The 55,387-nt window shown below is 44.8% G+C and overlaps 1 protein-coding gene across 3 annotated transcripts; it reads right to left on the bottom strand.

The window, feature by feature from the left end:
* Window positions 1-4,976: 4,976 nt before the first annotated feature.
* CALM2 (calmodulin 2) lies at window positions 4,977-17,666 on the bottom strand. Of its 3 annotated transcripts, none has more exons than XM_035562670.2 (6): window positions 17,469-17,666; window positions 13,297-13,327; window positions 8,241-8,384; window positions 8,057-8,163; window positions 7,084-7,219; window positions 4,977-5,859 (listed from the first exon to the last, which is right to left on the bottom strand). In XM_035562670.2, exons 1-6 carry the CDS (start codon window positions 17,469-17,471, stop codon window positions 5,831-5,833), a joined length of 450 nt encoding a protein of 149 aa, XP_035418563.1. In that variant the 5' UTR covers window positions 17,472-17,666; the 3' UTR covers window positions 4,977-5,830. The 3 variants fall into 3 exon arrangements, with proteins under 3 accessions (XP_035418563.1, XP_050565532.1, XP_050565533.1); XM_050709575.1 differs by lacking the exon at window positions 17,469-17,666 and adding an exon at window positions 14,031-14,168; XM_050709576.1 differs by lacking the exons at window positions 13,297-13,327; window positions 17,469-17,666 and adding an exon at window positions 12,574-12,636.
* Window positions 17,667-55,387: the final 37,721 nt, after the last annotated feature.

Here is a 55,387-nt window from a genome sequence, read left to right as displayed (position 1 = left end):
GGTCATTGTGAAGAGAACAAATACTTACTGCAGTTGGAAGCTTAGACTACTCAGAAATACATGAGAACGGAAAAACCCCACACGACCTTCCTCGGTCTATCATCCAATGCTTCAAAGTTAATAGATATTGCAGAGGTCATTGAACAATTTTTTTGCCTTATTTCTATAGCAGTGAGCTGTAACTGAGTGCGAAGAAAGCTTTAGTAAAAAGCAAAACCCCAACATACCACTCATTTCAGAAACAAATGACTTCTCTTCTAGAATCCTGCCGATACAGAAAGCTAACAAATTCATTCCAAGTGCTGCTAGCTGCATATTTCTGACTGCCAAAAAAAGCAAGTGCCTTCCAAGAAGGTACCACGGGACTGGGCACATGTTGCTGTAAGGGTACAATAGATGACTAATGCAAACTCAGGGCTTGTCAGGCAAGGAAGGAGAACACCTGTTTGAATGATCACTGTAAGGTTGCCTCTCGTGAAAGGAATCAGACAGCACAAGATGATAGCTCAGTTCATGACTGAAGGAGCAGTGCTGGATGGAGGGCTGATACTGTTTGCTGGTCAAGGTGTCCATCGTCACTGATAGTACTAGTTTATTAACAGGAAAGTTTATTTAACTTCTGAGCAAGTGCACACCTACCTAGATCTGACCTGCAAGATAAGGGTTGTGCAATTGGAACAATCTAAACACTCAGTTCCAACTGCATGGGCCACCAGGAAAGTGTTAACGAGCCTAACCACCACCCTTCCACCTTGAGAATAACTTGCAGGAGCAGGCAAGGGACTCCAGCTCCAGGGTTTTGGTATCACTCAGACAACAGTGCCAACACTTGTACTATTAGATGTTTGCAAGCTTATTTCCCCCACGTTCTCCTAATATTTTCTTTTATCCTCTGTTCCCCATCCCCTTTTACTCTCATTTTCAGCCCAGTTCCTCCTGAAAAAAAGGCCCACAAGCAATACACTGTTGCTACATGACACTGCATGACCCATTCTTGCTTAGCCTACTGAAACTATGATTATTAATAGTTATTGCATCAGATAATCTCCAAACGGTTTTGCATTGAATGAGTCTCATTTAGGTTATTACTGCTAGAGTTGGGTTTACCAAGTCTTCTAGGTCTTCAGAGTCTTAATCAGAATCTTAAGATACTCTATTTGAGCTAAATCTTTGTGCAGCTTCCTGAACTGTATCTCAGGACTCTCAAGTTTAAGTCATCAAAATATTCTCTTCTCTATAGTTCATAATAGGAAAGCAACAATCTCCATTCTTCAAAAACAGAGGAAACAAGCAACCTGACACACTGCAGCTATCCTTGTAGAACCTTTTTTCAAAATCAGATCTGGAGTAGATGCAGTATTGTTCTCACTCCAGTCAAATCTACACAAAAGATGAAATACTAGGTATAAGTAAAAGATGGGGAAATGCAGTGACATACAAACATACTTACACAAACTCTCCACAAGCTCTCTCCTGGTTCCCCCTCTTGATCCCAGAGATGATTCTCCATGATTTTCAAAGTCTATTAAGCACACATTTATTATGCAGTACCTGCATTATTTTGCCATCATCCCTTCTGGCTAAATTTAACAGTTTGACCTAGCACATCTCAATGTATTCATACACACTGACATCCTAAATACCTACTTTTCTCACCTGAAAAAGGATGTACTATTCCTCAAACTCACTTCACAGAAGTTCTTGGGTAATCTGAACATTTTTTAATTGAAAAAATCTATCATTTGAGACTGGATTAGAATAAAATTAAGTATCTATTAAGATGGACTTTGATGGAAAAAAACATCTTTAAATGCAGATTCTAAGGAATTTTTAAAGTCTAATTGTGAGTGTTTTTTCAAACCATATTAGCAATGCCCTGCCATGGTAATTAATCCCAACCTATGGAAGCTCCCCTTATTTAACAAGCTGTGGGTAATTCAGTTTAACAGATTCTCTCAATAGGACTGAGCTACTGTCCAAGACACAAATCATAGATGCACTGCAGAAGTGATATACATAATAAGCACGTTGCTACTTGTTTTGTGCAGGTTGTTACCAAGCAGCCTCTGGAAGGAACCAGAGCAGCACAGCACAGATTCAACTGTCTTACTCCTGCAGTGCCAAGCCTCTGGAGACCAGTGACTGCATTTGTAAGACTAAATACCCAGTTTGCATTACCTCAATGGATCCATCAGCTGTGCTTCTGCATCATAATCAACTTACTAAACTATACTCCCTCAAATAGTTGCATTTACCTTATTAGCAGGCTTCACTTACTTTCTCCCTTACCTATTAGCTGTCCTTGATTTATCAGCTCTATCTTAACAGACTGCAAGCTCACTAGCTACTATTCCTCATCCACTGAGGCATTCCCCCCCCCCCCAAAAAACCCAGAGCCAGGTTATCAGGGAAGTATTTCCAGGACAGCTCCCAGCCTCTCAGAGGCTGGAAGTACACAGCATCCTCAAGTCTTCTCAGTGCTTCCACTCTCCTTCACTAGCTGTAGGCCTGCTTGGTGACTCCAATTGCCACCAAAATAGGTTAGAGATACAATCTAACATTTACCAGGCTGTAGCAGCAATTGCGCTTCTTCCTTCATGTTTCTTCCTTCATGTGGTGTCCTCTCCCAGCAAAGATAGCACACAGTGACCCTCCTACAACACCAGGAGAAGCACTGTGACTCCAGAGCCATTTAGACTGCAGCAGATCTCTTTGGATCACTTAGTCCAACACCCCACTCCAGCGAGGTCAGCTGCAGCCATTTCTCCAGCACCTTCAGTTGCATTCTGGTCCTGCAGAGACTTTACCACCTCTCTGGACAACCCATACAAGTGTTTGACCACCCTCACAGTAAAAAAAAAAAAAAAAGAAACTCCATCCCATTTAGATGGAATTTCCTTTCTATATTTGTGCTGATCACCTCTTACCCTGCTAGTAGGAACTAGCGAAAGCAGTGTTGTCCCCAACTTCGTTCCCTCCAACAAGCACTTAACATGCATTAAGATGGCCCACCAATCCTTCCCTCCTCACCCAGGTTGCAGAGCACCAGCTCTCACTCTCCTCACATTGAGGTCTCCAGCCCCATTGCCTTTGTGTCCCCGTACTGCTCTCACTCCATTACCTCCCTGTCTTTCCTGTACTGGGGAGCCACGAAACAGTGCTCCAGATGTCCAGATGTTGGGTTCGCATATATCACACCATACATTAAGGGAGCTGTCTTCAGGCACAGATCTCCCCCTCCCAGTTTCAAATAAAAACAGCTCCACCAGGTGCTTTACTGCAGTGCTGTACCACAGAAGTTAGTTTCCACCACTTATTTTCTGTCTGTACCTCTGAAGACATGCTCCCCCATTCTGCAGAGAGTACTGAGAAGCACTACAATCCCCATTCTGCAGCTTAACTATGATATAAACAGAACTGTAAGACTTACAATATTGACCTACAAACCAGGCATTTCATTTAGATATCAGAAAGACAATGACAAAACACTAAATACCAAGCAGCTCAGCATTTAAAGGCTGCCTTTGAGCATTCCTCACCTATTCATCATAGGAAAGGCAGTCACCTTGGCCAAGGCAATCTCCCAAAGAGAAGACTCCCTCTCTCTTTTTACTCTAAGATTTCTAATGCATGCTGAGTTGCAATAGAAGACTGGTTCAAAACAGTTCCCAGACTGCTGAAGTCAAGACACTGGACCAGCAAATATGACTTGTTGGATCCTTCTTGGCATTCCTTACCTCTGGAAGAGGGGCTTCCAATAGTCCTGCAATACAGAATCTCAGCTGGTAGTTCTAGTACCCTGTCAAACTAACTCTGTGCCAGTTAAAAGGCAGTGTCCAGGCTGCTAGGCCACAGGACAGACACTGGTGTTTTTTCAATCACTCATTTTGCAGAAGGCAAACCCAAACTGCTGTGATATTCAAACTCCATGAACTTTGTGAATCCAGTTGTCAATGCACAAGCAACAATTCTAAGGAATTGTGATACTGGCAGAACACTTGACAAGCCTCCTTTGGAAAACCAGAGGTGCTTATAGTCCTTTGGAAGCAGGGCTTCTTGCAACCAGCAACCACGAACATTTGATCGAGTATTGCTATAACCAGGTTCATCAGCTATCCTACATCTATATTTTCACTGTACGTATAAATACCTCAAACATGATTAAAAGTTTTAAACATTAGGTAACTGCTTTGCAGGGACCAGTGAGAGTAACCAGATGCAAGGGCCAGGGCTTTGTTTAAAGACAGCCAGAATCCCCAGCTAAGATAATCACACAGCACATATAGAATAATTTTTCATCCAGAGTACAGAGGCAAAACAGCATACAGCCTCTGGCATGCTTTTGAGGTCTTGGATTTGCCCTTAGTTAAAAAACACATTTGTTTTCCATGTTAAAACTTCCTTTATTTTTAAGCTGTCAAAAAAACTAGGGCTACAAGCACAATCATGCTCATTAGCAGGTCAGTAAGAGAAGGTTTTCCTTACAAGTTTTGAGCTGACTGCATCCTGAAAGGCAACAGACTTGGACACAGCAGTTTCAGAAAGTCCAGGTGTGAGACTAAGTTACCCCAAAGTAGCAGCTGATAGGGAATAAACTCCAAAATAATTAAAAGAAAGCAAACAGGTTTAGTTGTCTGAACAAGGAATTTTAATTTTAGGTCAACTATTGAACTAGGTCAACATCCAGTTCACAATGTCTACAGATAGTGGGCATAGCCAGTCACTACGGTAAGTATATTGAAGCACCAAGCTCCACACAAGACTGTAAAATACATTTTAAACTACTAGTAAGAAAGCTTCTTCAAGTCAACAATACTAATAAAGGGCCAGAGTTTACGGTCTAAGTTTTCACCTTCCAAGCTATTTTAAGACAGCCAATCCATTGCATAAGCAAATCGAACTGCTACATACTGAAACAGAGCAGCAACTGTATTGAACAAATCCTGTAAATAATTCAAGGATACATTGAAACAGTATGGGTAAATTGTAATTTTTTATTGGAAAACAAATATACAACTTGGAATGGATTTGAGGCAAATCGTGCCAGAAGCAGATTTTTTTGAAAATAAGTGGCTAAACAAAGTTTAAAAAGCATAGTAACAAGAGGAGAAAATGTTTTCTGGTACAGGACCAGCAGTACAAAAAAATTGTGTACGAGTACCTGGATAATACACCCGTTTTGCATTAGTGCAACTTTAAAGTTTCATATTGTTGACTGTCAATCGTCCACAACAGTTAAGACTCCACATTTCAACAACATGTTACTGGTATGGCCACAAACAAGTTACTATGAAGCAAGTTAGGAGAATGATTTTTACAGTGCATTAGCCACATACATGCTATTCACATGGTTTTGGCCTGCACGAGTCTTCACCCTCAGTCATCAAAAGCAGAATCAACTCCTTTACTTACTGGAGAACTAGAGCCAGCATCTTGCTTTAACTCAGGAATTGCTAATGCATGGTAAACCCTAACTTACTTTATGTAACTTGTTACATCAGTCATACCTAAGTCTTCTAAAGAGAGCTACTTCTTTAAACAATCCAGATGTTCCCTCATTTAACCAACTCCATCTAACCTTAGATGTGCAGAAGGGCTTAAATATCCAGAGTAAGCCACATGCAACATTTGTTACTTAGATCAATTTTCCAAAAATCAGAACAATGACAGTAAGATAAAGGAGAAAAACATGGAGGAATGGCCTTCTAATTACTATACATGCATATTCTTTTGACAGTAAGGGAAAAACCTTTTACAGATAAGTTACAAACAGAGAAAAGGCAAATAAACAATTTTGTACAAGAAATTTAACACATTCTGTACAACGTCTTCACTTCGCTGTCATCATTTGTACAAACTCTGTAAAAGGAAAGAGTTCATAAGAGTTATTCAGAGAAATCTGAACTGCAAGATCTGAAAAGTAACCTGCCTCACTAGTGCACTGAACGCTCTCTGAAAACTGTTTCCAGTCATATTCAAAAAGCATCTCGAAGACATTTCACTTTTCTACCAGTCATGCCTAAGAACCTCCTTTTAATTAAAAAATTAACAGTTAAAGGCATCTGCTTTTATCAAAAGAAGTCAGTCCATCATTGAACTGGCAAACAGACTTCAAAATGAGACTTCAGGGTCATCTCCCAACAGCCCACAGTCACTTAGATGCCTTGTCCCTAGGAGTTCAGTACATTCTGCTTAAGTCACAGTCAGCTAATTCAGGCAAGGCATGACATTGGCTTGGATTTCAAGGCAGAATAGCTTAAGTCTTGCTAATTTACCTGACCAGCTTAAAGCAGCTGAACTATTACTTACAGACAGCACATGGGGAGTTAGTTACTACAAAGTATAACTTCACTTTTCTTGCTGAACCATGGATTTAGTTTTTCAGGTACCACAAAGTCTTCAGGAGAAGCTACACCTACACTTTGGGAACAGTAAAGGGATTACCTGAAAATACCTCAGCTAATGTTTCTGAAGTTGTTTGGAAAGCTAAAATGAAAGCAAGCTTAGTTCTTCTGAGCACCAAGCAAACCGTCTAACAGAACTCATTCTGCCTGCATGACTTCATTTGTTTCAACACCATGAAGTAACAGTGCTGCAGCCGATTTGTGTAAAATTCTTCATTTTAAGGTTTTCTGAAGGTCTTGAACTTCATGGGTATTTTAGAGGCATTTCTCATTATTCATTTTTAAAAAGCATTAATGAAAGAGTGACTTGCTACAGGTCAGTTCATACACCTCCCTGATTTGGTTTCAGATCAACATTCATTAATAAACAGAACATTATGTGAACAACTCACTAGCTTCCTTATTTTAATGGTTAATAACATCATTAGGTTTAGGAAGTTGTTTCTTACACTGCACAGTTCAGTTACCTTAGGCACAAAAGCTAGCAATAACTCAAACTTCAGTAGAGGTACACGATGTACATACTGAAAGATGTTAGCTTAAAGAGAGCTAACTTAACTGCTGAGAGGATCTCCCTTGTGAGCACTGCCCTGTTTAAGCTTAGCATTAACTATCAGCAACACTACAGTCACCAGCATGTAAGGTGCTACACAGTAACAATCTGTTAACAGCTCCTTACCTTCATAGTTTACTTGACCATCACCATCAATGTCTGCTTCCCTAATCATTTCATCAACTTCTTCATCTGTTAGCTTCTCTCCAAGATTTGTCATCACATGGCGAAGTTCTGCAGCACTAATGTAACCATTACCATCCTGCAAAGGAAAAAGATGCAAGTCTACTCCAGTCTCCCTAAGGCCCAGTAACTTGAATAAAATATTTCTAAGCAAGTTTATCATTAAAAGTTAGCACAGTTTTAACCACGTTTGCACAAGGCAAGCAAGAGCTGCAAGCAGATCTTCAGTATTGTCCAGGATCTTGAGACATTTTAGAAACAACTTATCCAACAGTCTACCTCAGCTGCCCTACCCTGAGACAGACCCTTCCCTGACAGAGCAACCACCTTCAGGTGACATACCAACCAACTCAATCACGGGACAATTTGGCTCAGTCATCTATTTCTTAGAACAGAAGCTGTTCTTCACCTTCTCCATGGAAGCTCAGCATAAAACCACAAGGCCTTCACAGGCCACATTAACATATCCCATCCTACTTGGGACACTGGCTATCAAAGTAGTGGATATGGACTCATGACTGCTTTGCTCTTCCCCACACTGCAAGACACTTTCTGATTAAAAATGCATCTTGCTTAAGGAGCTTATTGACTGTAGACACAGTAATTTACTAAGTAAAGACTATGTGAAAGATTTAAAGGATTACCACTTTTAAAAAATTAAGCAGTTCCCCTGCCAGCCTTGTGCAAGTATTTTAGTACTAGAGGAAGTAAGATAATGTAGCAACTCACTACAATCACCCACCATGACACATTTGGCTTTCAGGCACAGTGCCACAGTACAGTGAAATTGAGCATGACTAGTTCACCTCTAAGTCATAAATAGCAGGACTACAAATGTCCCTGGTTCAGAGGAAGCTCATTAGAAGTCAGTCTGAGCTTTTCTAACAAAAGACTTGTTACAGAAAACATTTAGTACCTTGTCAAACACACGGAACGCTTCTCTAATTTCTTCTTCACTATCTGTATCTTTCATTTTTCTTGCCATCATTGTCAGAAACTCTGGAAAGTCAATTGTGCCATTACCTGCAAGATAATTAGTTTGTTAGAAAAACAGGTTTTTCAGTACTTTACTGAATAATTGCTTATTAGTAAAATCTTACCATCAGCATCTACTTCATTGATCATATCCTGTAACTCTGCTTCTGTGGGGTTTTGACCAAGTGATCTCATCACAGTCCCCAACTCCTTTGTAGTTATAGTACCATCACCATCCTTGTCAAATAGTGAAAAAGCTTCTTTGAATTCTGTACAACAACAAAAAGTAGTCAGTCCTTCCACCTTTCAAACAAAGTTCACTTAATCATGCAAAAGCCAGTGTTTATTGTTCTAATTTAAACTTATTCCATACATATCAAAAAACTTCAGCATTGAGCTCAATCTGCTAGAACTAACATCAACATGGAATCATCAGCACCTGGACAACCCACCAGTCCACTAATCCCCACATTTTGACCTATAAAGAGATGGAATACAATCCATTTCAGGAGTACTCAGATATTTGCTCCATCTGTCTTGAACCAGAATCCCTAACAGAGCTGAAAGGAATACCTATCAACCCAGAATGACCCCACATCCCTAGCAGGATGGGTTTCTAAAGAAAAAGTTGTAGAGATTACATTTAAAGCTTGAAAGTGGTACTCAAAATGCAAATACTACAGCTTAATAGCACTTACTGCTATTAACAGACTAGTCAACAGAAGACTAGTCAGACCAAATGAAAACCCGTTTCATTATAACTCACTTCTGCTGGACATGCAACTCTGAACTGTGTACTCTACTCGATGAGACAGTACCTAGAACCAGTTTCAATATCTGGCCATACTTGGCTAAAAAGGAGCTTCTGCATCTCCCCATTTGACTTCTGCAGCTCCTCAGTCTGTGACTATACACACAACAGCTCTCGGAACCACTTGCTTGAGGGGAAGAGTCACTGCTCAAGCTAATTTCAAGAAAATTGCTCAGAAAATTGCTTCAAGCCCTACCATATCTTGGAACAGCCTTCATTAGAACTAGTCAAGAACAGTTGCAACACTGCTCAACTGTTTTACCTCTCAGTCCCCTACAATAGTTGTATTGTTGCCAATAATATTAATACAAGCATAACATGTTTAATTGTCCAGTCCAAAAATGGAGCTGGTTTTAATCCATGCCATCTGTTTGTCTTTAGCTATGACCTTAAACTAGTTCACTAGACTGAAGTTCATACAAAAATTACAGTTAAGCATGAAAAGCCTCATCTATTCCCTTGTGCAGTTCAGAGCCTTTTACAGCATTCAGGACACCAGATCATGTTTTTGAATTTGTTAGCTAAAGAGCATTAGAAATACACCCAAGAATTAGTTCTTCAACACTGCCAAGCAGCCAGCTTTCCAGATGGTAGGTTTCTCAGACCAGAGGTAGTCACCATGAAGTGCAGTATGAAGTCATATCTCATCCATTTCATGCTCTGAACCACTGGAGGTGAGGTATAAACTGGAAGTGTTGGAAATGCAGCTACAGAAGTATGCTTTTTACAGCTCAAATGCAGCTCTAACACCAGAGCCACAGTTGAGTCCCACCCAGGTAAGAAAAATTCTTCTACATTTAACAGTTTTAAGTGTTCCTAAAGCCTACCCCTGCTGTTTAACACACAAATCAGAGCCAAGGTACCTCAGGACCAGATGAAGCAGTTCTAAGCCAGTATTTTATAATCACAAGGCAGAAAGAGACTTTTCCAAACAAGCAGCTACAACCTGTATGCACAGGAACCTGTAAATAGTCTTCAAGGCTAGTTCCAGTTTGCTTAGAAGCGACAAGTGACTCTGTTGGGACTTAAGTTTTATACTAGAGCAGAAAAGGCTTTGGGGTCAAGCCCAGTGGAAATAACCAGAGGCTGTCAACATTCAAAGACCTTCAAGAGATGAACCGTCTTCAATGAGAGTCAGGTACTTGAAATAATTAGTCATAACTTCATCCTTAGCATGGGTTAACTAACACTGTAACCCAAACATGAAGCAGGCTGCAAAGTACTACAGTGACTGCTTAAAAATGCAGTATTTAAGTTCATACAAAACCTGATTTCTAAAACAAAGGCCATAGAGCAGTATATTCTGAATGGAAGACCCACTCAAAGGACAATTTTACCTTTCTTTTACTCAAAGATGAAAAAGGCTGAGAAAATCAGTTATAAATCACACACAAAGAAAGCTAATCAAAGATCAGCAGCATATTCCTGTTTGAGATGCTGCATCAAGTTAGGGATATAATTAAGTCTAACGATTTCTAGGAACCACCTCCAATAATTAGAACTGGCTAGAATTAGAACTGGTATCACAAACACAGCAGACAGTTTGCAGTGGAACAAGAACACCTTAGCAGAGGGTTTGTGGCTGTAACTAGTGAAAGCATCTACAAAATATTTAAGTTTCGTGACCGACTCAACTCTTCGCTCCTGCAACATGTAACACTTCAGAAACCCCACCTTGATTCCATGCAGTAAGGCAAATCCTCCTGTTCAACACTCCTTCAGATCAAACTGAACAAGAATTCTCCTGTACCATAGGTATGGCTAATCTATCCAAAGCCTGAGGACGATGAGTGGTTCTACTGGCACCTTCAGGCCACCTGCACGTTCTGAACCTTCCCTTTCCGAAAAGGGGAAGACTACTTCCATACCCTACTAAAGAAAGGCTGATCCCACAGCACTAGCTCAAGCTGTTCTCTCCAACAACAGCTTCAGTGAACTACAATCACTACTCCCACACTCCAACAGCTTAGACAGCTATGCCTGAGCTTTTATAGGAGAACATCAATTGTTCCCTTCACATCCACCAGCAGCTCATGACTTAAACATGACTTTTTACTGTGAAATAAGTTCTAAATAGCTGTTGTGGTCAGATCCCCAGCAGAGAACCAGAACACACTAAGGAACAAGGCATACACCCCACATAGGCCTGCTTGTTCAGAATCTATTTCAAGACCTCTGAGGTCTGGTGGAAACAAGTACAGCACACTACACCAGTTGCTCTGGGACAAAGACATCTCTAGGCTTTCCTGACCACCAACACCAAGTAGTTCTGATCTATTTACCTTGTTTCATGCAAATCTTAGCTAAAGGGATACCCATTCACATGGCTATTGAAGTTCTTCGTGAATTAAATTACAACTACCACTCACATTCTGCACCTACTCAACTTGCAGTCAGTCTTTCACACGAAAATGAGTCCAGCAAGTTTTTTTTTTTTTACCCCTTTTCAGCCCTGTATGATCAAGGACTTCCAAAGTTTTCACAGCAGGAATTAAAAAAACATCTGGCATCTTTAATTGCATTCTGACATGTCAAGAGTAGGTAAGTCTCAAAACCTAGGACAAGCATCTGCTTTAATTACTTTGTCTCTACCTTCAGTAGAAATTTCCTAAGCCCATCTTCAAATCAAAAACAAGATGCTTCAGATAAACTGGAATGGATTAGCAGGGGCTCAAGACTATCACTCAGCTACAATTCTCGTCAAACATCCAACCTGTACCTTTTCAGTCTTCCCATGCAAGGCACTGGCCTTTTAAACAGTCTGCTTAATTTTGCTGTTGGACAGCCGCAACTCTTCCTAACCACTACTAGGGATAGTTCCTTCACATAGCAGCAGTGGGCTCACATCAGAAGGTTATGGTTTGCTTGCAGATGTTTGCTTCATGAAATACCACAGCTGAACTGGAAGTGCCAGGCCAGTATTCTTTCCAGAAAGGAAAAAATACTCTACTCAACTATGACAAGCTTATTAATACTCCCTTTTGGCTCTGAGCACTACTCTATCATCACTGAATAGCTAACATTTGCACTAATCCTGAGGTAGCATTAGGAGTAAGCCTCCTGTTTATATTCCATAATCAGCTAGATCAACTAATACAGCCTCAACAGTTGGACTGAAACAATGACCCCATTATTGAAAAGGCAGCAGTGACAATTGATAAAGCCAGCCCCAACTGATCACAAAACCCTTAAGATATGCAGGCTACTAAAAAAAAATCTCCAGCTGAACTAGATTTGGCTTCTGCTTACAAGACAGTACCATGGCAACACATAAATAGACTAAGGACTTTCCACAGAGCCACCATTAGTCCCTTAGGAGTTAAAGCAAGCTTCTGACATTTAAGAGCTACAGAAGAATGGTCTTACACTTCAAATTTGGCAATTACGGTAAAAACAAACTGCTCATTACAACACTTGTGTTTAGCATCTTCAAGAGCTACACCCTAGTTAAATAGCAACACCTCTTACAGGCTGTTATTTGTATGCTTGATTTGCTGCCATTAGATCAGCTGAATCCTAACACCCTCTAAAATCACTTCACATGACAGCTAGGCACGCAGACTTCCTAACATTAACACTATATGCTCATTAGATCAGAAAACCCTGAAGCCGTAAAGTGTTCATGGCAAGGCCAAATCCTGCATTACCAATATATTGCAGCTTTAAGCCATATCAATTATTCAGGTGGAAATCAATCTTCAGAAGGCAGTGACAGATGCTAGTTTTTGCAGCCTGCATGAGAAGGAGACATGATAACCAGACATTTTAGCCACTAGTAGATAGTTCTGTGCACAGAAAGCACTGTGAAGGGCCAGGACCAAAACTGACGAGTTGCATATTTGCTTGGGCATTTCAGAGCAAGCACCAGGCCTTCAGAACAGTGAAAAGAACATTTATGTCCAGGCACACAAGGCAGTTCCAAATAGGGAATATCAACAGTTGTCATCAGGAAGCCAGTGTCTGCTGTCATCTCAACAGCCAGTCTGAGACACCTCACTGACAGGAGACTGCAAACTAAATTAGTTTTGCCTTCTGCTAAAGCAAATACTTCAGATTGCCAGTCTTCACCACAATTTTTTCCCCCCACTTTGTTTGTGCTTCAACAGTTCTGTAGTCAAAGGAAAAAAATAGAGTCCTGAGTCTGCAATTGAAGTTGTAAGGATTATTTATTTTAGAGGGCAAAATTTCAAGTTCATTGTATCCATGGTTGTTTTTACAGAATAGAAGACTAAGATCTAGGCAACAAATCATTCCACAATACTTCCTCAGTATCTAAGAAAGCTAAATATCTTGCATAACATGGACTGTCACTGGATTAAAGGATGTGTCAGGTCAAGTAGGAGTACCAACACAGCATGCAAAAACCTCACCTGCAATCTGCTCTTCTGTCAGTTGATCAGCCTGCAAGAGAAGAGAACATCATTACAGTTGTTGCAAAATTTCAGTGCAAAGATACAACTTGTAGAGGCCTCTGAATCTGGTAGCTTTGCTTCAGGATTTACCTTTGACATTCCAAAATAGTTCTAATGAACAGCTCAAAAATCATCAGGATTGCTTGCCAAGAACTGGCAGCCTGTCCTCATTTCCTAACCCTGTAAATATCTGATGCACCCAAATAATGGATTTCCATCTATATTAAACAGTTACCCAAGCAACACCAGCAAACTCAAGGCCTGCAGATCCCTTCAAACCAGATTAAACTCACTAACAACCAGACTACCAGTAGTAATACTTTCACTGAACACTTCACATCTGTATCCTGCAGCAGTAGCCTCCCAAATCCCAAGTTTAAGGCAGGTTCTAGTCTCTTCTCAGTAGAGACAATCCTATAACTAGAGAAGCTGTTCTCTAGAAGAAAGTAACCCCTCAATTAACAGCAAGCTTCAGGTAGGTCCAAGACAATGCAGCAAGACCCGAGTCTACATAATTGGTACCAACAGCTTCTGCCCAATCTGGCAGTTTCAATGCAATTGCAGTTTGATGTCCCAACTTTTTTCCAAGCTTACCTACAGATTACAGTAATGTAAGATAGTTTACGGAATCACTAGAAAAAGGTTCAGTGCTACAAGGCTTAAAATTTTTACATCAGTAGTTGGTTAAGTACCTGTTCATGCTTTTTGTTCCATCTGGGAACAGCTTTACATGCATTGAATTTGACAGTTAAAAATCTGTCTGCAAGAACAACTCCAGAAGAATTTCACTCCTGATAGAACACAGATGTTTGAGAGCAGTACAACCACCTTCCTTAGGTTTTCAAGTCAGCTGATTTCTCAAACAAGGTCAGCATTGCTTCATTTGAGTTGCAGTAACAAGGCAATGTGTTTCTTCAAGGAAGCTCTCTCGAGCTCTTCACCACACAGAACTCCACTGAAAAGTCAACACTTCAAAACATGAGAAAAATAAATTCAACACCAGGTTTGTTCCTATTGTGACCACTTTATCAACAACATCTTATAATTACTACAATATCAACAGCATTGTTTTCAATCACTACCTTTGCCTACAAAGGCTGCTCTATACATTACCCTTCTGCTAATGAAATACCAAGACATACGCACTGTCAATTTTTACGACCTTTGATGTACATTTCTACATTAACAGAAAACTGGAAGGTACTAGCTTCTGTTATCCTTCCTATGAAGTGCAATTAGCTGCTTGAGCAACCACACGAGCTAAAATGCTTACAAAAAAATACGCATACAATGCAGCAACAGCCCAAGATAAAGGCAGCGATAAGTAGTTTCTCAGACTGCCTGTGACTCATCTACTCCAAGAATCAAGATCATGCTTATGAGCGACTTCTGAAAGAGCAGTCAAGATGCATTTTGGCTATAGACTCCACTTGTTCCTATTTCAGCAGCCGTAGGAAGTACTCAATTTTTACATTTTATTTTAAAATGAGATAGTCAAGAACAGCAGCGAAGCTGGTGAGAAAGCCATCAGTTCATCATTAGGCTCCAAGACGCATGCCTTCTGCTGGTCACTTAACAGAAGCCTAACAGATTGGTGCCTGGCTGGAGTGTATCATTAACACAGACAGACTCATTCCTTTGTGTGGTATTTACATTTTTATTGCTCAAGTGCAGAGAATTATGCACTACATTTCTGTAGGATATTTTTATCCACAGAAAGCTGTAGATCAGATTTAAGTAGCAAGAACCTAGTTTATTTAGCTCAATACTTATGGGTTACCAAGTTGAGTCACATACTGTTTCATATAAACACTTTTATATAAAGACATGACATTAAGCAGTGTTTAAGCTGTTAAGTGTTCCAAACTCTTCCCAAGCCTTCCAGAGACTTAGAACTTCCTACAGCCACTAACCATGAATTTGGATAAGCTTTGTCACTACCTGCAGCAGGTACAGCAGTCGCTAAGAGCACCAGGCTTACTGGAAGCCACAGGTAGCCGGCAGTTGCAAGATAAGCTGGGAGGTGGGGCAAGGCTGAACAAACACCATCTGTGCTCCGCAGCGCCAGGCTCTGCAGGGAGCACTGCGCAACAGCAGCGAGAGGCGGGGCCGGCAGCGCGGCCCCGGCCCTCCCCGCACACCGCCCGGCTGCGGGCTGCGGGCTGCGGCCCCGGCCCCGCACAGGGCACCGCGCCCCCGCTGGAGGGTGCCAGGCTCCCGGCCCGGCTCTCGCCCCGTACGCGGGGCACCAGCGGTGGCACGGCCCGGCCTCGGCGCTGTGACGGGGTGGCTGCCACGGGGCTCAGGTTCTTAACACGCTCCTTCCCAGGGCCGAGATCCACCTGCAAGCCGCCTCCTCCTCTGAGGAAATGGGGGAAGCCATCACAGCTTTCGCATCGCCTCCTCCGATCTGCACTGCAGCAGCTCCATTTTGCCTGCAGTACCTCCCACCTCCTATTCCACCCAAGGCCTGACAAAGAGCCTGAGCTGCCTAGGGAAGATGGGGAGCTGCCACGGGTGCAGCAGCTCCAGCATGTGCAGCCTCCAGAGGTAGTGCTTCATCACAGTCCTAACTGCCATGCAGCAACCACTTCGGGTGACCCTCAGCAGCTTCAAGTCTCACCAACACCACCCGACAGAGCTTGTAGCTAATCACACAACAGATCTCTGCCAAAAACTGGGCGTTTTTGGTATACTTAGCAGGTGTTAAGTCTGAATGGACAGCTTTGTTCCAGCATTAACTGAAGAACACGAACTAGGAAGGCTAGCAGATAAGAGCTGAAATTATAACACTTGAGCTTACTCTGGGAGCAAAGTATTTTGCTTTATCTAGCATGTGCAGCATTGGACAACGTGTCCACAGGTTTAGCCAGTCTGGTCTGTCAAGACCAATGCAACCACATCCAGAGTGCCACTGCGCCTCCTAGACACACCCATTTCTAGATAGACCTTACTTGAAGATACTCCATTTTTGGTTCTCTACTGATGACTAAAGCCAGTACAGCCCTTTGCTGCTAGATTCACCACTCCTTCCTTTATAGGTTTGCTGCTTGCATTCACAACTGAAGTGAAGAAACAAATTCAGGCTTCTGTTCACCTAATTTATTTAATTTAAGCAGTTCAAAAATGCATTAAGGGCCCATCTCTCATGTTACGCAGCAAGTCCATAACGATCCGATTCCTTAAAAGCATGTAATGAATGAAAATATGTCGATTCCACTACACTGCATCTCCTCTTAATGCAGAAATAGTACCAAGTGGTCATTGGCATTGCTTTTGTGACAGAACCGTTCTTTTCCTTACATGTTTCAATATCCACTTCTTTTAATAAGAAAAAGTGAGCCTGTATCCTTTACACACAATTAGAAGCAATTCTCGAATTCCACCGTGTTCTAACTCGACAGAGAATATTAGAATCCTAAACACACGCTCTGCTAGGAAAATTAAACCGTGCTTGACCATGAAAACGCAATACCCAAAACGGGAAACCAAAACCGTTTTTAAAAAAATTAAAAAAAACAAGCATCCCTCGTTCAAGAGCAGCACGAGACCGGCTGGGGAGGTCGACAGCAGCTCTAGCGGGGGGAGCTGGCACAGCGAGCAGCCTCCCCTCAGCAGCACGCCGCCGGGCAGCCGCAGGGCTCCGCGCCGCATTATGACCGGGCGCGGCAGCCCTCCCTCGGCAGCCACCCGACATGTTAGGTGCCAGGGTGAAGGAAGCGGTGAGGGCGCGGGGCCGGTGCCGCCGTGGCAGGCTCCATCCCCCCGGGTCTCCTCCCCGGAGGGACCGTTAGCTGCCGCTGTCCCCCACCCCCCCACCCGCAGCCATGGCGCCCGAGCCGAGCGGCCGTTGAGCCGTTTGAATTTTGAATCCGCACCAACGCCCCGGGGCGGGAAGGGGACCCGGGGCGGGATGCGGCGGCCACCACCGCTCCCTCTCCCTCTCCCTCTCCCTCCTCCTCCTCCCCCCCCCTCACGGCACCCTGCACCCCAACCCGCCCGCCCCGGGGCCGCCGGCCCCCCTCACCCCGACCCCCCCCCCACCCGCTACCCGCCCCCCCGGCCCCATATGCGGCCGGAGCAGCACCCCACAGCACCCCGGCGCCTCCCGTCAGCCCCCACGGACTCACCATGGTGTCTCGGCCCGGCTGCGGGGTGCGGAGGACGCGGAGGGCTGCACGGGGCGCACGACCAAGCTTCCCGCTCGACGGCTCGCCTCACACTGAGCCCTGCCCGCCCGCCGGCCGTGCCTCATAAACCGCCTCACAGCCCGCCCGGATCGCTCCGCGCCGCTCCCTCTCCGCCGGGGAAACGGCGCCGCGAAACGAGTCCCGGCCCCCCGCGCTGCCCATGCGGCCCTCCCGCACCCCCACCGCCGCCCCCCGCCGCCCCCCGCACCCCCGGGGTGCGCCTCGGGGAGGCGAGAGGGAAGGCGAGGAGGGGCCGGGGGGCGCCCCGCTGGCCGCACGCCGGGCGGTGAGGGGGGGGGCTGCGGGACTACTTTTCCCGGCGGAGGAGGATTCTAGAAAAAACACCGCGGCGCGCAGGGACTCCGCTCGGCGGGCGCTGATTGGCGGGTTCGTACCTGCAATGCGTCACTGGGACACGCGCAGCCTGGGCCAGCCGCCGCCTCCCCTCCCCCCGCCCGCAGTGCGCGGGGCACGGCCCGGCCCGGCCCGGCCCGGCCTGAGGGGCGCCGCCGCTGCCCGCCCGCTGCCCGCGCCTGCAGGGGGCGGCCGGGACGGGCCGGGCCGGGCCGGTCCTGGCATCGACAGCACAACCCAACCCAACCCGGCCCGGCCCGGCCCGGCCAAACGAGCCCAAGGCGGCCTGGAGGAGGTCCCCCCGTCCTGCCCGTGTGCCTGAGGAGGGCAGGGGGCGGCCGCCCTCGAGGCAAAATGGCCGGTCTCAGCCCGGAGGCGCGTCGGGGCGAATTCAGCCCGGTTCTCAACCTCACAAATCCGTTCTCAAACACATACAGTAACAGATAACTCAGCAAACAGACGGAGCTTCTGCTGAACCCGGTGAAAGCAAGGCCACCCGGCATCTCTGAAAATGACAACGCTTGTTTGGGGACCGCAATACGCCATTAAACCTCGGCGTCCCAAGCCTGACTTCTGACCCGAGTTTGAAAACAAATTCCCCATCTCCGTGCAATGAAAGTGGTCCGCTTCCATTCAATGCCTGTTGCAAACATCGTCGAGTTGACATTTACACAGTGCTTACAAACGAGCACTGTTTTACACCTACCCGGCCGTTACCTTTATTCCACAGACAGGGCGGCAGCTCTCATGTGCACATAACAGATATTTCACTCATCTCTGCCATTTGCAGCCTTTTGGGCTGGCAAGCCATATAAACAGGCTGCACGTGAGGGGGAGCTGGCCTGAACGAACTCTTGGGTAAAATTCTTTGATTTTTTTCCCTCCGAATGTGAACTGCAATTCTCGGGCCGGCTCTCTGCAGAGCTAACCTGGTGCCCACTGAATTTGGGAACAAAGGGGAAAAACAGGACAAGTCCTTGTTTCTGAAAGCGTGCGGAGACTCCTCCTTCAAGCCCAGTACCTCTCATCCTCTCCTCCTTACCTTATGGTCATTGAGAACATAGAAAACAACGTTATACTTCAATTTGGCCTCAAGTCTTGAAACCTGAAGTTGCTGTTTTGTGATCCCTTAGGTTTTCAGGCCTCCGTTCCACTTAAATGTGTTCATAGTCCAAAAATCAAGCACATCTAGACCATTGTCTTTTCCAACTCTGGTAACGGTTTTTCAAATGTGCAATGCATGCCTAGGTGAAGAAAATACTTTTCAGAGAAAGCAACGAATGCCAAAGTCATTGCTATGCGCACCTCCTCGTGCCTCTGCAACACAAAACAGCAGTCAGTCCTCACCTGTGGCCAGCCCGTGCTCCGTGCAGGCAGATGAGGCATAAAGATGGCTTACAGCAGTTTTCCTCCTCCCCATGCCCCTCTGGTTCAGCTTGAAGGATTGCTCTGACGTTCCCAACTTCTTTGCAGTCCCAGAGGCGTGAATCACTGCAGGCAAGTTCTTGACCAAAAAATCATCACCCACTCCAGCTTTGGGATAAAAGCGGCATAGCAGCACTCCGGGTGCATGCATGTCGCACGATCAAATCTGGAGCAGCGTGTTCGCTAGCGCTGGTACGCCACATGGGCTGGTACACCGATGTGGAGCAAAACAGTCTTCTATGGAGATACTAGCGTGGGTCCTGGGAAGGAAAAGGCCATGTCTGCGCCATGCCATACCAGATGGATTAAGCCCTGCCTTGGCACCTGTCCTTGGCCCCGTGGCAGTGGCTCAGGTGCCAGAGCAGTCCAACCCACGGTGATGCTCGCATGCTTTGTGTGAACCACATCACGTTTTTTTATGCCGTGATCTCCACCATGTTTTGGAGAGACGAACTGTTGTACACCCAGCTTCACAGGCAGGTTACTTCAGTAACTCAAGGGATTGACTGAAATTAGGTATTTCTGTGCAACGGACCCCAAGAGATTGCCCAAATGGCTGTGGAAGGGCTGTTTGAGACATTGTCTTGTCCGAGTCCCGCTCCTGCAGTCTGCTGCTGGCCATCTCAAGAGCACTGAGGCTATAGGAAACCTTAGGCCCAGGGCTTAAACAAAATGTAGGCTCTCTAATTGCAGCCTGAGGTCTGCAGTGGAGCCAGGACTTGAATGCAAGTGTTTCATGTCCCGGAGAACCTGGCCACCATAGCATTTTTTTTCTGTATGTGTCCTTTAAACTATTGGGTATCTGTAATGTATTAAATTATTCATAGTATTCAGATATATTCAGTTTCCTTTAAAGGTTGAGGAAGTCATGAAGATAATCCTCTTTCTGCCGTATGTTTCCCGTGCCCTCTGGTTCCCCGATCTATTTCTCTCCCCTTTCCCTGTTCTTCTGTGTCTCCTGTTTTCCATCTGCATTTTCCCTCAGCAGCACCCATTTCCTGTGGGTTTCATTGCCACCCCCACCCCGACTCCATCTGTTGCAGAGATCAGCGATGAAGTTAACTTGCAATTACACTCGCAGGGAATTTCGCCAACAGCCACCGTGCATTAAAGCGAACGCCCCGCTGCCAGGAGTGGCAGAGAGGAGAGGTCACCCCTCTGCCGAGCAGCAGCCACGGGCAGGTAAAGCTGCAGCTTCCCAGCTCCCGGAGCCGGTGCCCTTCCTCGCAGCCGGGCGAGGCAGAGCTGCTGCACAGCAGCCGGGCTGGCACCCCGTGGGTCCGCGTGTGCCACGGGAGGCTTGGAAATGCAGCAGCAGGCTGGGTACAGCTGCAGGCTGCCGGATGGACACCTCCGGCACAGCAGCCACGGAGCCGGCTGTCACAATGGCCCGGTGTAGTGGGACTTGTTAGTATGATAATTTCTCTCTCTGGTATGTAATCTAATAGATTTGTCAATGTTTGTGTGTGCTCTGCATTATTTTTTTTTTCCACGCAGAAATACAGCCTTATGTAAGTCCAGTTCCAGGACTGGAGCAACAAATTACAAAAGCAATTTGAGGTAGGAGACTAGGTGAGCTGTATGTGCCAGCAACGTTCACGGGTACTTTATATAGCATATTTAATATTGCGTAAACTCAATTTATTCTCTAGTTTTAATAATGCTTTAATGGACTCTGGATTGATGTATACAGAGCACTGTGCAATGGTATAAAACGCTAGAGCTGCCTCCTCAAATTTTGCTATGTCATTTCTATGTAGATCATACTAATAAGTTGAACAACCTAATTAGAAATTAATTGCAATTTTTTTAAGTGAATTTCTCAGGTAAGAAGAAAAAGGTTCTCCACTGGTAGCGGGTACTTAAGCTTAGCAGTTATCTACCTGCTACATATAGAAGGAAAATAGCTTATGGCTGATTTTGTGTAGCGGGTCTAATTTTATTTCAGTTTTGTTTGTAGCAGAGAGCCTGCCACCCTGAGAAAGGGCCTCATCTCGAGTCCCAACTTTAAATCACACAGCCAATGCCGCAGGGATGAAACTAAGGAGCAAATCAATATTTAGCCACTCAGATGTACTTGGAAGGCCCGTCCAGCCCTCAGCAAGGAAGAACTTCCGTGCTGTGTTCAAAATTTCAAGGTGTTGAATGAGAAGTCCTTCTTCACGGTACCCTGACAGCAAATATTGATCAAACAACCCAGAGTGCAGAGAATTAGCAGGAACTGGGGCACCTGCTTATCCAGCTAACCACGCCTCACCTGGATGGTAGTAGCTGTTAGGAAAAAATACAGGTCCGTTGACAGCATTAAATGGAAGCCACCGCCTCTGATACAAACATATTATAGGGGAACAGTGTGGGGGATGCCTCCCAACACCTCGGTTTCAGTAGGAAGTGCATAGATTAGAGCACTACATTTAATCTCCAGATGCTCTGAATTCCAAATAAAAGGGAATGTCTCAAATGCATTCAGAATATTATGTCGTATAGCAGTGTCAATGCTGAAGGCAATGCAGACACATCCGAAGTAGCATTTAAGTGACTCGGATATAGATGGCAAGGCAGCTCTAGTAGTGTGGTGCTTAACATGAACCGTCAGAGCCCCTCGAGAAGCCATTCAGTTTTGCAGTTAGCGGATACAGAGCTGTACTGTTGGAATTACATAGCTCCCAACTCGAGGCTGGATGTCATTGTAAAGCTGATTTAGGTGACCTACAGCCGAGTCTTTAACTGGACTGTAACCAAGCACTGAAAGGAAACAAGACAGGAGAGTCCAAAAATGTACGTAGGTGCACTCACACAAAACTGAAGGATGTTGGGGGACGACGTGAGATCTAGTCATAGGCTTTAGGCTAGGAGTAAGGGTAGAAAGCTGGTGGGACTCACAGTCTCTCTCTTTCTCTCTCTTTGAAACAGATAAACAGCTGCTTCCATTTTATGAGGATTTCTGGTGGAACACCGCCCATAAGCCTACAGTATCTTCTGGACTCCTATGAGGAAAACTTCTGGAACGCAGTCTCTCCTTGGAGATGCAGAATGTGGGAAGGTAGTCTGGGCAGAGGCAGTAGACAATCCCCTTTCTAGACCATGTTCTTGAAATACAGGAACTGATGGCCCTCAGCACTCATTATGAGATAGATCTTGCTTTTTCTGTTTCATTTTCTAAAATACCATAATACGAGGAGAAGCACAGAAAATGTATTTGCTCCAAGGTAACAGAAATGTGCTAATTAGAAATCCCAGTCATTACCTACAGGACAGTTCTGTTTTTCAGGGACTGAAAATAATAACACAAGACGTAGCATAAAATCCAGGATATTCCAATTTCTCCAGTTTCTGCAAAGGCTTATTTTTCTTTCCTTTGAAGAGATCTGAGTGAGAGAGAAAGTCTTCAAGAGTCACCTGCACTCCCACTGGTGGGCCAGAGGACTTCATCCGTGGGAAGCCCTGCACAGCCACCAAGTGTACTGCTGCACTCTGCCAGTTGGAAGCCACTTACGTTGCATGCAGGGTGTCTATGGACACCAAGCTGGACTTTCATCTCCCCCGTGGAGATTCTTTGGTTTGATGAACATAACTGACAAAGTACTTGCAAATACGCAGTGGTTGGAATTTTGTCATTTTCAGTGGGAAAACACACAAAAAATGCTTTTTCAGCAATCAGACTACACCACTGTTATGGGTCTGTTCCAGTTTGCCTGCAGCTGACCCCACACAACATGGAGTGAAGAAGGGATATAATGAAAATAACAAGCTTGACAGAATGCATCCCAGCAAGTGGTGCTCAAGCCATTGCTTAAACTTCCCTGGGTGTGGGGCAGTCAAGAAAGAACTTGGAAATTGTCCATTCTGATGGGAAGAGATGGCCAGAGAAAAAAAAATGCTTTTCCAGGTCTGAAGACAGCCAGCTTGGGTTGCTTTCTACATGGGAGTTTTTCATTCCAACATACTTTTTTATTTTATTTTTTACTAGCAAACAAAAACAGAATAATAGCTAACTCCTATTAAAAAATTACCGGGGGAGTCAAAGCAGTGCTTATAATAAAATTATTGCTACAACCTTAATTAGGGCGTGCTGCCAAATACGTTTGTGATGAAAAACAAATCAATATAATGATGCTTTCCCATTACCTTTTGTTTAGGGAATGAAATGTCACAAAATGTTTTGCACACGTTGTATTGGAGACCAGGCTGTACAGGACTGATTTACAACAGAACATTAAGGGATTTTGTTTAAAATTGGTGCAGGCGGGCAGGCAACTGCTGGAACCAAAGGTTGGAAATGATTTTGTTTTCTAATGACAGCAAAGGATGTGGCACTAATACTTACTGACTGTAAAAGTTTCAGATATAGTATAGAACTTGACTAGACTAAACACAGTATATCTACTTCCCTTTTTCACCCACGTAGGTGGTGTTTCACCTAACCTGAACCTGCTCTGGCAATTCAAACCATGTCTCCTAGCCTCGTGTTGTAAGGTCCTGCAGTTTCAAGGCGGTTCTGCCCAGACACTGGTGTTGGCAGAAACCCACCACTGCCGGAGACCCCAGGCCTGCTGCAGGCTGCCTTTCACTGGGTTGCATCCCCAGCATCTTATTCAGTTTTTCCCCTATCTGCCATCAGGCGTGCTTTCACAGGAGTTTATCCGTGCAAGAGCTGACTAAACACTGAGCAAACAGTTCAGAATTTGGCTGTCTTTTATAAATAATGATTCAAAGGTTTGATTTAGCTACAGACGAACCCGAGCCACAAAAACTGCAGCTGGTTCCTAGCGGCATCAACTCACACGGAGACTTCTTTCCCCGACACGTTTTATTTCAGCCAGAGCTTGGCCTGAAAGTTTGTGCGTAAAGACAAACTGTGAACCAGAAGCAGACATCAGCACCCAGGGCGCAGCGCGTACCAAGATAGCCCATAGCCACATGCCAGCTTGCCACTGACCTTTTATCTGCATAAATAGTTGTGACCTTTGGGCCGCTCAAATTAGTGCTAGCTGCTCGAGCAGTCAAGTATCACAACCCCATCCCGCGCAGGCTGTGCCCCCGTTCCTCTGACCGCTCACCCTGATGCCTTTGCTGGCCTTCGTGGGCATCCTTGGAGCCAAAGGGCCACAAAAATGCCCTGCTGGAGACAAAAAGTGCCACCGAAAAACCCTGCTGGAGCCTCCGTCTGCCAGCTGAACAGCACAAAGACCAAGGGAAGGGTCTGGCCATCTGCATCTGGGCTGCCGCTTTGCTGTAGGGTGCCGTGAGCACTCACCTGCACTCTTCTTTGAGTATTAGTTCACTGTGTCCTTTAGGAGAAGTCCTAAATGAGTTTTAAAATCAAAAGAAAGAAATTACTACCAAAATAGCTACTTTTTCAGTAAGCCTCAAAACAAGTTATTTTGCGTAAAACCAGTAGTAATTCACTACACCACTGATCTCTTTTTCAAATGAAATCCACTTTTTATTCAGTGGACTGTAAGCTGTGTAGGCTTTAATGCACATTATTTATCAGTAGACCAGAACTACCATGCTCTCTCATGTAAATAAGCATTTAGTTCTAGCTCAAAATGCAGCATTCATAACCACAGCAGTTTTATTTATCTTTTTTTTTTTTTTTTTTAAATAGGTATTTGCACAGTTTTACAAGCGCATTTTCTTCACATTGCTTAGAAAAGACCCTCTGGCTGCCTAGATGGCAACATTGACTAGGCCTGGAAAAAAAAAAGAGTGGGATACTTTTAAAGATATAAAGCATGAAAAACATACAATTTTCAAGGTTCTTTAAGAAGATGACTGCACAGACACTTTTCAGAGAGAGTTTACTATGCCTAAAATTTGCTCCAAAGCTCTTTTCTTTTGGTTTCCTTTAACAGGAGCTTTCTTCTCCTCAGCTGTTTCAGCCATGGGATAGCAGATTCCAAGAGCATTTTTCCACCTGATGTACATTGTGTGCATGATGCTTAAAAAAAATTCAGTTGACTCCCCCTATACATTCTAGAGACTTTTTCAGTGGTATCAAGGCAAAGTGTTAGGCGAGTAATGAGAAGGCGCTGATTGCTTTTACCCATGCCAGCTTTGGACAGGAATAGGAAACTCAGAGGGTTGGGAGGTCAACGTGTTTCGCTTGTCTGATGCCCCAGACTAGCACAAAGCTGCTGAAGCTCAGATGTACGATTGCTTGCAAACATTGACATCCAACTGTGGATTTTATATCCTTCTTTTGTGTTATCTTTTAGAGCAATTCCAACATTTGAAACTTTTAAGAGCATTTTTTTTGCTGTCATTCATTTCTCACTTGCGCTATCCTGGCCTTGCCTGTCTGTGGCAGTACTGGCAGCAAGGCTAGCCCGAGCCACTCGCAGGTAAATAAGGAGTCAACGCGTGTGTTTGCAAAGCGTGTTTAACTTGCGTCTTTCATCTGTGATTAATATTAAATCTATTGAGCTACATAAATAAGTAGTTCACTTACGGACCTGTCAAACCAATAGTAATTTCTTCCCCTTGGAGTATACAGCTCTGAGTTATCCGTTCTAATTGTTTAATTTCCTTTTGTGTACCTGGAGATAAAAACAGCCTGCGAGGCCGCTTCCACTTGGAGAGGAGGGAGGGCAGCTCAGTCACTCTCCTCTGCCTCCACCCCGCTGCATACAAGGCCCACAAATGTCCTTAAAAGCCTCGGGTGGGCAGAAAAGAGCCACTCCACACACACCACTTCTGGCGTGGAGGTTTGTGCATGGGAAGTGGACTCCTGCTCGGCCTTCTGGCTTGGATCACAGCTCTGAAAAATCATCTCCACCAAGAGACTATGGATCTGTTTCTGTTCTCATGCAAATGAAATTAGTGGAATTATGTAAGCATAAAGTCAGGGGTAAATGAGAGGAAACTCTTGTTTGCTCTTTTGCGCTGACATGGAGTTGTGCTCCTTAAACACTAATAAGGCAATGCTCTCATAAGAGATGGAGAGCGTGTCATCAGGCTCCTGGCCTCCCAGGGAACACACACAGCACTCAGCTCCTGTAAGCATATGGATAGCTTACAGACTGCTTATAGGTAAGTGGCCAAAGAATGGTTGGAAAGAAAATAACCCCCACAGGCTGGCAAGTCCCTTAGAGCTAAGGAAAAGGAAGCACTAAAGATGGGAGTCGAAGAGGAAATCCCCTCCTCCCCACCTTGTCCAGGTGGCTATATCAAAGCCATAGGGAAGGGTCTCCCTGTGGCCAGGCATCCTTTCCTAAATACAGTTGCGTAGGACCTCTCTTTGGAAGCAAGGATTGGAGTGCTTTCCCACAAACCCCACCCCAGCACCACTGCAGGCTGTGTGCTGTAGGTGGAGGTGGTGGTACTGGGCTACAGCTCTTCATCTGTGGGAATTTTCCTCCCCCGCCATTTGCTGCATATGTAAAGCCCTGCATAAGCCATTGTAGTCTCTGGGATCTGGGGGTGGCGAGAGGAATGGAAGAAATCTTGTAGCAGAATATATTTAGCTTCCTTCTCTTCCAGGATGCTCCTTCACACCTCGCAGTTCAGCGCATCAGGGGAAATGCAGAAAAACCAGCAGAGCTTTCCACAGCGATGAAGGGGCTTTCAGTAAAGCAGCCTCAACACTGCAAACATAAAAGGGACACCCCGCTTATTTAACAAAGGACATTTTAACACAATCCATTTGAGGGATGCTAAGTTAGTTCCTAATACTATTTAGCTATACTGAAAGGCAAGGAAAATGTTACAGCTGTGCAGAAATCAAAAATGGGATCAAGATTACTGGCAACGGGTAGAAATGACATTTACTAAGCTGCCTTTTGTCTGTGATGTTTGTTCTTTACTGTTTTTCACTTAACAAGACTGCAGAAGACGTTACATGTCCTTAAAGAGCACTACTGCATGCAGAGAGGAACCAGACTGTGGTTATCTGCTGAAACCAAAAAGCTGACATTTTGAAGTGGACGTTATTCGTTGCAACTGCTCGGACTGAGGCCATTTCACATGGAAACAATTAAGAGGCAGAATGCATATCATAACAAAGGAATGAGAAGAAAGATCAGGAAATATGACCAGATTGGATAATTCTCTAAAAATGGATACAGTATTTACTGCTAGTGATTATAACAAATCTAAGCCTTGTCTTACCACAGGAGAGCAGACATGACTGAACTGTAGATTTTCCTGTGCAACCTTAGAGGAAAAAGTTCAGGTTAATGATTAATTTAAAATTTAGGTCCAGGATGGAAGAAAGTACATCTCATCTCATATGTGTGCAGGATGGAAGGAGTCTGAAAATAATATATTAAAAAATTGGTCGCAACTGGATATTACAGAGAAATGAATAGCAAATAGGAAATCAAAACAATGTAGTCCGTGTGCTTTTTTGTAAAAGCAAGGGGGAAATGTAAATGTGCATCAAAGGGCATTCACAGAGATTTGCACATTCTTCTTGAGATCAGTCTAAATGCAACTGGAAGGAAAAAAAAAAAGGATAAAGAACAAAATCCAGTTCTAAAGAGGTGTGTAGTCGTACATGCAGGAGATAAGGAGGGGAGGGCTTTTCTTACACTATCAGAGAATGCGTGAGGTAATTACTGGAAGGCATGTATTGCAATAAGGAATTATGAAACACCATTTAATACTTCTTTCTGGTTGAGTAATTAAACAAACTAAACTGTATGAGATAGATGAGGCACCACCAGCCATATACAGCCGGAAGCCAGGATGTCCACATCCCTCAGTCCTGAAACAGCCATCTGTATTTATGAGAAAGTTTGGAAATCGCTTTTAGTAGCTATCAACACCGGGTCTCTTAGTGGCATAACTGCCATGCCTCTGTGCTGTGCACACACTCGCACACAGAAGTTCAGTGTACCACCCCAAATGAGTGACTTTAACTTAAACTCATCCCATTAGGTGACAGCAAACTGCCCTCCAACTCCTCCTTCCTGACCACTGTCTGGGAGACTAATTTCTAGTGCCACTGAAATCAATTTGAGTTTTATGACTGACCTCACTGGAGCCAGGATTTGGCTTAATGTCTTGATGCAAGCAGCTAATGGTTGTGCTGACAATAGCTGGGAACAGGCGCAAGTCAGAGCAGAAATATTTAATGCCTTACGACAGGGTGAATATCGCATTTGTACTATCAGCTTACCTGGCAAAGGGGGTATCAGGTGTTGAGGCATTCACTCCTGTTCCAACGTCCTGCTTTCCCCCTTTAATACAGAATCACAGGATGGCTGAGGTGGGAAGGGACCTCTGGAGGTTAACGGGTCCAACCCGTGCTCAAGCAGGGCCACCCAGAGCAGGTTGCCCAGGAGGCTTCTCCAAGTGGAGTCTCCCCAGCCTCTCTGGGCAGCCCATGCCAATGAAATACAATTATTCCTTAGTGGAAGGCATTGAACGTCTTCAGGAGGCCGAGAGCCATGCATACACCAACCAAAACTGGCCAATACACACCCATGAGAGGAAATGTCAAGGGCACATCTGAGCCTCTGAGGGGGCACAGCAGACCCAGCGTATTGCCTGTGCTGTAGGCTCGCACCATCCCCATCCCTGCGCCTCAGCTGCCCACAGAGACCTCTCAAGGCATCAGGCTGCAATCATCCAAGACAACTGCTGAAGTTTCCAGCTGGAAATTTGCGCAGTTTCCAGTCCTTTCCTGTTTTTCGGAGCTGCTTTTGCCTAAAGAGTAGTCCATCTGCAGAAATCAGCATCTGCAGAAAGAGTCATCTTGGGTGCCATTCTAGAAAGAGCTACGTTTGACATAGTTTCTACAGAAAATCCCTTTAAATAGTAAAGCTTTCGCACATTTGTATTCAGAGCTGTTACGATTTTATTTTTAAAGGGAATGTAGGTGTTCGTAAGCCGTGGGCATGAGACTGACAGCACTAGACCAGAGCTCGCCATTTGCAGAATAACTGCTGCATAGACTACTACACCGCAAACCTCTGGGATCAAAATACCAAGGATTCAGAGGTGGCCTGCCCGTCCCTGTGCCTGTTTTTCCTCCTTGTCCTCCCCAAGGGGATCAGCTGCTAAGATGGCCCGTGTGTGTGTGTGTGCGTGTGCGTCTGAACACTGGCGGGAGCAGACACAAGATTACCAAGCCTTCCAGGCAGTAATTACTTTCCAAACGCAGTGCGTTTGGATTTTGCACTCCAGTGCCACAGAAGTAGCTTTCTGTGTGACATCACACACACTTAACCACATGTCCGGGTCTATTTTTTCTTTATTTGCCAAATGTTTGCTCTTAAAAATAAACAGCTCGGACTCCAAGGCCTGTCCCCAACACTGGGGATATCAAAGGCTCTTACCAGCTACCCAAGAACAGGGAGCCGCCCAAAAGCACGCATGCTGGTCTCTTAGAGAAATCACCCCCAAGTAGGCTGTTTTCCATAGCCGAGGTAGCTCCTGTCTCTCAGCATCATTTAACAGGGACTCCGCAAGCCATCACGCTAGGCTGCTGACCCTTTCTCCCACTCCACCCCACTCAGAAACACCTTGTGAAAAAACCTCCATGACAGAACCCCTCTGAACACCTAAAAAACTCTTTTTATTTCTTACCTCTTCCTTGAGCCACCTGTTCCACACACGATAAAGTCAGTGGTGGTGCCAATACAGTGTAGAGACTTCCCCTTTCGTTAAGTATGCCAGGTATATTACTAAATTAAGTGATTTCACACATTTTCCTCCCAGACTATAGCAATTTCCTTCAAGCTATTTCTCTGAATCTTCCAGTCCTCATATGCTAATATGCTTTGGCTTTTGGCTCAAATTATTAGGAAGTATTCTTTTTTCGTCTATATTTTATTTCTTTGCTTTCTTTGAATAATTTAGGGGCAGTTCATCATTTTCTCTCACTGGCTGTAATCTTGCGGAGAGAACTCTGAGCGAACTGTGAGCCCAAACACCAGATTCAGGATGCTCTAAAGGCTGCCCTGCAGAGAAGCTGTGTGCAAAATAACAACAGAGCCTCTTGCTGTGAGATCAACTAAGGCTTCTTGTTCATTCTCTAGGTTTTATGGTAGGATCTTTTGTGATGCATTGCAGCCCTGCCTTCCCTCTGTTCATTTTTTGAAGCACTTTTGCCATAATCAGTCCTCTGAAGCACCATTCTTTCCTCTGAATTGACTGAGAATCTGGGTTAGAGTGACTGAACAATGTGACAACAAAGGAGTGATTGTCATCAGGTCCCAAGGATTGGATACGCTGTTGGTTACAAAATGCACTTGGACAGCCCAAGTTGTGTGCCAGATTAATATTTGATGTCATTGGACTTGACTGGCTGTAACTGAAAGAGCTGGGGCCGTTGGTGGGAAAGTGGCCAGCTCCCTTTCACCGAGGAGCGGGGGGCTCACAGAAGCTGACAGCCCAATCTCCCATCCACCCATATGCGCTGACCGGTGTGAGCCATGACAATCCAAGTTTCACCATAGTTCACCACTGACAGGTCAGATTATCTTTGCACCCCCTAGGTATTGTGCGTACTTTATATTATCAGCAACTACTTTGCATCCAAGAGTTTGGAGGATATCAGTGCCTGGCTTGTATCAACAGTAGCTGCTCTCTCCCTCTTCCTCCTCCCTCCCCACTGCTCCTAGTCCCCGTGGTGGCAGCAATAACCCAGTTCCTGTAGGTGAGATAACAACACCCATACCTGTCCTCATTCAGTAGTATCGAGCGCGTCTGCTCAGTGGCAGGTGCTGAGCTTTGCTGTCAGGGACAGAGACGCACTTGTTGGGTGAAGGGAGGCAGGCAGGGGGAATCTGAAGGCTGCTTGTGCAAGTGGTGGGATGGCCCCAAACCAGGCTTCCAGGAGAGGCCCCCATGCCAGGATCCACGCCATGCATGCCAAAACCAGGAGGAGTCCAGCTTGATGCTGCACAATGCTCCTCTGGTCACTGTGCAGCGCTAGGGAAATGCAGGCAGTCACGCTGGAGGGTAGAGTTTGTCCCAAATGACATTCATGTATTTGCTATCATTATTTGTTAAGTCATTAAATAACACGTAGGGTACAGTTGTTTAATCTGGACCTATCTGCATACACGAGGCACCTTTACATAGTCCATGCAGGTATGTAGTCACCCGATATGCTCAGAAATCCTACATTCCTTCTCATATGTCTTAGAGTTAAATAAAGTGAATTTTAGACTGCATTATCAAAACTGTCTTAAATGATCCCATTTTGTTTGTCAATTGATCCTTTACCTTAACCAAAATACTGCTAGGCTAATGAGGATCACATGCCAGTGGCACTTCATTTAAAGAGGGAAAAATAAAAAGAGGAAGTTGGTTTTGTTGCACACAGATATTCAAAAAATAAATCAAATAAAACTTGGCATTGTAAATGGAAATCAATGGTCTGCAAAATTGTATTTGTTCTAGCTGGATAGAGTACTTGCCGAGTTCCAAGCTGTTTGTCCCTAACTGAGGGGAGGCCGGGTCTGCTCTGCTTGTCTGCAATTGCAAGGCTATTGTGAAATAAGACTCAGATCTCTCCATCTTCACTGCAATTTATGCATCCAAAAACTATTAATCTCACAACATCCCATGAGACACAAATATTAGCCCTCTTTTACAGAGACAGTGAAAGAAGAGTGGTTATTTTGTCCAAAGCCATGAAGCAAGTCTCTGTAGGAGCTGAAATTTTGGGCTCCCAGTCTCTTATTCTCTGAAAATTTGACTATGCCTGCCTTAAAATTCTTTCAGTATCTATGAACTGCAGACAGCATAGTACCTGAATAATAATGCTTAATAATAAAGCGTTGCAGTGGATGAAGATAGCAGGTATACAGGTGCCCTGTAATTCCAAGTGACTTCTGGCTGGCTGTGAATTTTAGCTCATGATGCCTGAAAACGTCACTGAGGACCATGTTGTTTCTCATCTGCACTACACTCAGCTTGGCTGCTTTTCTGCAAGTCTGGTTCTTGATCTTTTTATAAATCTTAAGAAAACCATATATGACATGGAACTCTGCTAAACTTAAATAGTAGCATATCACCACAAAGAATTAAATAAAAATATTCCTGTTATGAACAGCCCATTATCACCACGTCTACAATATCTGCTTTTTATCTTCTTCCCTATTCTGCAATGTTGATAATGATGACTATTCATATTATGCATATAAATAATGTTTCTTGTACATTCTCATTGACCTACAGTGCATATAATTACCATAGAAAGCTAACTTGTTAAAAGGATTTTTATCACACAGAGTTGCATTAGTCCACAACCTTCTAATACTATTTTCCCAGGAATTTCACGGCACAGTCCTGAGAAACGAAGCTTTTCACTTTCCAAAGACTGCGTTTTTTAAATGCATCACCCTGAGGATGGAAAGCTAGTCAAACATACCTTGAAAGGCTGAAGAAGATTGTTTTCAGGCTGGAGAAGGGACAACTGGACAGGAAGACTGGCAACTAGAGCAAGACCTTCCAGCTCTGACAAGAGGATGAAAACAAAAAAGAGAGACAGGTAAAATAAGCACATCTCAGTCTTTGAAAATTGAAGAGGTGATGCTTGATATTAGAACAATGCAGGAAAGGATTATTAGAGCAAAATACTTTGCTGGCAAAGAACTCGGATGTTGAGACTTTCCGCCCTGTGGCCTTCCAGCAGGCTGTGGCTCCGTCTGCAGGAGGTGCCTGTTCAGCCACCACCAGGACTGTACTACCAGAGTCCTGTCCTCTAAGACAGTTCTCCAGAAATTTTAACTGTATGGAGTATGCTATGCAAAGCAGTTATCAAAAAATAGATACCAGCTCTGTCCTTGATATTAAATAGGATCATTTGGATTACTGCAATCAAATATGAAAAAATAGCATTCATTACAAATGTGCATTTACATCCCCTCAGTTGTAGAATTTATCAGAAGAATATCTCATTTAAAATTAGCATTCTTTAAGACTCAAAAATTAAATTGATTGGAGAATAATAACCTATCCAATTCTTTGCTGCTTTGAACTCCTGCATATATTTATTACAGAAGTCTATAAAATAAGAACTTTTTCCTCGTAGAATATTATTCTTTTCCACCCATATCAGTTACACTGCCCAGATCAGTTTGGGGCTGGTCCCATTCATGTGAGAATGGTGATGGAGCCAGGTAATTCTTTAAATCAGTGTTCTTGATTAACAAAGAATGCACAGAGCCCTTTTTCCTTGAACGTTTAAAACAAAGGTCAAAAAAGAATTGGGAGTTTTGCTTGCCTTTTGAAGTCTTTTGCTTGAAAACACTGCGCCCAAAAATCCCTCTCTCAGCTTTTGTTTGGGGTCACACTGCTGGGGGCTCCTCCAGCTAGATCTGAGCCTTCCTGGCTACCTGTCCTGTTTCTGTCCCTCTTCTATCCCACCACAAGAAAATTGCCACATTCAGGTTCATCTCTACCTTAATTGGTACCCTAGCTGCTAGCCAAACAATCCTGGTGCTTGATTCAGATTCCTGAAGGGCCTTGGGGGACCCTGTGTAGTGCTAATTGTTTCAGTTATCTGTAAACAAAAGAAAGGTTAATTATTCTCTTCTCATCAAAGGTCGGCATCCATCAGGAACACCAGCCCCAGCCCACAGGATATGCTGAATACTTTCTGAACCCCCTCGAACTCAATCATCACCATTTCAATTGCTGCTCCACCACTACTGCTGCTTCCCGAGGTGGTTGCCTGAAAGCTGGGGCTGGGGTAGGGTTCACCCAGCACCAGGGGCTCCCCCACAGCTTGTACACCCTGCTGTCGTGTCCAGATGCTGCTTTTCAGACTGTTAGGCCATGAGGACCTATCTAGGGATTGACTTCGCTGCTTATGCTGTTACCTCTGCTATGAACTAATGTCATCTGTGATGGCTTTTTCTCCGTCTACGGCTTCCTGGTGTGCATAGCTAGACATAAGATTGGAAAAGCTGTTGAACAGGAACCTACCTAAGGCTCCTCAACCCTGGGCCACATTGTGCCCAGATGCCACCTGTCATGAACTTGTCCATGCCTGAACACTGCCATCCTTGCACTGTGCTGTCCAGGTTGGGAGGCACAAAGCTTTTCATTGCCCCATGGACTAACATGGAATTTATTTTCTTCTTTAGAGGCTGTGTAGAGGGAAATAATCATTTTTATGGTTAAAAAAATGAAAAGTTATCTACAAAATATGGACAAGCACTGTCAGTCAGCATAAAATGTTCATAGAGTACATGCTGAAGCACAGGCAGATCATTTCTTAGGGATCATAATCCTTCTTTTTGTCCTTTTTGGTTCAGTGGTTTCTTACTCAGTTTCCTGTCTGTTGGCAAGCTAATTTTCCTTCTATTTCAGAGCAAACGTGCTGAATCACAGATTACAGGCTGGTCACTCCAAGGATGCCAACTGACATTTGTGTGGTAGGCTAAAACAAGTGACCTTTGACCCTAATACAAGCAAAAGTCAGCCATATGTACACTATACATACACATACAGAGCATGGAAAAAAAAAAGTAAAAGCAAAAGCCTAAGCCACACCACTGTAAAGATTATAAGTAACCAAGCAGAACAAAGGTCTAGCCCTAAACGCTAAAGATCAGTGTAACTTTTTATTATTGCTGATAACACACCGTGCCCCATTGTTAGGCTGAGAACTTTTTACAGCCCAACAAAACCTAACAATCTGCTTTTATGTGGCACATCTCAAAAAAAAAAAAAAAAAAAGGAGAAAGTGCTCTACAAATATCATTACCTCCATTTCTCAGAAAGGAAAACTGAGCAGCAGAGGTAACTTAACTTGCTTAAGGTGCTTTGCTTAGAAGTGCAGAATACTGCCCATGTTCCAGCCCAGAAATCAGAAACAATGATGGAAAGGCCAGCCTTGCTTTACGGGCGCCCTGTTTATAGCAGGAACATTTCCTGAGCACTGCAAACACTAATTCAGCCCCACCAGCTGCGCTAAAGGTGCCTGCGGCAGCCAGGGTCAGAGCCTCGCTGGGAGCACGGCGCATGGAGGAGCCAGTGCATGGCCAGCTGGGTGTGAAATTACAGCACCGCCGCTGCTTCCAGGAGGGGATAGGAGCCACACCGGTGGGCAGGGAGGCTGAGGAAGGGCCAGGTTGGGAAGGCAGCAGGGAGAGGGCATTTACTGAGTGCACTGCTGTTCGGCAACACTGACTGGTACACCCATCCTGTGCCCGTGGGCCTGCAAGGCAGGGCAGGAGGCAGCATGGCACTGGCCGGCCTGCGGGGTGGGTGGGGGCACCGAAAGGAGATGGACCCAGCAGGATAGCTCCGTGCCCACTGCCCTGCTCCCAGCTGCTCTGGGAAGCAGGCACACGACGCTGCACCCCTTTGGTTTGGTTGAACACGCAGCTCGTGGAGCCATTAAATGAGCATGCTGAGCCAGGGGCGGGCTCCTGTTTGTGGTGTCAGCCTGACCCTTTGCCTCTGAGGGCACGGAATCCATTCAGGAGAAGCCTCATGGTGCGAGGGCTGCGGGTGCTGCCCGCTCTGCCTGCCGGACCAGGCCCTGGCATCCCTCGCACCCCCAAGGAGTGGTGACAGCGGCTGCTGCCACTGGGCCCTCTGTGGGATTGCTCACCCTTCTGCTCTGCATGTGCAGAGAGGGAACGACCTCTCGGAATAACTCATTAACCCAAATTACCACCTGTTCTTATCTAGCTCTGCCGGCGAGTCGCACCAACAGCCCTGCAGAAAGACTTTGAGAGCCCAGCAAAGGTCCCTCCGTGTGGCTTCTTGGCCTCGCTGGACACCCGCCAGCACCCAGGCCTTGGTTTGACCAAGCGGCCTCCACAGGAGCACAAGGCTCGTCTCTCTGACGAGGCTCCTTGGTCTGCCTCCGCTTTACCCTGTACAAATCGCGAGCTGTGGTTTCCACGTTTAAGTCCCACCACCATTCACTGCAGCCAGCTACCCCTCGGCCTGCCTTTTAGCTCTAGAGCAGGGAAAGCAAAAGCAGTTTGCCTCCCGATAAGGATGTATGTGACATGTGCATCTATATGTTGTCATGGAGATGCCATGGGATACATCACCAGGTTTTGCTGATTGGGTTTCTTTTGCATCACACATTTGTACAGAAATGACGTTTTTACTGAAATATAGTATCCAACATTTCCCAGAGCATAAGTGGGACATAGATCTGTGTCAGATCAGATCAGGTCACCTCATTCATGGTAACTTGCATGGGCCTTACTTTTTATTTTCCACTTATACTGCTCCTGATTTCATACCCACATAGCATCACCAAGTTCAGAGAATTAAATGAATCTAAAATAATGGAGGGGGAAAAGAAGCAGGCCATATGCTTTGAAAGCAAAAATGCAAAAATGTGAGATGGCAGAATATAGTGAACTTCTGCAAATACAGTGGGCCTGGAATAATCAATCAATGGATGGAATTGCCCTTAAGGGCTAGCCTGAGACATCTAAAATCTCCATAGTTTTCCACCTTTACCTGATGTTTTTATGGTGAGTAGTTTTATTTCTTGTGTCCATCTTTTTTTTTCTAGTAATATTCTCATAAATTTAATAACGGATATTTTCAGAGAAACATTTTTTTTAATCTTTTAAAAGGAGAAAGAATTTTCCATTTCTAAATTATACCTTGTCCATAAAAGACAAATCACATGGCCAATGGAGATCACATTCCCAATAGTGCAGTCAAGGCCTGTAATCAAACCAGCCAAGATCCTACGTACCTGATAATTATGCAATCAGAAGCAAACTTCAGAAGCCACCACCAGCTCACAGCCTTCAGACCATCTTCAATTTGAGCATTGTTATAAAAATATCACCTTCGTCTTCCTACATAACATGCTTACGGTATAAGCTTTTCTTTCTGTCTATCCACACAGTTAAACCTCTCACCTATCCAAGCTCTGATCTAATTGTGCGCAATATATATATTTTTTAATTGTGCTTGGAAGTGATCATCAGCTGTTGGCTTCCTTATGAAGTTATTCAGATTTGAGATTACTCTGGAGGACCTGCTGCATTTTCATACCACTGCTACTGCAGATCCACTGACTGAGAAAAGCTCCCTTGTGCCTGTTGACATGAATAATCCCCAGCATTTTTAATATAGGCTGCCTTTGCCAGTTGGCTGACACCTGTGCTATGCCGTGAATAAAAGCTATTCGATGACAGTTGAAAAATGGATATGAGGCACTTGCTGCTATATTCCCTCTGCTGTATGGGAGCTATTCCCTATTGTTTATCATATGCAGGAACGTAGAGATGCTAAAGGCAACTTGAATGCAACCAGGGGTGACATGACAGTGCAAGACAGAAGAGGGAAGTGAGGCCCAAACCCTATTCCAATAGCCTGCTGCTTATTTATATTCCTCAAACAGCTTTGGTGGCTATAGGAACTTTAAGTCTCTATAAATAATGTGTGTTTTAATGTCTTTACCTAGCCAAAGTGTGCCTTCACATCAATGTAGAAAAGATTATTCTTGTTACCTGGCTGGAGAAAGTTTAGAGTTTTTGTTGTGTCTTGTAAGCAACAGGATTAATAATACACGGTCACTTACCAGCAGCTGCTGCTCTTCAAGAGACCCATTTGTGTCTGTGGGGCGTGCACCACTGGAGAACCACAAATCCCTGGGATGAAGAACATGCACCCCAGAAACATCACACGGGATGGCAGCTCAGGCACCTCTGCGCGAGTGCATGCAGGGTGTTACTGCTAGTCGGGGAGACAAAGATAGGGATTCAAGTCAGATTCAAAAGAGTGAGGGAGAGAATGTTTGGCTAGTGGAAAATGGAGATGGAGACCCAGGTGTCAGCGGAGCATGAAGACGAAAGCAACATGGAACTATCTAAGAGCAAGACAAAATAAGTAGAAAGGAGGGATGACTGAAAAACAGACAGGAAAAGGAGCAGGAGGAGCGAGATCAACAATAAAGTTACTGAGGGCCTTCGAGGGGAAGATAGGGAAGTTTCACTGGAGGCTGAGGGAGATGTGACATGGTTGGGATATGAGAGATGGGATGGTGCGTCACAGCTGTGGGATGTTTAGCAGGAGACTTCTGAGCAAACCAGGTGGAAGAAAGCATGAGGAGGAGAGGGAGGAGGGGCTGCTGCAGCATGAGCAGGTGTGGCACAGGAGGAGTCTTCTGAAGATGGATAGTAAGGGAAAGGTGGATTTTAAAGAAGATTTAAGACATCCTAATACCTTAGGAGACAAAACTTACAGATAATCCATGAAAGCCCTTTCATAAAAAATAAAAAAATAAGAAACCACAACCAATTTTAAAGGATTAACAGGAAGAGAGCACGCCATATACTCAGCAGCCAGAAGTCCTTAAAAAAAACATATCCAGTGAACTGCAAGAGATATCAACAAGAAAACGGCCCTTTTCTACAAGCAGAGCATTCACTTGATTGCAGACAACACTGATCCTTGCCCTGGGTTTTGCATGTATTGATAAGGAATAATACGCAGACTTTGAAGTCACTTTGAGTTTTCTCTCCTGCTCAGGTCGTTACCAAAGCTCTCTCTGAAAGCCTCCCCCTTTATCATCAGCTCAGAGCTGGAGCTGGCAAAGCACACCTGCCCTAATGACTCACTGCTAACAACCCTGCACCTTCAACATAAAGTTTCAAGCACCTGAAGTTAGCAAAATGTGGGTGAGCTCTGCAGCATCTGCAGGCAGGCTTGGGTTTCGCAGAGCACTCAGCTGCTCCAGGTGCTGAGGCTCCATGCAAGGAGAGGTGGGATCATGATCCCACCACCTTCATAGCCAGCTCTGTGACAGTCAGGCCAGTTTTCTCCAGCAAATGGATGAGCCAAGAATTGGCACAAAACCAGCCAAAATGGCATGAGAAACATTGAAAGGAGAAAATAATTTCTTTCCCCCCAAAAGAGGGGAAAAAAAATGGTGTGCATACATAGACCTGGTGATTGCAAGGTGAGATCCAGCGACAGCATGAATCCATAATCTCCAGATGACATGTCAGGCAAAAACACTTTGGAAAGCTCTGTTACCAGATCGGCTTTGGGGATGTGTGAGTAACAGCAACAGGCCATAATAATTATTTTTTTAAATGTCACTTTAAGCACAGTTTTCTCCTGATTATCACTAGAGCACATTTCTGGCACAAAGTGCCTTTGTACAGTATATCTTCGTAGTATCTGAAGCTAGCACTCAGCTCCAGGCAAGGATGCTAAAAAACAGTATATCATTTTGCTCTCGCAAGGGAGAATCTAACAATTTGGCCATCTGCTGCATTCCACACCAGTGACAGCTCGTGCTCGTGTTTGGTGATAGAGCTGGGGCTGGCAATGCAGTAGCAGCCCGCCCTCTTCATCCTCCTCCAGCCTCAGCAGCGGTATCCATTGCCACTGCGCCACAGCTCCTCTCGTGCCCTTCCCACCAGAGGAACGTTTCCCTCTTCACCTGAAGAGGGATGAGCCACAGTGCTCCCTCTGTGCACCTCCCTGCTGCCTCGTCATACCCTGCAAATGGTCCCTGACCCTCTTGGTTTACCCCATCTTTGTCTCACTTGGGCCATTGCCACTACCCACTTTGTAGGGCTTCGAAGGTGAAGGATCTGGAGGGGAAGACGTGTGAGGAGCAGCTGAGGTCCCTTGGTTTGCTCAGCCCAGAGCAGAGGAGGCTGAGGGGAGGCCTCATGGCGGCCTGCAGCTCCCTCACGAGGGGAGCGGAGGGGCAGGCGCTGAGCTCTGCCCTGGGGACAGCGACAGGACCCGAGGGAACGGCATGGAGCTGGGACAGGGGAGGGTCAGGCTGGGTGTTAGGGAAAGTTCCTTCACTCAGAGGGTGCTCGGGCACTGGGACAGGCTCCCCAGGGCAGTGGGCATGGCACCGAGCCTCCTGGAGCTCAAGAAGTGTTTGGACAACGCTCTCAGACATATGGCTTCATTTTTGGGTGGTCCTGTGTGGAGCCAGCAGTTGAACTTGATGACCCTTGTGTGTCCCAACTCAGAATATCCTATGATTCTGTGATTCTATGATTCTATACCTGAGGTGGGGATGCTGCAGAGGATGAAGCTGAAGATGTAGGTCCTGGTGAAACGATGCCCATTCCCACATCATGGCAAGTGGTCACAGTCAGAAGAGAGCTGCTCCTGCCTCCTTTCATGTAGCCTGAGCCTTTTTGGGACAAATCTGTTTCAGAGAAGATTGAGAAAGCAATTATTTGGCCACACTGTTTTTATCCTTCCTGCACACGTGAAGAGAGGATCTCATAATGTTATATCTCTACAAAAAACCGCACCGTGGCGTGGAGATACCCACCCTACCTTGCAGTGCAACGGTCAGCTCTGGTGGTGAGGAGCTCAACAGAGCTCACCCCAGCTGGGTGCATTTGCACCTTCAACAGAGGGGCTGCTTCTTCACCGTGCAGACTTTGCTGTGCAGGTGGCCGAGCCCAGAGAGGTTGCGGAGTCACCCCCCCGGGAGATCTTCCAAAGCTGCTTGGACGTGGTCCTGAGCAACCTGCCGTAGGTGGCCCTGCTTGAGCAGGGGTTGGATGGGGTGGCCTCCAGAGAGCCCTTCCTACTTCAGCCATCCTGCTATTCTGCTGCAGCCCAGCATCTCCCAGAGCCCATGTAAAACAAATTGACATCCTTGCCATACTCCCCAGCCCCTGGGCAGCCAGCTAGCTCCTCCTGAGTGCTCCCTGTACAGCACGAGCACCACAGCGTGCCCACCACAGCTGTGTGGGGCTGCAGGTCCTCCCTTGCCCTTCCCAGCCTAAGCGCCCAGCCCTGCTGCGCCCAGCCCTGCTGCGCCCCAGCAGAGTGACATGTATCAGGCTCCTTCCTTGTTCCTCCTGTCCTCCACGTCTCCCAAAAAGACAGCTCTCATCTGCTGCCAGGGGGTAACAAGTCTGACTCATAAGGGCTTGCTTTCTTTTAAGAAAGATGGATGTTTCTGAAGGTCATAATTTTTATGGCTCTGATGTTCATAACCCTGTGATAGTCATGTTCAGCATCTGAGTTACTACAGCACACAAATCGTATTCGTGGCATCCTCGGAGGCCGAGTGCCAAGCTGGGAGCAGATAAACACATTGCACACGGTTTTTAAGCCACAGAGATCCAGAGCAGCTCTGTGCTCTCTGATACAGCGATTTGCCTTCTTTTGGCACGACAAACATATTTAGCTGGTGTTCAACAGGAACCGAAGACCCAGGCACAAGAAGGCAGACCTTGGGCTTAGCTTCACAGCTACTTTTGCTCTGATCGTTTTGCAGAGATCTACATATTCATGCACGCTAATTAGCATGTGTTTCTTTAAGAGAGCTCCTTCTCTTAGCGCTGATCCCCGCCGAGCACAGCGGCATTTGGGATGAATTCACCTGCGGGGCAGTGCCTCGGTGCGGGGGCTCCGCGGGGCCAGCTCAGTCCATTTTGGTGAACCATGCTCGGCAGCGGTGTCTCTCCAGCCTGGGCAGAGCTGTGAAGTCGAGGAAGTGGTCCAGGTCGGTGGAGACGATGCTCTGCTCGTCATGGGGAAGAGGACGCGTGTGCTGCCAGGCAACCGGCTCTGCAGCACCCGTGCCAATGGCTGCGAGCACCTCTGCAGAGGCAGGTCTTCTGAAGGAGCATCCAACCCGGGGCTGCTCGCTGCTGGGGGGCCCTCATTGCTGCCCAGAGCCTGGGGGGCACGCGGCAGCCATGTAGGGAGACGGGGATGTGTCCCCCCCTCGCCTGCCAGGGAGCAGGGCAGGGAAACGGGTCCTTTTTCCCCCCCCGAACTGCCCAGTGCCCACCATACCGATGGGGACTTTGCAGCTCTGGTGTTGGTCAGTGCTGCTCAGGAACAGGTCCTTGCTGCCCCGCGTTTGCACCGGCGTGGGGAGGAGCTGCAGCTTTGGCTCATGGGCTCCGGAGGGATGTCCAATGTTCTGGTCTTCATCTGGGTCTTTAATTTCTCTCCCCAAGCCCTGCTGCAATCTGCCACACGCAGCTTGACAACTGAGGATGGAACAGATTTTACTCGTGACAGATATGCATGCATATAAACATTCCTATATACATATGCATGAAAAACTCATTCAGTAGGATTAGGTAAAATTACCTTAGGGTGTGCAAAACAGCAGTGCCATCCACTGCGAGCATTCCCCTTGCTTACTCATTTTGATGAACTACTTTGATTCCTTCCAGCCTCTCACTCCAGGAATATTCTTGCATAAACAACGTAGAGGTCTCCCTATTAGGAGCTGCAAGAAGTTCCCTTGCAGTGATAATTAGCCCTCTACTATTTCATATCTCCCGGGGAAATGTTTATGTGGTTTCCCATTCAGCTTTTATTTTACAGCTTAAGGGTAGATACCTACAATGTCGAGGAATAAATCTTGTTCCATCCTGCTTTGTCCTTCCTGGGCAGGGTTTGGCCATAAGAACAGTGGGAGAGACATAAGTTATTCAGAGACACACAGATGACATGCACTCTCAACACTTCGTGCCGCTCAGACCCTAGAAATACCAATGTGAGGTGAGAGCAGGTGAAGAGAAAGGCAAGACCAGATAATTTATTGCAGCTCCCCTCTATGGCAGTTACAGATAAATCTCCGGGGATGAAATAATGTTTGCAGAAGACGTTTGGAGCTGGGGGATAGGGATCATGTCCCTTCCTGATCCCAGGAGCAGTTTAATTGCAGTGACAGAGGCACTACAGCAGCAGCAAAGTGCCATTCAGAAACAGCATTTGTGCCCGAAACACCCTCTAATTTCCCCAAATTTCATACCTTGGGCCTCTCATGAGACTGGTGGCACGGCTTTGCGCCACAGCTGGAGCACTGCCTCCTTGACCAAGCCTTCAGCAGTGCAAGCAGCCTGCACCAGGACACAGCCTTCGATACCTCCATGCACAGCACTGCCTGATGCTCCTGCCAACCTTTTATTCCCTCGAGGAAACAGAAGGGGTGCAGGGAGCATGTCAGCACCCCACAGGCCCATACAGAAGCTTGCTCTTCGGAGTGCCCATGCCCCTGCTAAGGGGAGCATGGAAAAGCCATCAGAAGAAACGCCAGGAAGGATTGCTGCACCGAGGTGCAAAGCAAGGCTTTAGGCTCCTGCCTCTGACTCCCATCAGTCCTAATGAGAGCTGGGGGTGAGCTCGAGGGCTGTAAGGCAAACCGGGTCTCGCCCTAGCAATAGGGAGTGCTACCAGTAGGCCACTGGGCTGGCCTGGAAACTGCTTTTTTTAGCAGGGTGACAATACCTGACTTTGACAGCCAGCGTGCTGGTTTGTGTATGCGTAATCTGCTGCGATCATGTTATAAATCAAGATGAGACTGCTAAAATTATGTATGACCTCATTTGATAGATTATCTAATAAGGAATTTGCTAATGCAGTTTATCACTTAAAAAGCTATACGACTGCTAAGGATGAGTACTTTGCTGCAGCACATTTAAACCTAATTGTCAGAGGAGAAAAGCAAGCGGATTTCAGAGGTGAGTTAGAAGAGCATCCTTATGAGGATGATGTCTTCACTAAATCAGTGGTGCAATGCAGCAAGCAGGGTGGAAAGGACTCTCCTCTGGATAAAGGTACAGAAAGCTGCTAGACGAGGCTGTGCTGTGTGAGCATACTGCATGGAGCCACTGACCAGGAGAGCCCTCCTACCTGTAAATACTTGTATCCTAATGGGCATGCTTGTTTTTGTTGTTTGATCTAACGTTGTCTTTTATTGTTATAACATTTCAGTTCTGTTTCCCTGTCTTGCGAGCAGATCTAAAATCCCTGGTACATTGAAAGAAACTATCTGCCTAGACCTTTAGCTCTAACTAGCTATTCTGGTTATTGTGCTTGTCAGAATGAAAAGAGTAATTGTTTTGCTGCTATATGTTACCATCCAATATTTTTGTTCTTCCAGTCCTGTGACTCATTTAAAAAGACTGAACATCACTTCCACATACACAAACAGAGCTGTAAAGCAGCTCAAGCCAATGAAACAAAGCTTGTTTTGCAGGTTTGTTAACCAAGTATTCTCTTCCAATCCCAGATTTATGATTAATATAGATGCCATTTTATTTCCTGATGATTTTATAAAGCTCATTCTGGGGTCTGAATGCCTGCATGCATTCCCTGGATGGATGATGCTGTTCAAAGCCTCTGAGATAAACATTAAACCTGCTCACAACTCTGTGTGTGTGGGGAGGGGGAGGTGTTAGAAAAGTGACGATTTTGAGCTCCATTTTAGGCTTGGGCAAAACGAGGTGGAGACACGAAAGAGCTTACAAGAGGCCATGCAGAAAATCATTACCAGAGCCAAGGCTGAAACTCCGACTGCCCCAGTCCCCATCTTGGCTCCTGACTCCCTGGAACAAAGCTAGCAAATGTCCCCTTCCTACCCCCGAGTACATCCTGCTGCATTTGCAACCCTGCCCTAAAGGTGGAGCTTCTTTTTCATGGGAAATCATTTTGTGGCAGAGATGGGGAAATCGGACATTGCTTTACAAAAAATAGGACGCGACCATTGGCAGAATAAGGCAGTAGGTAAATTTCATGGAGTGCTACTGAGTCAATGCAGTAGGAGAAACCTCCACATTGACTTAAGTGAGTAACCAATGATTTGGGATTGTACAGGTGCTACCGGTGTCACAAGAAAAGCAAAGACGCCCCCGAAGCATCATAAATCCCAGGGACAGGAACCAAGCAGCGTAAGGAGGATATTTTGGTAGTCATAAATGAGAATCACGTAGGGGGAATCCTCATAACATTTGCATGGGAGGCCCACCTAGATATTATTAGGCCTCTGTTAATAATGCAGTCCCAGTTGAGCCGCTGGGACTGCTCCTGAGAGAACTGGAGTCTGCGTTTCTGTGTGAGCACACAAAACACAGCTGTGTGTATACATCTGACTGGAATGATTTATCTACAGAGGAGAAAAACACAAAGTAACGGCAATATCATCTGCCTCGTTAAATGGCCGAGCTCTAAATCGGGGGAGCCACTTGAGGGGTAAGAGTGTAGTTCATCACCATGCCACATCACCGTTTGTGGTTTTCCCCACCAACATTAAATGCTGCAAACTGAGTCAGTGGATTTTACATTGAAGACATCTCTACAACAAGCTGGACTCGGGGCACCTGCTCACTCACCCTAGACTCTCAAATAACCCCTCAATTATAATTTTCAGTCACAGCTGACATGGTTTAGACAAAAGTTTCATCATAAAGCCCTCGTCAGTCATTCCTTGAGCCATCCAGTTTCTCAAGCATCTTGGCAATACCAAGATAAAATCTGACTATCCATAACACTTCTCAGAGACCTGCCAGTCACTCTGCGATGCAGCCTGCGGTGGCCAGGCCAAAACAGCTCCTCTGCATTTTATCTCCTCGCTGCTATCTGCACAGCAAAGTGCAGGCAGCTCTTCTGAGCCCAGGTTATCACAATTAAAGTCCACTGGATGTGGTGATGAACCTCATTCAAGACCAACAGAGAACAAAGAAAACAAATAAAGGTCCCAAGCCTGTGCCTTTGAAGTTTAACACTTTTTTTCTCCAATGCACATCTATTCAAAACACGTTTTTCACTCCCACTGGGCAGTAAACCTTGCCATGTAGCTTCATGTACTATGCTTGGGCATATGGTTAGCAGTGCACTATGAACCTACACGTCATAAAATAGCACTTAGTCAAATTTTTCTTAAACTGCCACCTATGGGGCCAAAAATATCCTCCAGAAGACTTTGGAAATACATGTTGAGGTTGCTATCTGGTGCAACAGGCAAATTCTCCTGCTGTGTAAATCAGGAGGTGGATTGCTCTGAAAACACAAGGTAAACATTCCTAGAAGGCCAGAACCGAAATGCGTGATAGCGAGCATCCGCTGATCAGCAGTCAGAGATTTCACAGAGCACAGGAGGAGAGCAGGGCCACAGCCACGGTCATCTCTGAGGACCACGCTACGCTCCTTCAGAGGATGGAAATCCCACCCCAGCACGCGTTCTCCCAGATCATATGGGAGATCTGCAGCTGAGTCACCGTTAAATAGCAATGCAGAAATTTCCAAGGCTGTAAGCAGCAAAGTTTTGCAGACATCCCATTATGTTCGACTTACATAATCTGAGTACTTAGCTGCTCAGATAATATAGTGATAGAGCTTTGTGAAATTGAAAAAGAAAATGCCTCTCTCAGTTAGCAGGATAGCTGGAATCGAATTACAGCGCTCCAGAAATCTGTAAAGTAAGTCCCATTTCCTTCTTGGCTTTATCGGACATTTCCTAGAGGGCCTCGCTGCAGCAAAGATGAGACCTCAGCCCCTATAGCCCTGACATCATTTACACTGAACTTTGACTTCTCAAAACATTATCTTGCTTTTGGAAACAGAAGCCTCTGGTGACTCAGAGCTACAAAAGGGCAACGGTCAGGGTTCAAACAGCAGTCTAAAGACGTCTGTTTTCTTCCTGCTAAACTGTGAAACTTGTGTTAACTTCAGTAGGGATTCTTACTTTGGCCTGTATGTAGCAACAACATTTTGCAAAAGACAGGCAACTATTATCTCCAAGTACCCTGAAGATAAACCCAGGCGTCTTGCACAAGTCTCTGCAGCAAGGAACTGCAGCTAGTGTGGCGGAGTAACGATATAAGCATGTTATACCTAGAAATATTTCTTCTCTGATCACAAATTTTGGGGTTTATCTATGTTACATAAAGTACCAAGGAGTTAGATCCTCCACTGGCTTAAGTCATAGCTCTGTGAAGGCAAATGGAATTATGCTGATTTATATTAGGTGATCACATATTTGAAAAACATATTTGACCTAGATGGCTGATAGACTCTCAGCGAGGCTCTCTAGAGGAAGATAAAGGGAGTAGAAGGAAATAAGCCCTTTTAGAAAATAATACTCTCATGCTTTAGTAAGAAATACGCCTTACCTGGTGAAAAACGCACCCTGTCTTCATATGTACAAGACATTTTATCCTCTAATAAAATAACAACTTGTGATCCAGAAGCAGGATGTGCAGACATACAAACAATACAAAGGGGTGCTTACTCCAGAAGTGTTTCCCTTGCACTGTTCCTGGTAGCTTTGCCTGCTTTCAAAAGAAGTAGCACCTCTGGTGGCTCAGACTCCGAGCAGGTTATCCGAGGACTCTTTTTTAAGTACCAGTGTACTTAGAGATGTGATTTATCGCGAAGGCAGACTATGCAAATGAACATACAATAAACTTTTGCAGTTCCACATTTTTTCCACTCCAAAGATTCTTCTCCCATTGCCTGACCCTTTGGTGCAAAACGCAACAGCAGCTTTGAAGCTGGTATGTAAACTTCACATGCCAGACAGAGGGAATGCTGAGGACATCCGTAGCTGAACAGTTTCCATGACGGGAAAAGACCACATTCATGTGAGGGTGGAAAATTTGGTTTACCAGCAGTCAGGCCATTTGCTGTGGAATAATTCATTCGCCACTGGCAGTGAGCAATGACTGCTTTATGTTGTGCAACTGTCCTTTGGAAAGCACGGGCATCCAGCTCCCACAACCCCATGCAGAACTGAAAAGGGCAAGGAATGGGGGCAGAGGAATTCAAACTACCTGCTACCAGCAAGCAGACCTGACTTCCAACCAAGCACCTGCCATTAGAGCTGGCTCACAACAAAATCAGCATTTCCTTTGTGGAGTCTCGTATCTAAGGCTAGCCAGGGATGAGAGGTACGGTGCCAAACCATTTTGCTTATTGACAAGAAAAATCCGCCAGTTCTTTGCAGTAATAGTAATAAAAAGGTAGCTACCAGCCATGCTACTATTCCATCACTTTGAAACTGATGCTCAGGATGTGGTATTACTTTTTGTCTTTATTTATTTCCAAGCATTACTGCTTGGCAGGCAAATCTCTTGGACCGTGATGTGTACCCATCCTTCCAGCATCTAGGTTTTCACAGTGATATTAATACTCAAGAATACTGGAACAGACCTAAGATAAATGTCCCCCTGTCCTCTTTGCTGGGTCCTACGCATCAGCTACTGCGTTGTATGGATGAAGAAATACTCAGTCTTCCACAATCGGGTGGAGAACAGCTGAGGGAGCTCTCAAAGTGAAATGCTGGGAGCTCGCTGTATAGAGACAGGATGGACTATAAATCAAAGCTGCTTTGAGCTGCCTGATATCCTGGGCCACACACTGTTTGACTTTGCACCTGCAGCCTAGCCTCCCCGTGCTGCAAAGTGGCTGGGTCGGTGCAGCATTAACTAGGCCAGGATGAAGAGGTGCAGGCCGAATCGGAGTGAGCTGGTGCTCCATCCCCAAGAGGAGCAGCCAGCTCTGCTGCTGGGCACGCTCCCAGCGACCCAGGTGCCCTACCTCCAACACTCACCACGCTCCCCCCCGGCTGCTCCCGGAGGACAGGAAGGTGTTCCCTCAGGTGCTGTAATTTAGCTCTCCCAGGCATCAGTCCTGCGCACCCAAGCAAGGACAACGGGATGTTTAAAGCTGAAACAGCCAAAGAATATATTCAAGAATCTTTGATAAAAGCTACAATTTTATGCACCACGGAGCATCCATCAAGGAAATGCACGGAGCTAGTGCCACAAAATAATTACATGTGCAGAGTCCTTTGTAAACACAGCTTTTATGTGCATCAGCACAGCTGGGGACAGTGTTTAAAAATACAATTATGTAATGCATTTCGTGTAGTCCGTGAGCCATTCAAGTGATACCATCAGTTCAGCAAAATTACATGCAGCAGTTCTGTATCTATTGGCCCGAGCAAAGAAACATTTTTCAAGAACATTATTATTTTTTTTTCTCCTGCTATGAAATAGATTTGTCTCTGATGCCTACGGGGAATTTGTGTCTCTGTCATTGGCCACTTTCTCTCCTCCTTTCACCAATGAAGGAGAAAGAAATGGGGAGTTATTTTTGGCCTTGCAACAGACTCCAGCATCTAAATCAGTTAGTTCTGAAACCACTTGGGGTGGTGTTGGTTCTCTTTTAATGGCTTTACAGAGAAGGAATTTGTGATGTTTGACTGCTAGCAAAAGGAAACAAAGCAGCTGTTGTTGGATAGAAGGGCAAAGCAAGGTTAAGACACTCTGTAATGAAGCAGGGCCCAGCCTTTAACACCAAGTGTGCTGCAAGTGATGAGCCATGGCCAGCACAGCACAGAAGAGGCTATTACTAAGCCATACGCAGGCTACAGTGTGGTGGGTGATCTCTATTAAAATGCACACAGAAAACAGGCTTACAGCTATACTTATTTCTGACACCCACCCCCCACCCCTGTTTATTTCATCCTTGTGATGCTAATAAAATATTAGCTGCAGAAAATGTACAGGAAGCTTTGCTTTCTTCCTCGTTTAACCTGATGTTGCAGCTGAGTTGAGATGATGCAACAGTAAAATTTCCGAGAGAGTACTTAACCACTGCTGCTAAATGGTAGCGACACCATGCACAGATATTTATCTGAGACAAAAATAGAGCTTTATAGATACTATTTAAAGGCCGTTTTAAAGTCTTAAAGCTTTCAATGTTTTGTAGACAGTAGTTTACACGTCTTGGCCAAATCCCACCTGGAAAATTAAATTTGACCTATCAAAAACTTTGCAGGAGATCCAGCAGTTGGCTTTTGCATTTAAAGAGACCATTAAAGAAATCTGTACTTAGTTTCAGAATATGAGATCCACAGCTGGGAGTAGCGAGATAACTGCTTCTCCTATTCAGGAGCTGCTTGGCACAGAAATAAGACTTGATGCTAATTTCTAAAAGTGGGATCTGATATCTGCAAAGAGATTCCCTCTTCTCTGTTAGCTACTGGGCCAGTTGTAGTATATGGGATACCACAAAAAGGAGTGTGGACCAAATAAAGGTGTCTGCATTCCTGCATGCATGCTAGCATCATTGAGAAATAGAGAGCGCTCCTCGCTCACTCTCTTCCTCCCTAAGAAAATTGTATTTCTTTTTGCTTATTGGTACAGCACTGATTAGAAGACAGAAGATAGCCAGAAGAGTCCATCACCCGTTATGGCATGGCAGAGCCTAGTGAAACAGGAGCTGTGCATTGGGACCTCGTTAGGACAGTCTGTGATGCTCAACAGGACAGTGCTGTGTCTGAAAGACGGGCATGGACACAATCCAGCTACGTTTTTAAAAGGAAGCAAATACTACAGCACCGCTTGAAAAACATCCGAATTGCCATATATTTGATTACAGACCTACTAAACTATTCAGGTCTTTCCTTCCCCACTGAAATCCCTGTAAGATACGTTTTGTAGATGTAGCTCTTTGTGCTCTCTCTGGTAGAGTCTGCATATATTATCTAGATAAAGACTTACATAGTGCATCCCACCTCAGCTGAGGATTTTCAAGGGAAGCAAGACAGCTATCACTCCTTTGCCTCCGTTGCACAGACTGCTGTCATATAGGTATGCTGGTGACCATATTTCATGTCAGCTTACACAAGGAAGATGGGTCTTTGCATTCACGTTTACAGATATATGTGTAGGGCATGGATACTGAGCAGAATTTTTATATATTATTAGGAAAGATTGGCTTTGGGAAGATCTAAGCAGATAAACAGTGTCTATAACTAAACTTGAGGAAAAGCAATGCTCTGCATTTTTGAAGTAGCACTCAGTAGCAGTTTGTTTTGTTTTGTTTTTGAGGGAGAGAAATTTATCAACTTGAACAATTGCTTCTTTGCAGCACAAAGTATATGGTGTAGTCAGTCAAAATGAAACTGTTATTGCCTCCTACCATGCAGACAAATGGAAGGTATAAACAAACAGTACTTTTAAATTGACTTGCTAAGCGGAATTGGTCAGTAACCTGCTAAGAAATATTTTGGTGTGTGGTATCACCATTGAATGTGGGAGTTTTGTGTTTTGATGTTTGTTTTATTTTTCCTGTAAGATGCAACATTTTATATTATCATGCTAATTTGCAACTGTCAGTTTAAATGTGCTTGCTACTCTTGAACAGGACACACACAACTCCATTCCTGTAAACAGGGAGCTGGATTTTTTGCACGTTGTTAAGCAAACACCCTCAGGGTTATACGTCTGTAGCTTGTTTGCACAGAAGGCAATACCTGTGAAAGTCTAGCTCAGGATGTATTGCACCAACCGGTGAAGACCAAATTCTTCTGTGTGTGTTTTACCCAATCCAACTAGAATGGTGTGTCTGTAAACTGACTTGAAAGATTTACAGTCTTGGACTCTAAAATGCTATATTTACTACGTTTCAAAGGAAACATGTTAAGTAGAGTACTGTCAGCAGATGAGACATGGGGAAGAGGCAGGCATGGACAGGCAATGTGACTTCCTCAGGATCACATAACAGATTTGTAGAAGAATTCACAGCAGAGCCCCTGACTTGTGTGCCACACATTGCTAACCGCTTCTCAGGTCCAAATTGCTTGCAGTCTGCCTTTCTGTAGAAACATCACAATGTTTCTCTGCCACAGGAGCAGCAAAGAACATGTTAATTGGACATTTGGTAAACAGATATGTTTTAAAGATCTTAACACAAAAAATACTTGGAAGGATATGTCCTATCCAAGTGCAATCAGCACAAAAATTATGAATTAAATGCTAGTAGAAAAATTTGATCAAGGAAAACACTTTCCAATTGAACCTACTTTATATGGCCAGAGGGAACTTTCAAAAATAAGTCTAAATAATTTATTTCAGTATCCACTGGGTGAAGCCGGGGTGTGAATTTTGGGGTAGAAAAGTACAGACATCACATTGATGTCCTAGAAACAGAGGAACAATACCACTTCTACCTTCACCAGAGGAGGAAGGACCCCAGCATTAACATTTAGCATGGAAAAAAAAAAAAAAAAGTAAAAAACCTGGGGAATCCTTCACACTGTGTCTACAGATATTCCCAAGCAGCCACAATGAGGTTAGTGCTAGGTATATTTATTAGTTAACAGAGTTACGTAGCTGTATCTAAAACTCTTATTACTTTAAACCAATCAATCATACTTAAAATATGGTACATATGTGAAACCGCTACCTCTTCCAAAACTGACAACTGCCTTGGCATGGCAGAGTAAGTAATACTGCAGGGTAAACAGTGGGATTTAGTCACATGTTCAAAAGAACATTGTAAGAAGAGCCATCAACCTCATGACCTTAAATTCCTACAATACTCTTCCTTTAATCTCTCATACTAATGTTATTTATCTGGTGTTTATTAAGGATTCAACTTAAATGTGGTTTCTAGTTTCAGGTGCCTCACTGAAGTCACCCAACTGTTAGAGATACTGCACAGCAAACTTCAGCTGAAATAATGAAAGCAATGGGCAATATGCACATAATCGCATTTCATTTCCCCATGATTCCCAGTCTTCCAAACACCACTGCTCAGCCCACATACACACTCAAGCTGTATTTCCTTTAAAAGTTGGGAGTGATGGAAGCACTGGATATTTGGGGAACTTATATCAAGATACATTTTTTAGGTAAGAAGATATCAGCATATGGATTTCATGAAGGAAAAACACTGACCAAAATGCCATAGCAAGTCCAAATAGTTACGCAGAACAAGAAATATGAAACTGAAACCCAACTTGTAACCACATCTTGGTGCCATGCAGTTGCAGGTACTAGTTTTCTTCACAGTCCAAATTCTCATGTACTTCCCTGACCATAAAACAGAAAGTTGAGAACATGACCATCTTGACTGGCAGACAGAACAGGTGGATGGCAATTTTGAACTACTCAGAAACTACAAAAGAGACTCAGCCTTTGGAACAGGAGGTGCTAGTCAGCTTCTTCCATGATGATCCTCCAAAGCATCTGATCATCAGGATGTTTCCTACCACTCACTATATACAACAACAAGAGAAGTGGTGCTATGTCCTCTTCTCATCAAGAAGGGCAACAACAAAACAGCCATTTTAAGGAGAAGGTGATAATCAACTTCTATACTAGGAATCATCACCTAAGAGTACTGGGAATGTTTCTTTCCACTAAGGGAAGCGTATAGGTACATGTGGAAGGAGGTCCACCAGGATATGATGGCGGGTTCCTAGGAGTTTTTATGACTGTTGGCCTAGACCTAGACACAGTTTTGAGTATTCTCTCATCTGGCACACGCAGGTGATACATTGGCCTGTTATAGATTCACAGAGTTTAAGACAAGCAAGGAGTATTACAATCACCTGTTCTAATCTCCTACCTATCACTAACCTGTTAATTTCACTTAGAAATCCTGCATAGAACTAAATAACTACCTATTTCCCTAAATAGTTGGCTATAATGCATCTTTTGAAAAGTTATTCAGTCTTGTCTTAAGGAAGAGTATATGAAGAGTCATTCCTTAGGAGGTTTTTTTTTTTTCCAATATATGACCATTTCAAAGCATAAGCAAAGTTTCTCATTTGAGCTTGGCTTAGCCTCAATTTCCAGATGGCTGAGCTTTTCACCACTTTGCCACACATTCTCTTATGCCATTCAATTTAATTTTGTGTGCGTGTGTGTGTGACCAATACAATATTACCATGAAAGTACTGTATATTAAGCAAATCAACTCTTGGTCTTCCTGATGAGACTAAATAGGCAGAGCTCTAAGCCACTCCAACAGATTCCAGGACTCAAATTTGTTTGTGGCTGTCTACACAATCCTTAGTAATACCTAGGCAACTAATGTCTCAGTCATAAACATTCAACACAGTAAGTAAAAAAAAAATAAAAAATTAAAGAAATTGAAATAGGAAAGGAAGATAGGAGGAAAAAGAGTGCATGCCCAAATCAGCAAGTCTGCAACATAACGAAAGACACCATTCAGGTCTAGACTTGTTTCCTTAAGTTCAAACCATACCTCCTACCACCGTTTGAATGAAAAATTAGGGAAATAGCATTTCTGAGGCTGAACAAAGCTTTTAGATCCCTCGCACTGTACACAGAATTGCTCGGCCACTTCACAGGACAGCGCTCAGACTATGTCCGTGACCAAAGCAGCGCAGGGAGTACAGCCAGGCCAGCGTCGACCTGGCTGGAGGGGTGGCTGTGGCAGAACTCTGCATCCCGCTGCCAAGAGCAAACTGGGACCGCTTCCACCCAGCCCTTCCGTAGGTCATCTGTTTTGACCTGGAACAGAGCACTGATATTTGGGCTTCAGGCCGTGGCTATTCAAAGGACTGAGTTCATGTTTGCTAAGCTGTTAATTACTGTCCAGGACTTAGTGTAATACCAATGACACAGCAGGAAGTATACCAGAGCCTCCACTTTGCTGTTCTCCACCAGTACCAAGGGGACTGTAAACCACTTCTTACCTCACGTTATTCTGTTTTTAAAACTATCAGATCAGAGTTTCAAGAAGGAACCATCCTAGGAATGGCATATAGTTAAAAGAGAGGCAATTTCCAATTACTATACTGGGTAAAAGCCAGAGACCAGATTCAATTACCTTGCACTTTGCAGTTTACAATCTGTTGGTGCTCATTCTAGCAGAGGCTTGTTAAATGCTTACTGGAGGCCTTCAAAATATGCTTACCTGCTGAAAAAGAAGAGGTTCTCAGTCCAGAACCTCACCATAATGTAAGCCATCAAAACCCAGGCCAGACCCCAGCCTCCAATCAGAAACTCCACTTAAGCAAGGGTGGCATATGGCTGAGATTTGGCCCCATAAAGAAACCTCATGGACTACTGAGCAATATCAATGTGAGCTCAGATTTGAAATGTGAATTCATCAGAGTACAGAAATCTGTCACTCAGATACCAACAGGTACACTGACCTACTATTTACATGTTTCTAAATCCAGAGTTTGAATGTCCTTCTTCAATTTTCTTCTTTTCAGTATCAGGATTTCCTACCCTCACGGTGTAGTTGCTGTGGCACATCAAATCTCCAGAGCTAGCAATGGGTGTGTGGCAAAGGTGCTTGTCCTAATGTTTCCTAGAGCACATTCAAGTAGATTGTTATTGGGAACACTCCCAAACAAGGCAAGTTGTGAAATCCAGAGGACCACAAAGGCAGTGAGATTCCCAGGCAGGTGTCCTTTACAAGTTTCTACTCACAGCTACAATACAAATTATCCTTTAGGTATACTCAAGAAAAAAAGCAACAACAACAAGCAAGCAGCAGTGCTCCTTTTTGATCTTCTCTAGGAAGCCATATAGCAGTGATACATGAACTGAAAACACCAGTATGGGGTTCCAAAGAAGCCATAGCTCAGGCAAAACACATGGTGACTCTTGACCTGTTAC

Source organism: Cygnus atratus, chromosome 3 (genome assembly GCF_013377495.2).
Source record: "Cygnus atratus isolate AKBS03 ecotype Queensland, Australia chromosome 3, CAtr_DNAZoo_HiC_assembly, whole genome shotgun sequence".
Lineage (NCBI taxonomy): Eukaryota > Metazoa > Chordata > Aves > Anseriformes > Anatidae > Cygnus > Cygnus atratus.
This window is presented reverse-complemented; position numbering and strand designations above follow the sequence as displayed.

Excerpts from the sequence above, each read along its gene's own strand:
- CALM2 (XM_035562670.2), bottom strand. Across the intron at positions 8,164-8,240 it reads CAATGAAGTAGATGCTGATG|GTAATGGCACAATTGACTTT; the intron begins GTAAGATTTTAC and ends ATTATCTTGCAG. Across the intron at positions 5,860-7,083 it reads TGGTCAAGTAAACTATGAAG|AGTTTGTACAAATGATGACA; the intron begins GTAAGGAGCTGT and ends TTCCTTTTACAG.